This window comes from Ruditapes philippinarum, unplaced genomic scaffold (genome assembly GCF_026571515.1).
Source record: "Ruditapes philippinarum isolate M1 unplaced genomic scaffold, ASM2657151v2 ctg7537_1_1_1_1, whole genome shotgun sequence".
NCBI lineage: Eukaryota > Metazoa > Mollusca > Bivalvia > Venerida > Veneridae > Ruditapes > Ruditapes philippinarum.
The window spans coordinates 66,549-138,637 of NW_026863183.1; the positions used below are offsets into that span (position 1 = coordinate 66,549).

At 32.7% G+C, this 72,089-nt stretch overlaps 3 protein-coding genes across 7 annotated transcripts in view; 2 read left to right on the plus strand and 1 right to left on the minus strand.

Annotated features, from left to right (window-relative positions):
• Positions 1-1,656: 1,656 nt before the first annotated feature.
• LOC132721406 (uncharacterized) lies at positions 1,657-34,475 on the minus strand. Of its 5 annotated transcripts, none has more exons than XM_060705707.1 (16): positions 34,350-34,475; positions 29,783-30,293; positions 29,283-29,383; positions 27,679-27,791; positions 26,975-27,103; positions 24,652-24,799; positions 23,448-23,534; positions 22,262-22,429; positions 20,475-20,633; positions 15,150-15,291; positions 14,677-14,743; positions 13,996-14,041; positions 8,436-8,612; positions 6,115-6,330; positions 4,921-5,018; positions 1,657-2,946 (listed from the first exon to the last, which is right to left on the minus strand). In XM_060705707.1, the coding sequence occupies exons 2-16, from the start codon at positions 30,268-30,270 to the stop codon at positions 2,821-2,823; spliced, it is 2,265 nt and encodes a 754-aa protein (XP_060561690.1). In that variant the 5' UTR covers positions 30,271-30,293; positions 34,350-34,475; the 3' UTR covers positions 1,657-2,820. The 5 variants fall into 5 exon arrangements, with proteins under 5 accessions (XP_060561690.1, XP_060561689.1, XP_060561693.1 ...); XM_060705706.1 differs by having other exon boundaries at positions 34,325-34,440; XM_060705710.1 differs by lacking the exon at positions 34,350-34,475 and adding an exon at positions 34,294-34,318.
• An 8,482-nt stretch (positions 34,476-42,957) lies between these two features.
• Positions 42,958-46,872, plus strand: LOC132721402 (uncharacterized). Its single transcript, XM_060705702.1, has 3 exons — positions 42,958-43,121; positions 44,682-44,723; positions 45,896-46,872. Exons 1-3 carry the CDS (start codon positions 43,097-43,099, stop codon positions 46,306-46,308), a joined length of 480 nt encoding a protein of 159 aa, XP_060561685.1. The 5' UTR covers positions 42,958-43,096; the 3' UTR covers positions 46,309-46,872.
• Positions 46,873-71,059: 24,187 nt separating this feature from the next.
• Positions 71,060-72,089, plus strand: part of LOC132721407 (serine-aspartate repeat-containing protein C-like) — a gene marked incomplete at its 3' end in the record, with an annotated part of 17,643 nt that continues 16,613 nt past the window's right edge. The window contains 1 exon segment of the mRNA XM_060705712.1: positions 71,060-71,232.

The window sequence follows — 72,089 nt, forward strand, 5'->3', positions numbered from 1 at the left end:
ATAGATAAGATTTTCATAATGATATTCCTCTTATGTAAGGTTGTTCATAGTACATGGATGCCAACACATTCCACTATTTTGTCAGTCTACTGAAGTACAGAAGGACAGTATGACATGCGGACACTAAAGGATATTCTACATGACTCCCTTTACCGATAAATGGTTGGGGCATAAAATAGTATGTGACTAGGTGAAAGAGTTATGCAAGAAAGAAATTGAAAATTGCAAATCTTTTACTAAGTCAAGGGCAATAACTCTAAAATACTGAATAAATCTACAAGCAAACCCCCAGGTGCATACCTACGCATGCTGACCAACATGCCTAGTCCAGATCAAATATTTTTGAACTACATGTGACATTTTAATTGAAAATTCATACTTAATCAAGGGCAATCTGTAAGAACTTAATTAATCCACGTGCAAAACCCCAGATGCACAACTTCACATGCTGATTATCATCATTTCTGTAAAGCTTGTAAATTCTTGATCAAGAATTTTAGAGGTACACATGACACAACATTTGGAATGTTTTTTTCTAAGTCAAGGGCAATTACTCTACAAATTCTGATAAATATACAAGCAAAACTTAAGGTGTACAACAAAATTTGCCGACCAACATTTCTAAAAAGTGTCATTAATACTCTAGGTCAAAAACTTTTTGAGCTAAGTGCAACACAGGTTGAAATTTTGCAAATTTTTACCAAGACAATGACAGTAACTCTAACAAAACTGAATAAATCCACATGCAAAACTCTAGGTGCACACCTAAAAATGCTGATCAACATTCCTGTAAAATGTGTGGACTCTAGCTTAAGCACTTATAGAGCTACATGTGACTCAACATAGGAACGCTCAAACACACGCACGAACAAGGGCAAGTCTAAATTCCCCCACCTTCCCTAGAGTTGGTTCCCTAGTTCATATAAACTAGTATATACATCAACAAGAATGATAACACCTATACAACAGGCAATGACTTATTAAATATAAGACTTTTCAATTACAATAAGATACAAAGAAAAGATTTATAGTTGTTTGTTCTTAGCTTTATTTCAAAGTTAATTTTACAAACATTTAACATATTTTTACAGATATAAGGTGGTATTACAACTGACAATCTCTTTACTTAGCTTTCCTTACATGAAAAAAATTCGGAATTCCTGATGGAATTCTTACTCGCAGCAGTGACTGAATGACGAGTCCGAGGTTTTAAAGAAATTCACCAAGCTCAAACTCAGATCTCAGGTATTTGATTGGTTAGAGACTTCCACAGAATGTACACTAACTGATGAAAATCCTGAGACGCGAGACAAGACTCAGAAATATAGTTTTATAACCTCACTGCATGAAGTCCTCAATCTTTAATAAATGACACTAGTGGATTGAGTCTTATACAGTTAAAAGTTAAACTAACAGAATACAAATACTGGCTTAATTTATACCTGATATTATTTAAGAGATCAACTGGTAAACATCAAAAACCAACACTTTGTAAAAAAACATTTTAGAACATGAAAGAACAAAAATTGAACACAATATTGCTTTCATTTAACAGCAGTAGCATGCTTTTGGCAGTAATTATGAAAATTGATATAAATATATGATGCAATAAAGTAAAAAGCACAACCCAAAACTAAACATAACCCCCCCCTCCCGTTAAAACAAAGAAACTAAAAACACGGCATTATACATGTCATTTCCTAATGACTTCAATGCAAGTATAAATTGGAAAAATATAATGACCAATAAAAGAAAATTTCAACAATTAAATGATATTTCTTATATCAATTAATGTAAATTAGAAAATATAATTATCAATATAATTATTAATACAAAGAATTCTAGGTATTTCTCATACCACTATACATAATAACTGATAGGAAAATTCAAACAACTATATCTTGCTATATCTTATATTCTTATATCACTACCTCAAATTGTCAATTGTGTTCTTTAACAACAGAACTAAAATGTTAACTGACAAATGAATGCTGTAAAAAATAGATTACTTTATTAAAAGAACTTGTATCATACAATGTAACTTGAACAATCTGAGTCTTGGAATATAACTTAGTCCGTACCATTGATACTTCTGTACATATGGTTACAAATGAATTCAATCTTTCAAAAAAGCACACACAAAAAACGACGACAATGATTTAACACTTTCACTATGTATAGGCTATGACAAAGTTTATGATCACAACCTAGCTACAATACACTACCAGCACAATCTGTTTGCCTACAAGATAAGTATAGCTGTCTTTGGTGTATAAACAATGCATCAGACTGATTCAAACTTTTTTTATAGAACTGTTATTCATATTTCTATTAGTAGGTAATCAAAATATTATATTTTAAATACTGACAATTGTTAGTTTACTTTAAAATAAAATATAGTTTTGTACAGTGAAAATATATTAAATGCACATTTCTTGTAAAATATAAACTTTCACTGGTACAGTATTTATAAATTAATTCTCTGACAATAAAATATATAAACTACTGTCTACACATGGTCTAGATTAGGTTGCTAGTCACAGGTACATGCATGTGTATCAATCATTTGTTGTTGTTTTTTGTGTGTTATTTTTTTTAATTAGATAAAAAAAAAATGATTTACATCAAAACCCTGCATATCTTGGATACTTTATGCCTTTTGGAGCTGAGACAACTATGGGAAATATGTCATACATTGTATATGCCTAGTCAAAATAAAACTGAAAGACACAGAGTAAAGAAAAATAATTGCACACAAAAAAACCCACTTTCAACTGAGGTAGACCCCTATAAGGTTTTTGGACTAGCAAGGGAAACAACCTATGGTGTGAGTGGAGTATCAGTGAGTCGTAGTTCTTGAATAAGCTGTTGTTTCTCTCTCAATAATTTCATGATATCTGTACAATAACTGGTCTCATCCTCTAATACAATCAGCTGTCGTAACTCCTACAATATATAAAATAACATGATAAAGAAATTAATAAACATACTTTTAGAATCATTGACATCAGCATGATGAGGACAACATTTAACTTTGTTCTCGGACATCTTTTAACACATTTGAAATTTTGGTATATACAAGTACATGTATTAATATAACAAGAGGGCCATGATGGCCCTGAGGTCGCTCACCTGTATATAGCCCCCCCCCCCCACCAATAAGAGGATGTTTCATGCTAAACATCTAAGCTCTAGCTCATTGGGCTTTTTAAAAGAAATTTTTTTTAAAGTTTTTACTATAAACATACAGTTAAAAACAATGACACCCCTGGGGCCGGGCCAGTTTTGACCCCAGGGCTTTTATTTGAACAAACTTTGTAGACACTTACTAGAAGATGTTTCATGCTTAATATCTAAACTCTAGCTATTTTGGTTTTTTCAAAGAAGATTTCTTTAAGTTTTGCTATACACATATAAGGAAAATCAATGACCCCGGGGCGGGGCCAATTTTGACCCCAGGACTTTTATTTGAACAAACTTGCTAGACACCTATTAGAACATGTTTGATGCTTAATATCTTAGCTCTAGCTCTTTGAGTTCTTTGAAAGAAGATTTTTTAAGTTGTTACTATATGCATATAGGGAAAATCAATGACCCCCTGGGGCGGGGCCAATTTTGACCCCAGGGCTTTTATTTGAACAAACTTTGTAGACACCCTTAAGAAGATGTTTCATGCTAAACATCTAAGCTCTAGCTCATTGGGCTTTTTAAAAGAAGATTCTTTTAAGTTTTTACTATACACATATAGTTAAAAACAATGACACCCCTGGGGCGGGGCCAGTTTTGACCCCAGGGCTTTTATTTGAACAAACTTTGTAGACACTTACTAGAAGATGTTTCATGCTTAATATCTAAACTCTAGCTATTTGGGTTTTTTCAAAGTAGATTTTAAGTTTTTGGTATACACATATAAGGAAAATCAATGACCCCCAGGGCGGGGCCAATTTTGACCCCAGGTCTTTTATTTGAACAAACTTTGTAGACACTCACTATTTCATGCTTAATATCTAAACTCTAGCTATTTGGGTTTTTTCAAAGAAGATTTTTTAAGTTTTTGCTATACACATATAAGGAAAATCAATGACCCCCGGGGCGGGCCAATTTTGACCCCAGGGCTTTTATTTGAACAAACTTGGTAGACACCTATTAGAACATGTTTGATGCTAAATATCTTAGCTCTAGCTCTTTGAGTTCTTTAAAAGAAGATTTTTTAAGATTTTACTATAGGCATATAGGAAAATTAATGACCCCCTGGGGCGGGGCCAATTTTGACCCCAGGGCTTTTATTTGAACAAACTTGCTAGACACTCATTAGAACATGTTTCATGCTAAATATTTTAGCTCTAGCTCTTTGGGATCTTTAAAAGAAGATTTTTTAAGTTGTTACTATATGCATATAGGGAAAATCAATGACCCCCAGGGGCGGGGCCAATTTTGACCCCAGGGCTTTTATTTGAACAAACTTGGTAGACACTCACTAGAAGATGTTTCATGCCAAATATCTAAGCTCTAGCTCTTAGGGTTTTTTAAAAGAAGGTTTTTAAAGTTTTTTCTTTCGGTTGCCATGGCAACCAGAGTTCTGCATGGAATTAAATTCTTTGAACAATTTTTAAAGGTGACCACCAAAGGACCATTCCTGTGAAGTTTGGATGAAATAGGCCTTGTGGTTTATGAGGAGATGTCATTTAAAGTAAAAGTTTACGGACGACGGACGGACGCCGGACGAAAAGCGATCACAAAAGCTCACCCTGTCACTTTGTGACAGGTGAGCTAATAAAAAAAAGCATTACCTTCACCAGTTATATATATAAAACAGTAAAATCTTATTGTTCAAATAGCTTTTTGTTTAAAAAATGTTTTCGGTTTCAGACCTTGTTTCGCAACTGAGGTTGAATAGATATGTTTAAACCAAATGTTTACCTGTCGAGATATTTTACAAGTATCCGATCCAAATCTATAATAGCATGCTCCATCTATCATAGTGTATATAGATCCTTTACTACCCCGCACATTTATCTCTGAAAATGACAGAAAATATTATCAAATTCCTGAAAGTTATGCTTAACAAAATTATTAAGTTTATCTTATATAAACGGATTGCGAGTATACTCCTTGCAGAGTGATGCAATTACTTGAGATGATGATGATGAAACCCTTTCCTCTCACAAGAACTCGCTTCTTATATCTGTAATATAAACATAACAATGTTTTAAGATTATTTAACATTTTACTGTACAATACCAGAATATATTTGGACAGGGTATTTAGCTGGAGAAACCATATTGGATGACTTGCCAGGCAAGTTTAATTAGATTTTTAAAGCTGTGTACAATTCCAGATATATTCCAGTATTTATTGTTTAATGTTTGATAACCTGTTTATTCTCTATCCAAATTATATTGAGCAAATACGACTAAATATTTTTAAAGTCTGACACTGCAAGACACTTTTTGCTAGCAATACTTCTAGTATAATTCACTCTGAAACTTTTGTCAATAACAGCTTTTATCATTGACGATGTAACAGGAAAAGACAAAACGCACATAACTGTCCAATATAGGACGATGCAACATTCAATATAGAGATATATTCGATGGTCACATGAAAACATTTAAAAGCAATGACTAGATGTTAATAATTTATATAGAACAATTCTTTGTATTACACACATGTAAGATAACATCCCTGTGACATCATTGTCATCTCTACATTTAAGAAGAAAAGCATAAAAAGGGAGCATAAAATGTCTTAACAGGTTTATTTTCATTAATTGCAAAGTTCAGACATGTAATAAATAGAATTTTACATTCATAGTTGTCTAACATTTTGTTAAACTTGTCCAAGAAAATATTACAAAACCTGCCAAAGGTTTGTGCTATAATAGTTTCATTAACTGGTTTAATAAAAACATTGTAATATTATGGCAACTCATGTGAGTTCCTATATAAATACATGTAAATTTATTCATTTACACCGACTAATGTAATGCAACCAAACTACCATCAGCCTCTGGGAATAGCCAGAATTTTGACATAAAATACAGGTAAATCTGGACAGAAGAAGGTTAATCAAAAAATATTGAGAAATGACTGTATATAATTTTAGTGTACATACCTATCACATAATGGTTTGGAACGGACTGTCCGGTGTTGCTATCAATGACCGGAACATCTTTAATACTGAACTGTGAGTGTAGTAGAGCCGGAGAGATCTTACTAAACATGTGCTGGTCTACACCGAGTCTGAACCGGTCCTTCTCGTCCCTCGTTAACTCAAGACCAAACACCTCGCTATTTTCATCTACGCCAAAGTAAATAGTACCACCATGACCTAAAGGTCAAATTAGAAGATTTAGCTAATTAAAATCATGGTAAAATTATTCATATTCATATTTTATTTCATTTGTTATTAAAATTAAAACAGACTTCAAAATTAAGGAGTGCATATCTTTTGTGGTTCATGGAACTAGACCAATAATCTTTAAAAGGTATAAAGCAATACCTTATGAAAGGTTGTTAAAGAATCTATAAAATGTGAAAAACTTTTGCTTTCGTATTTTAATAGTGGATTCTCGAAAGAGTTGTAACACAACATCTGTGTTATCTTACACACATGAATATTGTCAGTGATTTTTTTCCCCCCAATCTTAAAAATAACCTGTGGCTACCTGAAGGGGAAAATATATAGCGTGATGAATCAGAAAAGGGGAAATCTGAAAACAAATTCCAACAAATGAGAATGGAATTTACCCACACATTTGATAAAATTTTCAATTTCAATTCAATTAAACATGCATGGTACATAGCAAAGGCTATATATAGGGACAGCTGTCTGATGTAAGTCAGACGCTTACAAGTCATGGTACTGGTGAAAAAGTGCACAGGGCACAGGGCATTTAAAGGGAAAATATTAGCATTTTGTGGGGAAAATAGACTTATTTTGGGCTATGGGAAACAGCCTTTATTCGGCTGTAAAATGTAGGGGGAAAAAATCAGATTGTATATAAATGGAATAAAAAGTTCCAAATCAAAATATGCTGCTATTTCAAGAAGTATACAAACTTACATCTTTGCAGTTTGTTTTTTTCAAATTCAAACACTAATTGTGTACACAACAGGCAACAGATACATTTATCACACACCCGTGCCGATTTTGCGACTCCGTAAATATGGTATTGCACAGCCGTGCATATATTTTGATGTGAAATCATTTGCCTTATACAAACACAGTTAAAAGATGCGCTAAATGTTAGCGTTTTACTATAGACGCGTCAATGAAAAATTACTCTTATTTCACTTTAAACGGTCTTTATTTTAGGTATGTGATAAATAGAATATTAAATTTGTGTAAGTTCATTACTGAATTTATTGCACTCGTTGAATAAAATAATATTATGCTCACCAGAGGCTCGCATAATATAATTTTATTTAACTTGTGCAATAAATTCAGTATTGAACTTACACTCATTCAATATCCTCTATATATTAAATGGCATTTTACACTTTAATATCGGATGAAATATAGAAAAATAATTCATTATATCAGTACTAGAGATAACAATGTGTGAAAGAGAATAAACATTTAATAGATTTACATCCCTTGAAAAAAGAAAGCCTTAGTCAAAATTTAAGAAACCCTTACCATATAGTTCATAAGATGTTCAAAATAAAATAAAATACATAACCAAAGGGAACATGTCAAACTCATTCATACATGTAGGGAAAACATGTATTGTAAATAGTTTTAGCTGTTGACTTATGCATGTACTTTTTTGTAAATTACAGATTCACACTTTCGAGTGTCAAAGAAATATGTGGCCTGGTCTTTTCTTGAAAAAAGTCTAACTTGGTGTTGGTATCCAAGATATAATTTCATTGAAATCTTAGTATGATATTGAGCAATTTTAATTCAGACTAACCTACAACAAGAGCTGTCGGTAGGACAGCAACGCTCGACTATTCTGAGTGCTTGATAGTAAAAAAAAAAATGCTTGATACAGTTACCTCCTCCTGTTAACAGGTTGGGGTCATGATGGTGAACAAGTGTGCAAAGATTCAAAGCCATATGTCTATGGACTTTGAAAATATTTGAGGTATAACAGAAACTTTAACATAAATTCTAAGTCAAAAAAGGGGCATAATTCTGTCAAAATGCTTGATAGAGTTACCTCCTCATGTCTACAGGTTGGGGTCATGATGGTGAACAAGTGTGCAAAGTTTCAAAGCCATAAGTCAATGGACTTTGAAAATATTTGAACTATTACAAAAACTTTAACATAAGTGGTTACGCCGACGCAGACGCCGACGCTCGGGTGGCTGCAATAGCTCTACTTATTCTTATCAAATAGTCGAGCTAAAAATAACTGTCAAGGAGGTAAATACATACACTCAATAAAAGAATAAATAAATTTTTTATTTTGGCTGTTTTGTACTTACCTGTATTTAACATGCCACACACATGTTTAGCAAATGATAACACATGTATACCCTTGACATATTTCTGTGGACACAACTCATGTTGTTCATCATCATATATGTTCAACCTTTCACCAAGATAGTAACCCTGTGACCTCTCTATGTTATCTGGTACAGGTGTACTGGAACATCCCTTACCTGAAATAATTGTTTCTAAAGTGTATTATATTTCAATGAAGAAATCCTATCACTAGCTTCTTTACAATATGACATAACCTGTCTATAAGGCAGGCACTTAATGTAAATTATTTGATATGCTGAACATTGTCTCAGATAACTTTTCCACAGTTGCCTTGGAAACCATTTTGTGCCAATTGAGATACAATACCTATAACATTTCAAACTAGAACTATCACTAAATGTGATTAATACCCCCACAAGACTGCTTCGGAAATGAGGATGTTACTAGTTACAGAATACCTTGTAAAAGAATTGAAATATAGAGTTATGGTTGTGGGCAATTAAAGATAGTTGTGGTTCTTATATGTTGCATTTCCTTTCAATGTGGTTGGCCATTGATGAAGTTTAATTGAATTACTCTGTAATAAGTCCAGAAAGACAAAGAAAAGGAACAAAGGACAATAACTCTATAAATACTGAAGATAGAGTTATAGTTCTTGTGCAATGCACTTCCTCTTATTGTGCTTGACCATTGTATGAAGTTGTTTTCAATTCCAACCAGTATGTTTTAAGTTATGCTCCTGACAAGGAAAAGTATCAAAGGGCAGTAACTCTGTATTTTGTCAAAATGGAGTTATGGCTCTTGTGCACTGCACTTCCTTTTAATGTCCTTGACAACTGTGTGAAGTTGTATTGAATTCCAAACAGTAGTTTTCAAGTTATGCTCTGGACAAGGAAAAGTAACAAAGGGCAATAACTCTGTAATTAGTCAAGATGGAGTTATGGTTCTTGTGCACTGCACTTTCTCTCAATGTGCTTGACCATTGTATGAAGTTATATTGAATTCCAACCATTAGTCTTCAAGTTATGGTCCGGACAAAAAAGGCAATGGAAAAGTAACAAAGGGCAATAACTCTGTAATTACTTTAGATAGAGTTATGATTCTTGTGCACTGCACATCCCCTTATTGTGTTTGATAATTGTATGAAGTTGTTTTGAATTCCAACCAGTAGTTTTCAAGTTATGCCCCGCACAAGGAAAAGTAACAAAGGGCAATAACTCTGTAATTAGTCAAGATAGAGTTATGGTTCTTGTGCACTGCACTTCCTCTCAATGTGCTTGACCATTGTATGTAGTTATATTGAATTCCAACCATTAGTCTTCAAGTTATGGTCCGGACAAAAATATCAATGGAAAAGTAACAAAGAGCAATTACTCTGTAATTACTTTAGATAGAGTTATGGTTCTTGTGCACTGCACTTCCACTTATTGTGTTTGACAATTGTATGAAGTTGTTTTGAATTCCAACCAGTTGTTTTCAAGTTATGCCCCGGACAAGGAAAAGTAACAAAGGGCAATAACTCTGTAATTAGTCAAGATAGAGTTATGGTTCTTATGCACTGCACTTCCTCTCAATGTGCTTGACCATTGTATGTAGTTATATTGAATTCAAACTATTAGTCTTCAAGTTATAGTCCGGACAAAAAAAAAGCAATGGAAAAGCAACAAAGGGCAATAACTCTGTAATTACTTAAAATAGAGTTATGGTTCTTGTGCACTGCACTTCCACTAATTGTGTTAGACAATTGTATGAAGTTGTTTTGAATTCCAACCAGTAGTTTTCAAGTTATGCCCCGGACAAGGAAAAGTAACAAAGGGCAATAACTCTGTAATTAGTCAAGATAGAGTTATGGTTCTTGTGCACTGCACTTCCTCTCAATGTGCTTGACCATTGTATCTGGTTATATTGAATTCAAACTATTAGTCTTCAAGTTATGGTCTGGACAAAAAAAAGCAATGGAAAAGTAACAAAGGGCAATAACTCTGTAATTACTTTAGATAGAGTTATGGTTCTTGTGCACTGCACTTCCCCTTATTGTGTTTGACAATTGTATGAAGTTGTTTTGAATTCCAACCAGTAGTTTTCAAGTTATGCCCCGGACAAGGAAAAGTAACAAAGGGCAATAACTCTGTAATTAGTCAAGATAGAGTTATGGTTCTTGTGCACTGCACTTCCTCTCAATGTGCTTGACCATTGTATGTAGTTATATTGAATTCCAACCATTAGGATTCAAGTTATGCTCTGGACAAGGAAAATGCAACGGACGTCTGGACCGACCGACCGACAGACCGACCGACCGACCGCCCGACCGACCAACCGACCACCGGGTGACTCCTATATACCCCCCCAAACTTCGTTTTTGGGGGTATAACTACAAACAAACAAACTCTTTCTCTTCCAGTAAAATGGATCTCAAAACATAATTATAACTTCTTACATAATAATGACCTTGACCCTTGAGCTGGAGACCTAGTTCTTGCCTTTTAAAATACTTTATGCATTCCCCCCATCCCTAAATGAACGACAGGATTGTTCACTATAAGTCTTATTAGAAAGTATTGATAATTGCTACACAGTCTCTTTGTAAATATAAAATAATCATGTTTTGACTTCACACAAAGTAGATATGTTGTATTTAAAACTCAACACACTATAAGTGGTCACAATATGAATATAATTCATAATGTCATTAAAAGAAAAGACAAACTTCACTTGACCTGTAAAATGGAATGAGCTTCCCACACATAGTTTATTCATTCTTTTATTCAAATTAGACATATGAATTTCATAGATTTCATTAAATTTCTGTGATTGAAGTATTTTACTCAAGGATGAGCAAAGTATAATTCAATCATTTTTAATGAAAAATGTCCTTAAAAGTAACGTGTGACTTTTCACTTTTGATGTACCAAACTTGTTTGAATATGCGTCACATAAAGTCCACGTGCCAAACATTTGTGCATAATCATTTAAAATCTTTCAATAAAAGACAGTCACATGTACAGACAAGAAAAGACCATTTATTCCCAATCATTTTAAGACAATAGGCATACAAGTGTGACCTTGACCTTTAAACTAAAGACCTGATTATTGTGTGTGACACATTGTCATCACGTCAAACACATTTATGCCAAGTTATGTCAAAATTCATCCAAGAATGACAAAACTACTGACCGGACACAACCATGTTTGTTTGTTTGATTGGGTTTTACGTTACACCGACACAGTATAGGTCTATGGCGACGCTCCAGCTTTAATGGTGGAGGAAGACCTCAGGTGCCCTTCCATGCATTATTTCAGGCACAACCGTGTATGCACTTTTATAGAAGAAAATACATTATCATGATATTGTACATACAACCACAGAGTTCCAGATAATTTTTTTACACTGGGGGTAATTACCCCCACTTTCAGAATGTGGGGGTATATTTAGATATATCGTAAATCTAAAGGGTACAATTAAATGACTTACTTTTTTGTACAAAAATAATATGATCCTTTGAAAATAGAATATTTTTTAATGAAAATACATTAAAGATATTTATTTTGTATTAATTTAGCAGATATTCAGCGTGAATTCACTTCAATTGAAAGGCCTTTACCATAGTCTTATTTTATTTTATATTGTTTACAACAAAAATTGGTGACAATACATAAACAGTAACGTTACAAATAATCATCAATCAATTGCCGATTTCTGCATGTTTATTGCACCATCATTAGCCCATACATTGCCAGCTTTAAATTTATGACAAGTCAGATATTTCATTCCTACTTCAGTACCAGTTTATGAAATTTGAAGCCAGGGATAACATTTTTGCCGATTTTCAAGTGTTGTGTTGCGATTCACAATTACTGCGAATTCACTTATATTCGTGGGCATGAAATTTTGTGGTTTTATCAAAACCGGCATTTTCGTGGGTTCTTAAATTCGTGGATTTTCGTTTTCTTGTCAAAAAAAATTCAGTTACCTAATGCAAAGTAATCTTAAACTTAATCGCCGAACATTTTTACTTACAACATGTACATCACAGCGGTTGTCAATAAATTTAATCCTTGCCACTGGGCATAACTAATATAGCACAGTTACTGCCGATTATTGACTGCAATTAACACATTTGTGTGACATGATATGCACCTCCATTGAACACACTGCCCCTGTAATTCGCCGATGTAAACATCGCATAATTCATACGACACCTGGCACGTTTTAACCAGCGAGTTTAAAAGTTAACACCCTGAATTGGTCTGACCATATTTTAGGACAGTAACTACACGCAACGTCATAGCGACTGTGTAAATTTACATGCATATAAATTATTCTCGGTAAATAACACGAGCATATGCGGATCTTGTAAAAGTCGGTGGCGTCTTTGTTGTTTACGGAATAGCATTCGCACAAATACAGATTAAAATTCATATAAACTGGATCATTTAAAAACGACAAAAGAAAGTAAAATATATCTGTTTTAGCGATCGTATTTTTATAGTTTTGTGTACTTACGACATTAATATCAAAGACTTTTTTTTAAAAATTAATAAGAGCAAACTGACAATTTTTATTAGCGCTAATTATTGCACTGCCTGGGTTCCCATATTTACTCGATTATGTCAAGTATTCTTGTTAACACAATCAAGTCCTAGTAGACTACAACGATCAAGTATGTATATGCGACATTTGTGACATATAATCGAGTTTTCTTTCAAGTTTCTTAAATATTGCAAACGGATTTAATATGTCACTAACCTGGTTATCTGTCTGTAATTACATCCGTTTCACGAAATATCGGCCGGAAAAGAGCCGACGCGTGTTTGTAATAATATATAGAACAGAGACTGGGTAAGAAGTATTTGTTGGGATAAAAGTTCGTTGGATCTTAAATTCGTGGATTGATCTACCCACGAAAACCACGAAAATTCGTGCCCCACGAATAATAATTATTTTACAGTATGTGCGCCCTTTTCGTTTTAAATACACGATCTAAAATGTCTTCAACAATAGGATTCACAATTGTTTTAGTGTGTAACTGAGTTGCGTTAAAAAATTGTCAATTTTCCTCTGCTTTGGTTTGGAAGCAGCCATGATTTAAATCTTTATTAACAAACGCTTGCAATTATAAATGGAAATCAAGCCACACATTTTACCAAGCGTCTACGCGATAAAGACATTATTTGACTGGTTTACAGAATGAAAAGTAGTTGGAAGTATTTTGGCGGGTATTAAACGGAAAAAGATACACAGTCAACTGTCAAACGGAAATGGAATCAGCTGTTTCAAAAATGAAAGTACACACTTAATACGCTTCGATTTTTCATTCTTTGCGTATTTAATTTATAGCGTTACGCAACAAATTTGAAATATGGTGCGTATTTAGCTGCTTTTGAAGCGTAAAATATGCCGATACGCACGTTATCTGGAACTCTGAACCATGACCTTTACCAACATGCAGTATTATATAATAGATAACATATAATGTACATCCCATGAAAATTGTGTTACAAAATCATAGCTTTAAAAAAGTAACTATATTATATTATCAAATGTATTTCATGTCTTACCATGTATATTTTGACTTTCTGGATCAGAGTCACTGTCAAATTCATCCTAAAAATAGAGAAAGAAACAAAAAATTTACGGATGTGCTAAACAATACTATCAGTAACCAATGTTTTTCATGTTGATAAATCTGACTTACAACTGTAAAATTTATGCCCTAGTTGAGTTAACTCAACAGGTAAAAAGTATTGAACCTTGGATATATGTATGTGTACAGCATATGACCCTATACACAAACATTTCCTTGCTTTTCTTTAAAAAAAAGAGACTATTTTAATCAGTGCCAATGTGTTATGTCATGTAGAGTGATATTTGTAGTGTCCTGGCTGCAGGTCTATTTAACATGTTATAAGTCTGTCTGTATATTTGTGATCTGTTTATCATGCTAGGGTCTAGTAGGTCTATTTTACAAGCTCCGGTCTATAGTCAACAGTCTATTTAATATGCTTGGAGTCTATTTCACAATAGAATGTTTACTTTACAAAGAGGGTCTTTGCACATTGTTGAGCTGTATTTTCATGTTGCTGTCTTTTTTTAATAAGCTTGGGTTGTATTCAATATGCTAGGTCCTATCGTACATCTCGGATTGTACCTAACATTTTGGGGTCTATAGAAAAATATCTGGAGGTTATACATGGACGAATACATTTCCGTATCGTTCAAATTTATACAGGTAAACTTACATTGAACAACTGATCTGGTGAATTCTTATTTTTAGGACAAGTTCTTCTTTGAGCAATTTTGTCATTTCTGAAATGTTAATTGAAAATATGCATCAACAATTCTTTTATCATTTAAAATAAACTTACATCTTAATAGCAGTAGTTTTACTATAATTTATTCTTATTTTACAGTATGGTTGTTTTTACAGACTTTGGACTCATTACACAGTCTTGGGCATTGTGTTTATTAACTTGTAAGCCTGTGGTGGTTAGTTTAAATCATGATCAGAATAGAAATTTTCCTCCTCTGACAGACATGGGCATTATTAATTAAGGGATAGAGAACATACCATGTTTGATAGTGTTCCATTTATTATTTCACAATATGTTGAAAGGGTTTCTTTTGTTCAGCTCTCTTAATTAAAGCCACCATAATATTGAACACAATGGTATGATATAACTGTATGTAATAAACAAATGATACTGGTACTGACTTAGAGTTCTGCAGTTCTGTAGGTTCTGGTACAGATTTTATCTGGTAATTTCCCAGGTATACTCTCAGCAACTTGACACAGAAATAATATAAAGGATCATTTCTCTCCACCTTAATCATCAGTTCATTAATCTTATCAACACCTGCAATAAACATATGATGAGTGTTTGATAATTATTCTTTCCTGGAATAAGTAAAGAATACAATGCCTCTTACAACTGAGATCTTATTAAAGCTGCATCCCTCCAGATGAGCGAAAATAGTTCAATAAAATCAAACTTAAGAAAAATGTACTAAGATTTGAGGAAAAGTAAAATATTCAAGATTTCAGTAATAATTTACATGTTATGTGCGATTAATGACTGATTTTTTTCAGAATTTATAACTTTATTTCTACTGTGTTATCAACACCTGCAATAAACATATGATGTTTTGTTATTGTTTTTTTTAAATCTTTTCTTACCTGAAATACAATGCATTATCTTATACAAACAGAATTAGAAGTAAGAAGTACGAGTGTCATGTTTATCCATTTAAACAGCTGTGGTTGGTTTTTAGTTGAAAACCGGTTAGAAAATACAATAACCGATAACCGAGGTTAGTTTTCGACAAAAGAGTCAACAAAACATTTAGTTGATTTATTACCTTAGTTTCTTATAACAAGATATGACAATTTGTTTGTATTTTAGTTGCAATCAACAGTGTATTTTTTCCTATCTGATCAAGTACAGTAGAACTTCTATGAGTCGAACTTCGATTAGTCGATTTTCTCGATGTGTCGAAGAAAAATGAAAGTCCCGATTCTTCCCCCTATATATTCCTTATAAAAACCTATTCATGAGTCGAGATTTTATGTGTCGAATTTTTCGATGTGTCGAAGTTTTTTCGTGGTCCATATTAAGTAAATCTAGAGTAATTTACCACAAATAAGTCGAAGTTGTTCGATTATTTTGACACCTTCGATCTCGAGACATTTTTCACACCTTATCTGGCTGCGAAGACGATTTCCAATTAACTTGTGTGACAGGTGTTAATTACACAGCCGTGTGTTCAAACAGCCTTTGTTTGCGATAAAATGTGTGATAAAATGCTTTAATCGTTACTATTTTAATTGTCATAGTGGTATTTGAAAGTAAACGGTAAGAACTACTTTCATTTGAAAGCATCCGTGACCCGGTGTCGCGTGAGAATAACACGCGTAATATTTACGGTATGCCTAAAATACGAAAGTGAGATTTTTGACGAAAGTGAGCGAAAGTGAGCGAAAGTGACTTTTAAAATAGTAATTATAACATTTTAATAGACTTTTAAAACAAACTTGCAGTTTGTAGACGTATATTATTAGAAAATAATTATATTTATTAACAGAAATAATCATAATGATGATTTAATCGCTACTAATTTGCATAATTTCTATACACAAGTTCTTATATCTCCCTTTCGCTCACATTGAAAAATACGAAAGTGACTTATAAAATATTAAATATTCTGTTTTAATTGAAATTTTTACTAAAATTATAATTTGTAGATGTATATTATCAGAATTTGATGATACCTATTTTTTAAAATAATCATTATGATAATTTAATCGCTATTTATTTGCATTATTTTTAGACACAAGTTCAGATATCTTCCTTCGCTCAGATTGAAAAAATACGAAAGTGACTTCAAAATATCGAATATAGCGATTAATTTGAATCTATATAATTATAAAAGATTGTAGACGTATAGTTTTGGAATTTGATTGATAATATCTATTTTTAAAAATTATCATTATGATGATTTAATGGCCATGCATTTATTTGCATAATTTCTATACACATACACAAGTTCAGAAATCTTCCTTTCGCTGACATTGAAAAATACTAAAGTGACATATAAAATATTAAATATACTGGTTAAGTTGATTTTTTACTAAAATTTCTCTAAGTAGACGTATACTATCAGAAATTGATAATATTCATTTTCAAAAATAATCATTATATATGATGATTTAATCGCTATTTATTTGCATAATTTCTATACACAACTACATAGATCTTCCTTTCGCTCACATTGAAAAATACGAAAGTGACTTATAAAACATTCAATATACCTTTTATTTTGAATTTATATTAATACAACAGTTTGTAGACACATAGTTTCAGAAATGAATAAAAAAATACTTAAAAATCATTATGAGGTTTTAATATTCATGCATTTTCATTATTTCTATATAGCAATTTCAGAGATCTTACTTTCGCTCACTTTCGTATTTTCAATGTTAAGGAGAGGAAGCGAAGTGATTTTAAAAATATCAAATATAGCGTTTTAATTGCACTTAACCCTTTCACTGTTAATTTCGGCGTATTTGCCATATGGACGGCTTTAGCCGTTTCTATAATAATAACAGTAATAATAATAAATTAATAATAATAATTATAATAATAAAAATAATAATAAATATAAAGAAAATTATACCATCGACAATAATTATTATTATTATACTAATAAAACAATAACCCTCTGGCAGCGAAAGGGTTAAGATTAATAATGCAGTTTGTAGACGTATATTATCAAAACTAGTATCTTTAATCAATATGATTTGATCTTCATTTATTAGCATAATATTTATACACAAGCTCAGAGAATTTGATCTTCCTTTCGCTTACTGTGAGCCTGACGAAAGTGACTTACAGAATATCAAATATAGCGTTGAAATAGAATTTCATGATAATATTGCAGTTTGTAGACGTATGTTATAAGCTATAGTAACTATCATTTTTATAAAACTTAATATGTTAAGATGAAAAATGAAATTTATTATATAAACTATAATTGGCAAAAACATGAATTATACAATTTATGCGTTAGGGCTCCGATTTACAGTTCTCAATTTCTTACATCGTCTTTTTCGGGCAGTTTTTTAATTTTTGATTAACGATGGTGTTACCTAACATTTAATATTCTGTTTATATATTATATTGTAATTATACTGTTTGATTCTAAACTAACAGTAATAGGTCTTGAATGTGTTTCTCATTATTATAATGTCTCTTGAAATTCTTAAATGGAATGGTCTTATGTAGGTTTTATGTGAATAGTTGTATATATGTTTGAAAATGCATGTATACGAATGAGACAAAATAAAGTATGAATATGTTTACATGCAAACACGTGTTGTCATATCATTTTCGCACCCACTTTAATTGATAGTACACACGACGGTGACCGCATGACGCTTTAATCCCACTAAAGTATTATTATAATCCAATCATAGGTATGTAACTGATGACACTTGCCCGGTTGTTTATTGAGTGGACAATTGAATTAACCTTTCTTCTGCACCACCATAGATATCTTGCATGGATTAAAGTGGCAGTTATTATGCTCATCCAGGTGTAGATGAGCAATGTACATGTTAATTTGAAAAATAATTTGGAATTTCCCATCATTATGTTAAATAATATTTCACTATGAAAAAAGGAAATAAGTAATCCACGGAATTTTCTATAGATATCGTACTATATATATATCGGTAAAGTTCAATCTTTTTATAAGTTTGGATTTTTTTTTATATTTTGTGCTAGTCATTTTCATCATCAATTATAGGTCAATCACCATGAAAACATGAATAATAATGAAAATGACTCATTTATTTTTTTATTATAAAAAACATTAATATCGTGAATATTGACATTGACTTTCGTCCGATTAAGTCACTTTCGTATTGTTCAAAGTGGGCAAAAGTAAGATATCAGAACAGGTATACAGCAATTATGAAAATACATGGATATTAAATCATCATAATGATTATTTTTTTTTAATATATCTTATTCATTTCTAAAAACATGCGTGGGAAAGGAAGATCTGTTATCTTGTGTAATGCAAATAAAGGGCGGTTAAATCATCATAATGATTATTTTTAAAAATAAATATAATTGACTTCTGATATTGTACGTCTACAAATTAATTGCAATTTTAGTAATACATTCAATTTAAACAGTATATTTGATATTATGTAAGCCACTTTCGTATTTTTCAATGCGAACAAAAGGAAGATCTCTGTATATATAACTTGTATATATAGATTATGCAAAATAAATGGCGATTTAATCATCATAATGATTATCTTTGAAAGTAAATATTATCATTTTCTGATAATATACTTCCACTTTGTGCAATAATAGTAAAAATAATTTCAATTTAAATGGTATATTTTATATTTTATAAGTCACTTTCGTATTTTTCAATGTAAGCGAAAGGAAGATATAACAATTTGTGTATATAAATTATGCAAATAAAAACCGAATAAATCATCATTATGATTATTTTTCATAATAAATATAAGTAATTTCTAATAATATACGTCTACAAACTGCAATTTTATTGTAAAAGTCTATTAAAACGTTACAATTAATATTTTAAAAGTCACTTTCGCTCACTTTCGCTCACTTTCGTCAAAAATCTCACTTTCGTATTTTAGGCAAACCCTAATATTTACTATAAGCTGGTTTAGTTATCGCCCTTTTGTATTGTTACGCCTTTTGTAACTCTATTGTATACGTAAAATTAGTCGTGAAAAAAGTTATTTAACATTCTATATTTATCATTGTAAAATGTAAAATATCAGAATAATGATGGAAAATATAAAATGGGTTTTGTTATAGATCTTATAATTAGGACTAGTCACGGGTCGAAATTTTGTCATGGAATTGAGAGCAATTCACGAGTCGAAGTCCCGATGTGTCGAAGTTTTTACGCAAGTCCCTTCAACTTCGACTTACCGAAGTTCTACTGTATAGTACAACCCTTTCAGAAAATAGTTACTATATATCGAATATCTATCATAATCATTTTGAGTACAACATAACACGAACAAAATGGCATATTTTGTCATAAAGAAAAAAAGTAAATGTTAAAACTCTATGGATTTTATTAGTATAGTCAATTAAACGGCAACCTAATAGCCGTGTTAAACAGATAGCATTTTTTTCTACCAATGACACTCCTAATTAGAAGAAAGTAGTTAAATAATTACTTTTGCATAAAAACAAAAGGCTACATCTATACGTATGGACTTATTTTCAGTGAAATTTTTTTTATAACTTTACATAAAACATATCAAAGAAAATAGGACAAATCTACAAGACAGGTAAATGTAAAAGAAATTTAACTGTTACCATACATTATGACATATACAACAACATTAGAGCAAAGTTCTTCACAAATCTTGAATAGATAATTAAAATTAATTATTGAAAGTTTGACACATTTTCACACAGAACATCCTTCTTTGTCACATATACATACAGTAAAATTATAAATGATTAAACCAGCAACATACCTTGCTGTTTATAAAACTGTGATCTTGTTTCCAAATTTCTACTAATGAGGTTTGATAGGCACATGACACACCTTGCCAGTAACAACTTCTCATCATTAGTGGCATGTAGAGAATCTACCTCATCTTCTGATCCTCTCTCACAGTAACTTGATATCATGTCTAAAACAAACAATATTTCACTGTAACTTACTATCATGTCTACAACAAATAATATCTCACTGTAACTTGATATCATGTCTACAACAAATAATATCTCACAGTAACTTGATATCATGTCTACAACAAATAATATCTCACTGTCACTTGATATCATGTCTAAAACAAATAATATCTCACTGTAACTTGATATCATGTCTAAAACAAATAATATCTCACTGTAACTTGATATCATGTCTAAAACAAATAATATCTCACTGTAACTTGATATCATGTCTACAACAAATAATATCTCACTGTAACTTGATATCATGTCTACAACAAATAATATCTCACAGTAACTTGATATCATGTCTAAAACAAATAATATCTCACTGTAACCTGATACCATGTCTGAAACAAATAATATCTCACAGTAACTTGATATCATGTCTACAACAAATAATATCTCACAGTAAATTGATACCATGTCTAAAACATATAATATCTCACTGTAACCTGATACCATGTGTAAAACAAATAATATCTCACAGTAATTTGATATCATGTCTACAACAAATAATATCTCACTTTAACTTGATACCATGTCTAAAACAAATAATACCTCACTGTAACTTGATACCATGTCTAAAACAAATAATATCTCACTGTAACCTGATATCATGTCTACAACAAATAATATCTCACTTTAACCTGATACCATGTCTAAAACAAATAATAGCTCACTATAACTTGATAACATGTCTACAAGAAATAATATCTCACTGTAACTTGATATCATATCTACAACAAATAATATCTCACTGTAACTTGATACCATGTCTACAATAAATACATGAAAATATCTCATAATTTACCTCCTATAATCTAACAATAATCTCTTATTATTATTTCTTATAATCATGTAGCCAGTACCTTTAACCTTGTCTTGCAAAATTTGTTAAATTGACTTGTCCAGCTTCTAATCAAGTTCTATTTTTTGGAACAGTTCATTATAAATTATGGGAATATCAAAATGAAAAGGTTAGTCAGCCAACCGTATAGAGTCTGCAATAACTTAAATTCAAATGTTTGGAATTGCAATTATTCTAACACATAGCTACAAATAACTTTCATAAAGTGATATCAGTCACAGTGTGAGTGATATGCTGTGAGTGATATAGATTTTATTTTACAGATGACATGGATGAAGCCCAGTATTCACTGGTCAACATAATAGACGTATTCTACCCTCTAGAGTATTAAAGAATCTGTCAGCAGCTGAGTAAAAATGAACCAATTTAGTGCTATGTAACTATCTATATTTAGACAAGAAATTAACTAATCCTAATAATAAATGCATTTAAAAAAGAAACACTTTTGTTTGAGTTCTTATACTGATTTTTCTGCAGGTAGTGATATGAAAAAGTTTCTACATACTCCAATAAACATTTGTGCCAACAGTGGTTACTGTTGTATAATCTGTGAGCTACTTTCTTCTGCAGACCAGCCTAATGTTTTCAAACTTGACATTTATTTAAGCGACCATCTTGCACTGAATAAAAAAATTTGAAAACAAAAACTAAGACCCAGGCTACACAAATTATCACAACATGTAAACAAAGGTATGGAACGTTCATCGGTATCTATACCTATAAGTATTTCAAGAAATCCAGCTTTGACAATAGTTGTTACCATCCCATAGCATGCTGACAGGTTGAGAAGTATCGTCAACACCTGAGCTGTCACTTTAGGTTTCGGACATTCCAGTAAGACATTCTTGATTATCTGAATCCCATCAAGTTTCTCGAGAAGCTCTCCTGTAAAGAAGGTAAAATAATAAGTCATTTATGCTAAATTAATTTTTTAAAGATGAAGGAATGAAACTGAAGAATGGATGTTTCTGCTGTTGATCTTACTTAACAGAGATAATAAAAAAAACAACTGATTTAACATATTACATGTAAAACATTATTATAATTTAAATTATGATAATGAAAAATATCAATATCTTTATTCTATTATGACCAGTTTACCATACAAAGAGATTTCATTGCATATGGACATAATTACAGTTTAAATAGTAAAACTTAACTCTCGTTATTTTGCATCAGCCTTGTCTTGCTCAGTATTTAATGTTACACAATGTTAACAATAGTACATGCAAGCACACTAAAAAATTGGCTCAAAGAAAGAGTAAGTCAGTGCCAACCTAAAGGAGAGTAATTAGTTTATGTTCCTCTATCAAAATCACACATATATGAGCCGCATCATGACAAAACCAACATAATGGGTTTGCGACCAGCATGGATCCAGACCAGCCTGCGCATCCACGCAGTCCGATCAGGATCCATGCTGTTCGCAATCAGTTTCTCTACTTGTAATAGAGTTGGTAAACGAACAGCATGGATCCTGATCAGACTGCGCAGATGCGCAGGCTGGTCTGGATCCATGCTGGTCGCAAACCCATTATGTTGGTTATGTCATGACGCGGCTCATATGTACAGACAGAATGTATAATATATATAGTTAAACCTCTGCAAAGCACCATACTTTAGGAGACAAAGATTTTGGCTGTTGTAGAGAGAAGTGCTGCTCTTATTGAGGTTAAATATTTTCCGATGTCTTAACCGGGAAAAGTTAAAATTGTCATTGTTAAGAAGTCATTGGTTTACAGAAGGCCATTCTGTGGAGGTTACACTGTATAGTAAGTATTGCTGAAGCCCTTTTTGAGACTTGGAACTCCTTTGTGGTCATAAAAAGTCCAATGATTATTCTCATATAAAAGATAAGCAGATAATGATTCATATTTATTTGGGACTTGTGTGATATATATACCTGCAGATACACTCTGTTTACACAGATTCACTAAGATGGCAGCAGCATTGTGTGACAGACTCTCATCATATGGTGGTGGTGATACACCTGTAATAAATACACCAATCTGTAACTATAGTAACACTTTTTAACAGGTTTCAACTAGTCCATTAGACATGTTAGAAAGGTGAATTTACAGGCTTAGCTACAATACTGCTCTTATAGTATTTCATGGCACTTAAAGTATGATATGTACAGTGATGTCCTTCCTTCACAATGTAGTCTCCTTACATCACATAATACAATTTGAGCCCCGTCACGACAAAACCAACATAATAGGTTTGCGACCAGCATGGATCCAGACCAGCCTGCGCATCCGCGCAGTCTGATCAGGATCCATGCTGTTCGCTTACCAACTCTATTACAAGTAGAGAAACTGATAGCGAACAGCATGGATCCTGATCAGACTGCGCCGATGAGCAGACTGGTCTGGATCCATGCTGGTCGCAAACCCATTATGTTGGTTTTGTCATGACACGGCTCATTTGTGGATTTTTGCCTTGTCTCAACACATTTTCATTTTCTCTCTTATCAAACTAGTACCATTACCAAGGTTCAGGCTGACATATATAAACAACAACAAAAAATTTGCACTAACAAAACACTAACCTACATGTATATTAATGTTTAGGCAGAAAAGTGACTTGCAGAGAACCTGCTGCATAGTATTTTTAAATGCAAATTAGTCAAAATATGATTTGTGGCTATTTGTTTGTTTGGTTACGGTGGACCAACACAGTTTAGGTCATATAGCGCCAAAACAGGAAAGATGATTTTTGCACAACTCAGGTATAACAATCTTCAAAGCCAGACCATTCCTCCAGTTATTCCTCCTCTTGCAATCAAGCAAGGATAAACAGTAGCTGCAATTCTGATGCCTCAACCCTTAAAGGCAACCTCTCAGCCACAAAGGTGTTCCTTTTATGTAACAAACTCTGTCAATGTTTAAGCTTTAACTTGCTGGAAACAGAAACTGATTACCCTAAGATTGCTACCAATATACATTAAGGCTAGCCTTTACATAACTGCAGTCTGAACTAGATCTATACTGTTGGTAAATAAATTTTGATATTGAAATACCCTTCAACATAGAATGGACTGTTCCAAATGTACAACTGGGCAAATCCATTACACAAATGCATCAGGTTCAGGTTAATTCACTTACCATCTACAGAGCAGAGAGATATTTTCCTCTTGACAAACTTTGTATTTAGTTTTTCTGGCAACATAAACACATGTCTATCTAAAACTTTCAACGTGTAACCATAATCAATGGCGAAAACTTCTACACGTCCTCCATCGCAGGATAATACCTGAAACAACAATTAACAAGTTCTACATTATCATTAAACAAGCACTTTTACAAAGAAATCACAATTTGAGACTTTTGTTGATACACCCCTTAAGGGAATTTTTATGATTTATCATATAACATGTACATGTATTTCATTTCATCCACGAAATATATATGTGGTGGTACATGTCAGTCAAATATTTTTCAAATTTATTTAAAAACAAATATGAAATATAAATATGAAAGTAAGCAGTCAAAACTCATTTCTAATTTCGGGACTACTTTCTCAGCTGTTTTTGTTTGTATGCAACAGTCAGTAGCTTTAGTTATTCATTTCAGTTTAATAAATTATGATAATAATTCATGCTTGTGAAAATATATGGAATATCAGGTTTCATGAAAAAAATTTCCACATCAGGCCTCGTTGAATTTTTTTAAAACCTCTAGCCATGCATGACAAATGACCCTCCAAATATACTTGCCCTTCATAAAATATACTTGCCCTTCATAAAATGCACTTGCCCTGAATTTTGACGGACAAAATTTGTAAAAATCAAACACAAATTTACAATTTACCAACTGTATCGGTATAAATGGCTACATTCAATTACATGTTGTTCAATAATGTTTACAATACTTTAATTCTTTTATTAAATAATCTTCAACATAGCCTGAATACTTATTCCATTAAAATTTTAACACACACTGCTCAAATATGGACTTCATGGCTAAATATAAAACATTACCAAATGCATATGTATAAACCATTGTCGAAAACTGCTGTCGTTACGGAATAGATTCATCATACACATTTAGAAAAGTTTTACACTGAGTCATATGGTCTGTTTCAGGTTTTCGGTTGACAGTATTACAATTGAAATTACATCTGCTGTTTGATTTTTTACCAAATAACTTCATTTACATTAAATATTTAGAGAAACATCATTGATCTGAAGAATCTTACTCGCCCAGCCCTGTCAGGCAAGTTTCATCAATTTTTTACTCGCCCAACCCGAACTTTTATTCGGAAATGCGAAAGTGGGCGAGTGGATTTGTCAAGGCCTGCATATTTTACTTTAACTCTTAATTTACTTATTTTGTTAATATATTGGCTCACATTACCTCTTAATGACTTAATGAAATAAGTAACATAATGAGTGTGTAAAATGTGCATTCTAACACTACTGGGGATTTTCGTTTATTAACCTACTGGGGATTTTCTTTATTAACCTACTGGGGATTTTCGTTTATTAACCTACTAGGGATTTTCGTTTATTAACCTACTGGGGATTTTCGTTTATTAACCTACTGGGGATTTTCGTTTATTAACCTACTGGGGATTTTCGTTTATTAACCTACTGGGGATTTTCGTTTATTAACCTACTAGGGATTTTCGTTTATTAACCTACTGGGGATTTTCGTTTATTAACCTACTGGGGATTTTCGTTTATTAACCTACTGGGGATTTTCGTTTATTAACCTACTGGGGATTTTCGTTTATTAACAAAGACATATCCCAGAAGCTTATGTTATTTTACAGCAAAGCAGTGCATGGATTAATATTATCTGTAATATATGTTGCGGCTCAGATTGGAATATCCGTCCCTCAGGACAGATATTCAGATCTGAACCGCAAACATATGTCAGTTACTTTTTTTTGCATATTCCACCATATTCCATCATATTTTTAATTCTTTACCTTAATAAAATGTATAACTATTTTCATGGAAATTACTGTCATTACACCCATGATTATTTTCTTACAACAACCTTTGAAATTATAAATTCATTCAAAAAAGCAAATTTACGTTATCCTAAGCAAGCAGTTTCATTCCAATATATGCCTAAATGACGTCATTATTTTATCATGGTAAATTGATAGAATGCATTATTATGATGCCAATGTATAACACTGACATATACTGTACATCTTAAAATAGAAACTATTGTTATTGTACATGTTAGTGCCATGAAGGGGCAAGCATTTTTTGTACTATCTGAAGGCTAATTTGCTGTTAAAAAATGTTAATAAATATTTAAAATAGATCTTGATGTGTGTTGTAGTATAATATATTGTACAAGTATGATATGTTGTTCAGATGTTTGTTACAAATCACTCTGACCTTTGTCTATGAAGTAAGTACAAGTCCCTTTATACACTACCTATCTTCTATAATTTTACTGATTATTTTACCTGAGCTCTGAGGAAGCAATGACTTCCCATAATCTCCCCATAAACTACAACAGTATCCCCCACTAGAACATTTGATTGTTGAACATGATCTTCTATATCATTTAGCTGTCGCTGTATATCAAACACACTCTGTAAATACATGACTGTATATTTATACATTTATTTCTATAATTAGATGGTGAAGTCTATAAACATAACCTTAAATTACATCTAGAAGCTAAACTTTATATTTATTATTCAAGCTCTAGTAAAGCAATTATATAATTATAAACTGTAGACCTTCTGGTATAATAAGTTGGTCACAAGTCTTTAAGTGAGTGGCGGCATGGACAAGTGGTTAACACATCTGGCTAGTAATCTAATGATCGCTAGCCGCATGGGTTCAATCCCAGTCAGGGACAAGTCATTGTTTCCATAAGCAAGAAACTTTACACTCATTGCTCAGTACTGGTTGGTTCCAAGAACAGATTTCGAAAGTGTCTCTATTAGCTTATAGCTTATTATATACATTCAAACTAAAATAAATTCTATATTAACCAAGCCTTCAAGTAAGTAAGTGGTTCTTGGGTACTTGATTCCCTGCAATAAATGTTACTGTATAATGTGTACATATTTTATGTAGGTTGAACTGGATCCATTCTGGTATCTTAGACCTTTTTGTTTTCAAAGCTAGCAAAAATAGAAATTAAACCAAATTTACTCACTTTTATTGCATTTTCTCCTACTTGCCCCCAGAACATGCATCCATCAAGCACCTGAGTGACAATGATGTTCTCCCAGTCATCTGTATCATTAACAACTTCCCCTGGAAAACTACCTGTAAAATAGTCCCATTTTCTTTATAACTAAGTCTTAATATAAGTAAGTCTTAATTATAGTCTATATACCAGCATTTAAGTTAACATATTCCTATTTCAGCAAACATATTTGATACAAATTTATCTAGCTATCCATCCACTGATCTTTTTCAATTAAGGAGATGTTTAAAGGTTCTTTTACTATTTTCAGCTTTATTTTGACCATAACACATGGGCTAATTGGCACAATACAAGCAAATTGCTCTTATCTGGTCAAGAAAATGCTACATTATTGTACTGTTATGGATAAGACCAGGATAATTTAGAGTAAATCTGACAAAATACTTTCTGAGTATCCTAATATAAATTAATAAACTAACTGCTCATCATCTAGGGTACCTTATATCAGGGTTTTCACATTTTATTTGAAAGACCCTGCTTACATTTTCAAAACTTTTTGGTTAATCTATTTAAATATTTAAATGAAATGAAAAATACAAATTTGGAAAAAGTTACTGTGGCTGTTTTCTAAGTTACATAATGGTCTGTACAAAACAAATGATTAATGCTAGTAGTACATTTTAAATAAGTTGTTTAAACAAGAACTGTCCGCTACACAGCGTGCTCGACTATTCTTAGTGTTTGACAGTAAGAAAAGATGTCATATGCTTCATGCACAACTTTGTATAAAGTAACACTAACTGAACTGTGTACGTTATTTTAAATAATCACAGAGAACAAGTGTCCGAACTTTAAACCCATTCCCTACAGCAGTTTTGTAGATGTCAACAGTCAACTTGCACCAATATGTGATGCAAGCAGAAGTGATAATACAAAAGCTCTCCCTATTTTCAAATAGTAAAGCTAAATAAGAGGGCCATGATGGCCCTGAAATCGCTTACCTGTATATAGGCCCACGGGACAGGGCCAATTTTTACCCAGGGGCTTTTATTTTAACAAACTTGGTAGACACACATTTGAAGATGTTTCATTATAAATATCTAAGTTCTAGCTCTAAGAAGATTTTTTTAATTTTTAATACACATATAGAGAAATTTTACAATCTAGAAATAAGGAAAATCAATTACCCCCCGGGATGGGGCCAATTTTGACCCCAAGGCATTTATTTAAACAAACTTGGTAAACACTGACCAGATGATGTTTCATGCCAAATGTTTAAGCTCTAGCTCTTACGGTTTTCTAAAAGAAGATATTTTAAGTTTTTCTTTCTGTTGCCAGAGCAACCAGAGTTCTGCTTAGAAATAAATTCTTTAAATAATTTTTTTAGTTGACTACCAAAGGAACATTCCTGTGAAGTTTGGGTGAAATTGGCTTAGTGGTTTATGAGGAGATGTCATTTAAAGTAAAAGTTTACGAACGGACGACGGACAGACGCCAGACGAAAAGTAACCATAAAGCTCACCATGTCACTTTATGACAGGTGAGCTAAAAAATACCCTTAAAAGTTAATATTTTTATATCTTACAATGTATATATAAATAACACAATACCTGGCCAGGCTAGTTGTTTATTTATTAGATGTTGACAGATGTCTAGATCTTCTTCACGTTGTGTATCCATTAATCTACACACCTTAATCTTGTCTGGTACTCTGTCAACAACAACAATATATTCATACTGAATTACTATTTATGTCCTTTACCACTATTATTAAGTCACTGTTATAACCAATAAAAATTTACTCTTATAACTGGAATATCATAGACACTTATTTAAAATAGAAAACCTAGTACTTTAATAGCAGGACAATATTTTGTTATAAGTTGGTGTTTATACAATGTAAAACAATTGAAGATGAATCTTAAAAACAGGTATTCCATTTGTTCCTGATGAAACAAGATACAGCTTTAAAATGTAATTTAAGTCATGAAGAGAAGATAACTCTTCTCAACAAAACTTTTCCAAACATGTATAATTATGACTTTCATTCCCAGACATTTCTCATCAACCATGTATAAACACCGATAAACCATTTTTTATAAGTACCCACCTTTTCAGCTTGTGTTGTGTGTGTCTGTGTATATAGTCCAAAGGTTCTGTTGCCATAGAAATTGTCTTGACTTTTCCCAAAAGTTGTTTCCCCTCACATATTTCTGTCAGTTCTCTTTTAGCATTGCTAGGAAACTGATAAAAATTGCTACCACTGTTTAAGTAATCTAGCAACTTAAGAAATACACTTTCTGTAATCAAGCACTGAATAGAACAAACTGGAAGTTTAGAAAACTGACTTAAAATCTCCATGGCAACCGAAATACAAACTGTATCTAAGGGATCATTAACTTTATTTAATCCGGAATCTATCATTGTCAATAAAGCTGGGGTGAGTTCTGTGTTTAAACATTTTACTAGGAGGTTGGTTCTGGTCTCTTTGAGAAAGAGTTTGTTCAAGATGTATAATGATGCTAGTTTTCCGGAGGTACAGATGTATTTTGTATCTACAATGTCTATCAGATAGTTTATTATGCTACAACTCTCCATTATCTTTACTTGACGTTCTTAATCTGAAATGTAAAACAAAGATTGTTAAAATTCCTCTCTCACAGCAACATATTCCTTCATAGATTCTGTTAATAATTAAATCCAGTAAAACTGAAGAAATAACATTGGTCTTAGCGGTGTTTATCGGCTATTTAACACCGGTTTGGAGTTTTGATGCGTAGGAATTGATCACGAAGGCCATATGCCTGAGTGGTTAATTTTTTCGCATCAAAACGACAAAACCAGTGTTAAATAGTCGATATTAAACACCGCTAAGACCGATGTTATTTTGATTCTAACAAGGTAAAATAAGTAGGATCACTAATGCTATTTCTTCAAGTGGAAATGACTTCCAGTGCCGATTTTGTATAACGATGTCCGATTTTGCACCCTTGACTGTTACTAAGATAAAGAAATTATTTAACAAAAGCAATTATAAGAAAAAACGATATTTTATTTCAACAATAAAAACTTACGTCTTACTATCAGTATGGATTGTAATGTGTTTACATCAGTGCCCCAAATATCAGTCTTGTATGTTTGAACTGACGTCTGTGTTTATAAATGAGTTGTTTACTTAGGATGATGTCATTACACTGCTTACAGATTGGCACCGTTTTGTCAAAATATTTGATCAAATATGTGGTGTTAGTGTATACATGAGATATAATTTCTGTATTGTATGAAAAGAAAACTTTATAAGAAATGAAATATAAATAAAAATGCTTTTTTATTGTTGCTTTAAAAGGGTTTGTAAACAATATAATCGAGGGAGAAAACATATCAACCGCATATACAAGTAGTCTCTAACCAGTGTTTATTGGCAGTTTAACACAGTTTTTTTCTTCTTTGTTTATAGTGCAAAATCATGAGGAGTGTTAGAATTAAAGATATATATATATATACGAGGATTGATCAAAAAGTTCTCTGCCCGGTGTACTTCTGGTAGAGGACCCAACTACATGCAATGGTTTTACTTTCAATATAATCGCCCTCTACATAAATGCACTTTGCCAACCTGTGCTCCAACTTGTTTAACCCTTCAAAATAGAGCTCACAATTTTTGTCCTCAAAGAACTGACACCTTCATTGCTTCAAAAACGTCTACCACAGACCTTGGTTTTCAGTTTCCGAAACAGGTAAAACTCAGAGGGGGCCCAAGTCCAGAGAATTATAATGGGGGATGGGGAAGAATTTCAAAGCCACCGTCAGTTGCAGCAGCCATTGCAACTTGGGATGTTAGTCCTTTATTGAAAGACATCGCATTTTCTTTTTTTTACAGTTTGACGTTTATCGGAAAATTTGACCCATGTAAATAATAGCTTCAAATCCGCGGTTAAGTGTAAATATTTGGATTTAAGTACTTAGGATGTGTGAGATGGCACATAATTTTTGTCGTGCAGGAACTGAACGCCTTGAGCCAGTTTGCCCCTCCTTTCACTGGCGATTTCTTGATGCAGATGACTAAATTCATCAGCATAGTATGTATAGTTTATGGTACAGCCTTGCTCAAGATAGTCAATGATGGTTTTCCCCAAACAAGAGGGCCAAGATGGCCCTAAATTGCTTACCTGACCCATCAAACTCCTCCGAGCAATGACCTTGTCACGCATCCTGACCAAGTTTGATGAGAATTGAGTCAAAAATGTGACCACTAGAGTGTTAACAAGGTTTTTCCATATTAGGGTGGTGTGACCTAGTTTTTGACCCCAGGTAACCCATATTCCAACTTGACCTTGAAATCATCAAAACAACCTTTCAGACCAATTGCACACATGACACGTTTGAAAGACATTTGATATGATGTAAGAGTGTCCTTTCTTATTAATGCTTTCCCTACGTTAAGGGCCAAAGTTGTATCAATGGTTTGTGGGATCATTCCGCAAATATGATAATAAAGTTTGTCATTATTATCATCATTTCGTAGCAAAGTTTTGTTTGTTTGTTTCATTTTACGCCTTTTCCCAACAGTATTTCAGTCATATAGGCAGGTAGTTTCCTAACCATCGTTCCTGGAGAGTTACACCAGTGCTAGACTACCTTCCCCTGTGCAAACTACCAAAGCATCTCCTGGGAATCAAACCCACGCCAGAGAGGTAACTGGATTAGAAGTCATTGACTCTAACCCCTCGACCACGGAGGTGTAAAGTAAAATTGGCTAACCAACTATGTTTAAACACACAAATGCATTTGCGGTCATTTTCAATGTCTCTCTGCACTTTTGATTTAAGCTTTTAAGATTCTATTCAGACCTAACCAAAAATTTGTCCATATTGTATCAAAACAATTTACAAATTCACAACTTGCAACAACAAAATATGTGACGCTATGCACTATCAACCTAGGCACCAAGCAGTTGCCCAGATACAACCACTCTCTAAGCTTATTTTCAAAAACAAGCAACAGGCCTCATACTGGGTGAAATAGCATTCTATAATATCAATTTATTTGTGCTGTTGGAGATAAATACAAATAAATTGTACAATTAAATTTATGTACATTGTAAACACGGATTTAACAACATTGGGGAAAAATTTAACATTCACGGTCAAGTACAGTTAGAATTTCAGAGCACTTTAACAATCTGTTCGCAGCAAAAACCATGTTTTGAAATCCTAAACCAAAACCCTCTAAACGTAACCCTTACCCAAAACACAAGCCTTATCCCCTAACCCTAGAGCTTTTTGCCGGCGGACAAGTAGATTTTCACGTAGCAGTTGTCACAGCCAAGTGTATTTCATAGTCAGAAAAAATAGCGAAATGCTATGCTTAAGAATCAGTTCCCACAGCTATTTTATGGAAGTGGCTAGCCGTACGGGCCCGTACGGCTAGCCAAAAGTTCTAGCCGTACGTGAGTCACGTACGACTAGCCAGGACACACTGTATTGTCTAGCTGTACGGCACTTTTCAAATTTATATAGAAGTCAAAATTATACATATATGTTTTTTCATGACTTTAAGCGAGGATTTTAACCATGAAATAGTAATTGTCTTCGTATATTTACTTTAAATAGAGATTAATCGCCTTGTTGGCTACAGTAAAAGAAGTACGAATATCGATCTTTATCATTTCAAGACATCGAGAAAAAATAGCGTTAGGTCGCAGTTAAATAACATCAATTGAAATAGTTTACAAAATTTTGATAATAATCCTTTTTTGTTTCATAAAGTTTAATTTTCGACACCTTTAAAATGAAAAAAAAAATCAATGTTAGGCTCTGATATTTGCGTCAATTACCGACGGTATAGAAGTTTGTCCATCATTAAGGAAAGTTTGCATGTTCCGTGAAACGCATTTTAAAATTCTATTGTCAGTCCCTGGGTAGGCTTTATTTAAGGCTTATTAATTGTTTGTGCTTTTATGTTCGATATTTATCTACTGTATTTGAAAATTATACAATTATTTTTGTTTTTCACCGTTTTTTTTTCAATGTTCTATGTATTTATTTATTTATTTCACTCCGATCATTATTTATTCGATCCATGTGCTTAATTAACAAAAAAACATCTTTCAGTCAAATAAAACAACAAATCATAATCATGAGGCACAAAATAACATATGCATGGTCGACTTCTATATAATTTTGAAAAGTGCCGTACGGCTAGACAATACAGCGAGTCCTGGCTAGTCGTACGTGACTCACGTACGGCTAGAACTTTTGGCTAGCCGTACGGGCCCGGACGACTAGCCACTTCTCTATTTTTAACACTATGATTTTACCCAATTGGCCGGCAAAAAGCCCCGCGTCAGGCATTATAGTAGTTCCGCGGAGCGTCAATTCCTAGCATAACTTTCAATAATATGAATTCTTTACATTTCTTACTCACAATATTATTAAGTACATTTCAAGTGGGACAAGTAATCATTTATCTTGAGCGAAACGTCGCAGCATTGGGTCGAATCGTTTTGGGACGAATCGTCAGTGGAGCGAATCGGGGTCGCGAATCGTTATCAATTCAAATGCCTTATGGTCACTGAAAAATTTAAAACAATATTCGGAAATAAAAGAAAATATTTCTCACGTTATAATCGTGATAAAAATCAAATTAAAACCTGCGTTAATCTTGTTACATGATACCTTCAAGGCTTCCTATTTTTATCCTGCTATCCGAATACCCGGATACTTTCGGGAACGGAAAGTGGTTAATCGGAACGCTTCGACAATTATCCTACGGTATGACTAAAATACGAAATGGTGTTGTTTTTTTTTTTGTTGTTTGTTTTGTTTGTTTGTTTTTTGTTTGTTTTTTTTTCGCGCAAAGGGAACAACGGATTTCAAACTATTAATTTTCTAATATTCTTAGAATCTTTTCAGGAAATTTTGAGTTTGTTTGAGTAAATGTTTAATGTTCACACTGTTATATGATAATATAAGAAATCATCAAAAAGTATAATATACTAATTGACTATAATTAAGCCTTGTTTTGCTGTAATTTTGGTCATATATCCATTGCGCCGACGAACTTGGACACATTTTTTTACATTTTACATTTTAAGTACATGTATTGACAAAAAATCAAATGTATGAAGAAAAAAAATATGACTAAATTTTTTTAGAGTCATAAATTATGTTTCATATAATTGATTTTTGTCAATACTTATGATGTTCGGGTACAATGTTTTTAAGAGTTTGGGGTTTTGGACATTTACAAATGAATGACTAGCAGGTAAGGAGTGGCCATCGGTTTGGAATAGTCTGTAGATCGAGGGAAATTTTGTGTTACAAGGTGCCATTTTTAACGTACATGTAGTGTTTCGTGTAAAAATAGTTTATTGACTTTTTCTGTTCAAATCTATTTAATTACTGCATCGGACAATATGGTAAGCATTGTTCGAAAGGCCCATTCAATCAATCCTTATAGCCCAGCCTTCAGTACTTAATAATGTTACAGATCTTTTAAAAAAGTTTGAATCGGTAAAATATTTTAGATGTACACGAAGATTCTTATTTTGGGTTTAATATAGATCTGTTTGACCAGAGACATAGATAACAGAGATAAGCAACTTCCTTGCCAGTTTAAATATCGTGTGTGCTTGCTAAACTTCAAACTTGTAGCAAGTAAAACTTATTAACCAGATATAAAAATCAGTGAAATAATACATTTTGAGAAAGTTTATGCATTTGTCTATGCTTTCAGGAAAAAAATTACAGTTCCAATTGAAATGAATGATACATCAATTTTAAAGAGAACTACTTATAAAATTTTGCTACAAAACTATTCATATGATGAAAAAAATGGCTCAGTGGGTATGTTCTGCTATGTTTTTCTAAGTGAAAGGCATTGAAAGTGACCAATATTTTAACATGCAGCCATAGATAAAAGATTTAACTTTCAAAAGGTGTATAATATAAAAGGATCAAATGTACATCCATTAAGTTTTACTTGCTACAAAATGCCTAATTTTTCACTTTTTTATAGGCATGAGTGATATTTCAATGAAGTATATAGAAGCTGCTTATCTCTGTTATCTACATCTCTGGTTTGACTGCTTTGCTATTGGGAGTTTTTTGAAAATTTTCTTCTGATATGTCTACTCAATCGTAAGTGCTTTAAGATGTATTGAATAATTGCCCAACTCAGGTATAGAATGGAGTGATTTCAGTGTCTACTGTGTATATTCTATATACTCTTTGTCTACTCCGTAATGTCTGACGTTTTAGACACATATTGAGCGCTGATTGATGCACCTTGTTGTTTGTTTTCAAAGTTATTAAATGATTTTTAGAGAAGACTGACATATTTCAAATTTACTAGTCCAATTTCTTGATAAATTTATTTTTCTTTCTTCTCTTTTATTGTGAGTAATAATTGGCAGGAGTTTTATAAACTTCTCAATGCTTAACCTGCACAAGTTTCATTTATATTTACCAATTTCTCCTATTGATAATAATAAATTAACATAGAAACTGGACAATATTGTATACATTTTTAACAGCATAAAGTGCCTAACCATTGATTAAGTAATACAAACGTTACACCAAATTAGGATGCATGTTTTACCAAAAGTTGGAAAATGTATAGATTGAGCCGGCATTCTGCAAGTTATTCCCCAGGTCGTTTGTGTATTAAACTCAAATAAAAAAACCCAACTCTCAACAATTTAAAGGCAATGTTGTTAAACTAAAACAAAAGTAACATAAAAAACGGCGTAATAAAGGCACCAACTACCATCCCCGACACTAAAAAAGTTAATTATGACCATTAGAAGAGGTGGAAAACAAGGTTTGGTGGAAAAGTGATAGTGGGGGATGGGGAATGGTTATTGTTTAATGATGACCTACAGTCAGCGCCAATAAGTCAGCGAAATATGAAGACGAATCACGAACGAGTGATGAAATGGCACCAAATTATTCTGTTCTGCACACTTAAATGACTTTTGCAATGCTCTAGAAAAAATGAAGAGCAGGCTTACTGGGAACGATACAAATGGCCGTAGGTGTGGAAAACAACTTTTTGATAATGAACAGTGGAGAAAGTTAAGGCCCAAAATACAAAACATCCATCGACAACGGCATTGTGTGCACAAGTTCGCTATCGAATGGCTAAGTACGATAAATATGTTGTTAGAGATGAAGAATATGAAGTTACAAGAACCTGACAGGAAACAAATAAAGGAATAGCTTATTAATACCCTTTACTCCAGAGGCAGGTTGTCGGACTCTAGATAGGACAATCTGCTGCAGAGCTGTATATTGCTGGTAGATGGCAACATGACAAGACCAGACATGAAAGGTCATATAGCCCCTTCTCCCGCAGCATACACTACTTCATGTTGGCTACATAAGTCTTTCCTGGAATGTATAAACTCCTGAAAGATGAGATGAATGTGTGGCTCCTAAATGACCGGCACATGATTTCAGATGTTCGCCACAAGTCCAAAATCTAGGACAGGTCGCATGGAACATTTGCTTAATTTTCCATTTTTCATTCCCTTGTTAAATATGATTGGACAGGAAATATTTTCCTTGATAAGTTTTCTACATTGTTAATCTTAGCTTTATAGATCATAACTCTTGCCAAGGTTTTTGTAATTTGCCGCACTGTTTCTTTACATTAAGATTTCCTCATCAAATTTGATTGTCTCACTTAGTAACAGTAACAACGATATTGTATATTATATAACATATCCGATCCAGAATGCCTTCTTCATGACCGTAATATGTTTAAAGCAGTATACCCCCAGTTTCATGATATTTTCTTGATTTTTTTGAAAGTATATTTAAAAGCATACTTTTGTAAAGTAACCAAAAAGGAAGCAATTAACACATTATCAATGGCACTTGAAACGCACGTAAATTACCAAAAAGATGTTACAATATGCAAAAATTATCTTTACTGCGTTGGTAAGGCATTAGAAATTTTGTTAGAAATACTGAAAAATTAGTCATTAATCAGACAAAACATGTAAATCACTACTATAATCTTGAATCTTTTTACCTTTTCTAAAATATGAGTGCATTTTTCTCGAGTTTGATTTTATTGACATACTTTGGCTGATCTGGAGGCGTGCTGCTTTAAAGATTTAATAATATAAAACTTAATATGGTCCAATGATAAATGTTTGAATTGTATATGATGAAGCTGTGAACTAAATGTGCGCAAATATACTGACATTTTACAACATGCAATAGCAACTTGAGCAAGTAGTATCATATATTGACATTGATGTATGTTAACATTGTAGAATTATTAATTCTAGTTACTGTTAATAACACTTGTCTTTATCATACATCACATTTTATTATATTTCGCTAAATATACTGAGACAATTTAATTACATGTAGTTACATATTATACAAAATGTATGAACATTTTGTTTTATAAACTAACTAAAGCATTTTGGACCTCAGTGTTTTGATATTTTACAAATTAAAGTATTACAGTTTTAGCTGGGGAGTAGGATTATAAAGATTTCAATGTCTGCTTGTGCAAAATCAAGAGTAGACTTATGCCAATGGTGACTTATATCTGAAATTCTGTTCAAGAAAATGTTTAAGTACAGAATTCCGCCCAGAGTGAAGACCATTCCGTCCAAATAAATGTTTTAAGTTGGAATTCTGTCCAAGATGAAATAGTTAAGTACAAAATTCTACAAGAACAAAAGTTCCAGCCGGAATTGTTCTTGTTTCCTGCCCAGAAAAGTAAACGAAATATTTTCCTTGTGAGACGGAATGAAACTGATTCCGTGCCAATTCTGTCCCAATTCCGCCCGAATCCGTGCAAAAAGTTCGTACAGGAATGTTAATAAACATTTGAAAATAGATAGAGTTATTAATATTCAGATTTTAGTTTTTCTGATATCGATGTGTGAGTTACATCATTGAAAAATCAAATTTGAAAAAATTACACAAATTGCCTTTTTCGTAATTTTAGTATGTAATTTAAATTGTGATTCCAATCAAGTGAATCATTTTTAAATGCCTTAGACAAAATCTATGTTTTTTTTGTATTTGTTCATTTATCGTACATAATTTTTAAACATGTCACTTTAAATATTCTGCTTATTAAGATGACATCATTATAATGAACAAACTTTAGTTAAGCAGCTCAAAGGTTGTGGTATGGATCTGGACTTTCAGTTGCAAATGAAACATAGATTTATTATTGTGAACAATCATTTGTAAATACTTTGAGTGATGAAAAAGTTATGACTCGGACCCAAATTAAACCATATAACTTACCTTGTTAAGTTTTGACCTTGTTTGTAACTTAAATCTAATTTCAAGATAATATGTAGTTTATCCATGCGGGTGTTGCATTTTAAAAACTATTACTGATTCAACTCAATTTGACTGCTAAAAAATGAGCATAATGTCAGTTTTATATTTCTAGATCATGGGACAGCGGGGACTGATTGTTATTTTCTGGTTTTATTTCCAATACAATATTATATAATTCTCAAAATGTCTGATGTAGTAAGACCTGTTTTTTTTTCAAGTATGCCACATATGTTATGTAAAGTTCACGATAGTGAACTTCTGGTTTGTGTTCGACACCTAGCTAAGTTATTTTATGAAAGTGTCTTATTTTGTAAAATTTATAAGAGGGAGAGAACTCTAATTTGATAATTATTCAAAAGGGAGATTACTCTACTGGTCATAACTGATCTAATCATATGTTTTCATTGATGAAATAGAATGTCTGGACAGTATCAACTGATGAATTCAAGGATGGTTGATTTTAAGCTATTTTACATCATGTTATTTATTTGTAGAAAAGTCATAAGGAACTCGTTTTGCTGAAAGAATTTTGTTGTCGATCTTTTGGGGTCAAGTTTCTTTAATTGTTTATATTCTGCCGGTTTTATCCACTTTTTTAAACATGTAAGGAATTGCATTATATAGTGTTATATTTGGTCCACTCCTTTGATTGTTAAATTTTGATATAGTGCCAGTTTCAGAATGACATTAATCTATCAAGTCCCATTTTTCTCTTTTATTCACTTTTACTCATTAAAAGTGAATAACTAGCTGTGTTAAAGTCAGCATTTAACGTGATACAGACAAGGTGAAACTGTATTTGAATGATGTACTACATTCATCCCTTTAATTGTTCATTATAATGCGATATATTGTATATAATGAAAATGTGTTAAATTCAAAACATTTTCTTACAAATATAAGGAATGTATCTAGTCATAAGTTTGTACGCTCTAATTTTCCTTTATTCCTCGAAATTTGATGTGCTGAAAATATCCTTGTATTCATAGTACTAAATAATTTCGAAGAATAAAATCTTTCGCTAAAAGGGTGTAAAGATTTGTTGGTGTTTTTAATATGGGATGGGGAAAATGTTGCCTTGTCGTCTGTTTTTGATATTTAGAAAGTATTTATTAATAGAAGTTCAAACAGTAGTATTACTAGTATAACATTTAATATAAAAAGCAAAACGCTCTGGCTCACGTATTCAACCGTGATAATCATTGCATATATAGATTTATCGCTGTATCATAACTGCCTCGGTCGATCGAATTTAAGATTGTGATTGTTCATACCACTGTGCATGACTTTAAAACACTATAATTTCCAATAAACTATAAAATGCACATTTCAGTGAATTTGTTTATTTATCAGATTTAATGTGATTCAACGTAAAATTTGATTTCACGTTTCTTTCGGAAGTTTTTTGTTCTTGGTTCATTTCATATGCAGCTTGTAAGCAACAGAGGCAAACGCGAATTATTATTATTGAGTTATTATTTTTATTGATGTTATCCTTAAAATTGGATATATTACAATGGTCTTGCGACAATTCTAGATGTGTTCCTTCCAACAGCAACGAAAGCAAACATAAACAAAACATTTGAGCCGCGTCATGACAAAACCAACATAATGGGTTTGCGACCAGCATGGATCCAGACCAGCCTGCGCATCCGCGCAGTCTGATCAGGATCCATGCTGTTCGCTCACAAACCCTATGACAAGTAGAGAAACTGATAGCTAACAGCATGGATCCTGATCAGACTGCGCAGATGAGCAGGCTGGTCTGGATCCATGCTGGTCGCAAACCCATTATGTTGGTTTTGTCATGACACGGCTCATTTTATATGTCAAAGCAGTAAAATAACTAATAATTTTCATAAACCGTACAATTGAACAAACTTGGTAGAGCTTCATACAAAGACCATATCTTCCTCTTTGTCAAATTTGATCTAAATGTTTTAGCTGATTTGAGATGCTAGTCAAATTAATTGTAGATGAAGTATAGACTGTAGCTTAAGCTGTCATTGCATGACAGTTGAACTAAACAGTCAATGATTTCTTAAGTGCACAAATAGTCACAAATTATACACAAATTAAATTTCTATTTCTTCAATAATACAACGATAGAAGCATTCTTTAATAAACATATTACATTATAATTTGCTCCAATATTATAATTATAATGGGTACATCTAAATTGTAAAAAACATCTAATAGTTACCTAATTAATTGTTGCAAAGTCTAACTATCATTCAAGTTTAACTGCACGTGTTGGAGTTAAAACAACACTTTTCGCTAAATTCGGGCTAAAATAGCACTACATTAAAATTTCCAATTAGTTTCAGAGTATATTTTTCAATTATCTTTCGCGTATTTTTCTATAAAAGTGCCCAAACAGAACTGAGTAGGAAATCGAAATGGTACGTTTTTAGGCTTTTAGACCTAGGTGAGTTCATTTATATATTATGCTTTAAAACATTAACATGCCTGTCCTTTTTACATGTATTCACTATTTCCCTTGGCAAAAATATTAACATGCTAATAATTGTTACCCCAATAGTAAATTAAACCTATACATCCAAAAAAAAAGATCCCCATAACACTTTGTAGTTTCAAAAAATCGCTATAATTAGTTGAACATCTTTTTCAAGAAATAATTTGTAAAAATAATGATGATAATAATCAATATGATTTTCTGATATTGTTTTTATCAATATTGAAAAACATGCACATTGTAGACCAATCAACTTTTAATTACAGTAAAGTTACAGCATTTTTCTAGGCTAGGTTGTGGTCCATTAGTAGATCTGTATATGATTCATATACGAAATGCGAGAAACTTATAATTTAAATGTGCTCAACTGTCGTCTGCTTGCCCTTTAATGTCTTAGGGTGCCATTTAATACTCATCAGGCAAGTTCGTAGTCTAGTCCATATTAGAACTGAAAATGCTAGTCCACCCGAAACTATTATATGCATTGAGATGTGTCTTTAGTTGGTAACAACTCCTGATTAATATAAACATGACGAATACATAAAGGCAATTGTCGTAAGCTTACAGTACGTAAGTATCGTCTGCATAATTGTGGAAAGTCACGGAATCGCACGAAACTACAAACGAGCAGATATTCTATAGAACTCGATATCTAAAACCAATATTGTTATTAATAAACTATATTCAATGCTTAATATAAAGAAGTTTGTCACCCTAATAGGGATGCGACTCTTAACGCACCGACTATGCAGTATTCACATCAAATCAAACTAAAATTATGCATGTAAGAGAAAGCCTGTACCGTTAATGAGAAAACAATGAAAGAAACTAAGCAAACTGGAATTTGAAAGGGGATCTGAGGTTATGATGCATGCATATCACATACAAGACGTCAAAAGACAAATTTAAAAAGTAGGCAACATATCCTTAAGGCGATCATAGAATATCAAAGTAGGGATACTGTGACCACCCAAGTTGAAAAGATACTAAAATACCACAAACATGCACACACAACAAATATATTGTTCTGAACGATCTCCAAGGATCGAAAGTAAGTTATATAAAAAATGATCCACGGTAGATTATTTTAATGAAAATACTGGTGATATTGTTCATGCATGTAAGATATTTGCGTGTTAAATTATTGTTCACGTTTAATTTAAGGAAGAGCGACACATCATACCTTACTGAGAAAAGACGTGCTTCTCGAAATAAATTTGATCTTGTGAAGTTATAAACTATAAACATAAAAATAGTATTTCCATGACACAGACTGGCGATCATAGTTGTTTATATTTTTCTACTAAAGGGATAGACCAAAAGATAAAAAGTATTATGTGAACTGTCTTTATTGGATGTAACATATTTACTATATTTTTTGTTTCTTACCAATACCATTTAATCAATCATCTTTTATTATTAATACTTTCCTTATTATGTGTATTTCGTTTTCATGGATATATTGTACCTTTTTTGTATTTTTTTAGTTCTAGGACCAGATGTAAATTCGAGGAATGAATATAGTCCATCCCTAAACGTAGAAGGTATATAAATGTTATGATCGGCTCATCAAACCTAAGTCGCTCACGGATTCAGGTTGTCTGATTACGAAAGTGCAACAGAAAAGATGGTTTATGAAAAGTCGTTTCTGTGTGAGTAATCTTATTAATAATTACAATGTATATTTCGATGGACAATGTCAAAAATTTGCTATTGTACAATTTTGAATTCACATCTAATTATGTACTGTGTGTATGTCGCGCATTTTATATATTTTTTGTCAAAACGTTTGGGAGTAGAATAATACGTAAAATAATAAATTGACTGGCATGAGTAAAAAATTAAATCAACTGAAATAAGTATTAATATACATTGACTGAAATGAATAAAATAATACATTGACTGAAATGAGTAAAATAATACATTGACTGAAATGAGTAAAATAATACATTGACTGAAATGTGTAGATAATACATTGACTGAAATGAGTATATAATACATTGACTGAAATGAGTAAATAATACATTGACTGAAATGAGTAAATAATACATTGACGAAAATGAGTATATACTACATTGACTGAAATGAGTATTAATATACATTGACTGAAATAAGTAAAATAATACATTGACTGAAATGCGTATATAATACATTGACTGAAATGAGTTTATAATACATTGACTGAAATGTGTAGTTAATACATTGACTGAAATGAGTATATAATACCTTGACTGAAATGAGTAGATAATACATTGACTGAAATGAGTAGATAATACATTGACTGAAATGATTAAAAAATACATTGACTGAAATGAGTAAATAATACATTGACTGAAATGATTAAAAAATACATTGACTGAAATGAGTAGATAATACATTGACTGAAATGAGTAGATAATACATTGACTGAAATATGTAGATAATACATTGACTGAAATGAGTAGATAATACATTGACTGAAATGAGTATATAATACATTGACTGAAATGAGTAGATAATACATTGACTGAAATGAGTAGATAATACATTGACTGAAATGAGTATATAATACATTGACTGTAATGAATAGATAATACATTGACTGAAATGAGTATATAATACATAGACTGAAATGAGTAGATAATACATTGACTGAAATGATTAAAAAATACATTGACTGAAATGAGTAGATAATACATTGACTGAAATGAGTAGATAATACATTGACTGAAATGAGTATATAATACATTGACTGAAATGAATAAAGTTATACATTGTCTATAATACATTTTATTGTATACTTGTGATTGAAATATTGAGATATATAAATGAAATAAAAAAAGTATTTTCATTTACCATATTTTCACTGTAATTTTTTTAACTGTAGTGAAACATACTTTTGGACTCTCGGGCTTTAGAAAATACACTCAATTTAAGGAGAGGTCTTTTAAATTGTAATGTAAAAAAATGTATAAAGCAAACAGAAAAATCAAGTTTTTTTCTATAAAAACAGTATTTATTTTTATTGAGTGCTATGAAAATAATCACATATCAAACAAGGATGTCGCTACTCTTGAATGATTTCTTTCATACCACGCGATTAAAATAATCCTGTGTTTATTGCAAGAAATCACACTGGAATATCATCTATATCTTAAATAAGTAAAATGCTTACATAATTGAAATCAGTTTATATTATAAGTAAAATAAAAGCATGTTTTAAATATTTTCAGACCTATGGGTGATTGTGTTCCTTGCACTGCTGGGGAAATCAAGTAAGTCGTTGTTGTCTGGTTTTTTTTGTTTGTTTTTTTGTTGTTATTTTCTTATCTTATGTTAAGAATCAAACATAGCTTGTTATGCAAACAAACTGTACCCATTTTACTTACGTGTACGCAAATAATCTCATAAAATATTTATGCCATTTAAATAAGGGATGGGTACAACACTTGCACCCAAAATTATATTAAATTTTCATTTGTTACCTATAATGTATACAAAAGCTCCAGAAAGACATATTGTAGAATAATATTTAATAAAATTCGCATAATAAGCTTTGATAGGAAATTATTATCATAATTAGTATTTATAATTTAGTATTATTTTCAAAAGAAATGATTTATCACTGAGCCTTAAAAACAACAATTTATTATGTTATAGGACAATCACATGAGACAAATATTTAAAATATTTTACTAATATATCATTAGGGGCAACAGCAATTCTCCTATATCATATAAGGATAATATACTTTGAGAAAAGGTGTAAATTCTATGATAAGATTACGTTACAACGTTTATGTTGAGAAATAATGCATAATTGCTCGTATTTATTTACAACGTAACATAAAGTCTGCAATTATTTGCATATGTACTGTATGTTGAAGTGTGTTTATACCAAGTTTTCCATTCATTTAGTACGATGTATGCGTTCAAATATAGTTCGATTATGGTGATCTAATTTTGCTCCAAAATTATCAAAATATTTATTAAAGTTTTATTTAGAGGAAATTATAAAAATATCACATCTCCTTAACACATATATTTAGCATATTTTACAGTTTCCATATCTTGCTTACTTTATATACATTTGCAGTTTGAAATGTGTTAATTCAAATGGATATTTGAGACTTAATTAAATATGTTCCCATCAATAAGTACTGGCAAATCCATCGAATGAAACTTTACGTATCGTTGTAATGGTATACTAAACACATGACTGTATACTAAACGCATGATTTTAAACATGTTCTATATCATGGTGTTCTTGAATGACTACAAAACAAAAATTCATCCATGTCAAAAAGTTACTATGGAGTTATTGTGGAATGGCAATGTAAGAATGTCAATTGTTATATGCGTAGATCCATAATAAGTGACTCAAAACTATTGTATGTCGTTGGATTATGATTAAATTGAAATAACATTGTATTGTCAATATTTTGCAGCTCAGTATTGCCCGACTACCATTGCGTTTCATGCCAATCATTTATCAAACACCCAATTACTGCCAGGTAACACGCTTGTATTCAGTGTGATTAAGATGAACCTAGGCGGAGCATACAACAGCACTTCCGGTATCTTTGTTGCTCCACAAGCTGGAACATACTCTTTCAACGCTCACCTGTGTTTGGCTGTTGGTAACGCTCTTGCATTTGATGTCATGGTTGGGTCTTCCGTCTACACCTCGACATATGCTAGGGGTTACAATGGTTGTGGGTGTACATCTATACCAGCTATTGCAGTTCTTAACCAGAATGACCAGGTCTATCTACGATGGAAGACCTACTCGTACACAAGTAGTTCCGTCATATGTCAAGGTATTCCAGAAAGTACCTTCACTGGAATGTTGATTAATTGATTTTCTTATATATGATGTACGCTGTTTTCTGTGTCTATTCATTTAGACATTTGAAATATTTTAATTAATAATTTTATCTTATATCCAAGTAAGAAAATTTCTTCCATTACTTATACAATCGTTCTTCTGTAAACAGTGAATGGTTATCGTCTTTACATTATTGACAACTACTCACAGTATGTAAATAATATTAGCAAAAAATGAATTATTTTATACATAGTTGCGTTAAAAATAAAATATTTAGAGGATATTCTTGCCATTTATAAACTGATAATACGTATTTGATAAATATGTATCCTGTATAAATCAAAACGATCTAAAATAATAAAAACACAAACTCATTAAATTCCATTAACAAAAATATGTCAATAAATGTTAAGTCACCAAGCTTGTAGTATTTTTTTCAACCTAAGAATGAAACACAATTTTTACGTGTCTTTTCTGGTATAGTTTCAGTCGGTTTGTTATAATATCCTTTTCAAAATATGTTTTACACACGCTTAAAGAAGAATAAGATTTAGTGTTTTAGGATTAGAAGAATTCTTTAATTGCCAATGTTATCAACTTAGATTATTATTTAAGAAAAAATTTCTTATATACATTTGCAAATATAATTCTATCAATAAAGAACTTTATCATGCAAGAAGTATGTATTGTTTTGTATTTCCTTATTCTTTTATTCTTCATTATTGATATGTAATAATTTACGGGCAGTATGTTATAGGTGAGTTCAGGGTTCTCAGAGTATTTCTACTATGTTTTATTTTAACATCGGGTGCTTAACACTTAATCTTCTGAAACGAATGAAACGTTCAGGCCCTACTACCCGCCAAAAACCATTTAGAGTCTCACCAGTTTGCGCGTCCGTGCAGTGGAACCAGGTTGGATACTATCGATATGAGCGTCCCTCGTTTTATTCTTATTTTGATCAGTACAGTTCAGTTTATAATATTATGCCTTTGGCCAGTTCAATAATTGTGAAGTGAAGAATATGGCAAAATAAACAATATAATCAGCAATGATAATGAAACTCCTTAAACTTTAACCGGACTTTCCAAATTCTAATCTGGTATATCCATTATACAAATTTAGAAGGTTAGGTTTAACGATTGGAAGATTTCTCTCTGTCAATGGTAATATGATAAAAACTGAACTTTTAGAGTTTATAAAAGTAAGAAAGACGAAGTCTTATGATTAAAAGAATGTTAGCCGTAAAAATAATCCCAAACATTTTACCCTAAACTAATATAAATATATAATCCCAGACATTTACCATAAACTAATGTAAATAATAATCCCAGACATTGACCATAAACTAATGTAAATAATAATCCCAGACATTGACCATAAACTAATGTAAATAATAATCACAGACATTTACCATAAACTAATGTAAATAATAATCCCAGAAATTTAGATAATAATCACAGACATTTTACATAAACTAAGGTAAAGCATACCTGAACAAGCTACTGGTGCCAAATAATGTAAGTACAATTAGGGATTGTAATAAGCTTTTACAGTAACTGTAGCTAAATGAATCTTTTAAATACTAATGTCTTATAGCTCGCCGGGGTTAGTCAAGAAGAATATTTCATATTTGCTTACTTCAACAAGGTAATTTTAAAATACTTTTTGCCATAGTTTGCTAAAAAGCATTTTCTTTGACGCGATATACGCTCAATGTCCGTCCGTCTGTCCGTCCGTCCCGCATTTTTGTCCGTAGCATATCTCAAAAAGTATTTGAGGTATCAACTTGAAACTTCATAGGTGGATAGGTCGTATTAAGGAGGAGTGCAGTGCACAAGAATGACAACTCTATCCTGCATAATTCTTTAGTTATTGCCCTTTGTTATATTTGTTTGTTTGTTTTGGGTTTTTACGTCACATCGACACAGTATAGGTCATATCGCGACGTTTCAGCTTTACTGGTGGAGAAAGACCTCAGGTGACCTTCCGTGCATTATTTCAGACACGAACGGGCACCTGAGTAGAACCACCGACGTTCCGTAAGCAAGCTGGATAGCTTCTTGACATGAAAGAATCCAAAGTCCCTGTCGGGATTCGACCTCACAGCGGTGAGGGGCAAGTGGTTTGAAGTCAACAACCTTAACCACTCGGCCACGGACGTCCCCTTGTTATTTTTGTCCAGAGCAAAACTTAAAAGCCTTTGACATATCAACATGAAACTTCATCACTATGGAGGTGTGCAATGCACAAGAGTGATCAGTCTAATCTTCATGATTTTTGAGTTATTGTCCTTTGTTATTTTTCATACTTAATTTTTTATCTGAGTTGATCATAACTCAAAGGTCTTTGAGATGTCAACATGAAACTTCATAGGTGGGTAGATCTTACTGACTCAGAGGAGGAAAGCTGTGCGCAAGAATGATAACCCTACCTTTTATAATTTTTGAGTTATTGCCCTTTGTAATTTTTCATACTTTTTGTCCGGAGCATATCTCAAAAGGTATTTGAGGTATCAACTTGAAACTTCATAGGTGGATAGATCATTTTGAGGAGGAGTGAAGTGAATAAGAATGATAGCTCTACCATGCATAATTTTTCAGTTATTTCTCTTTATTATTTTTCAATCATAATTTTTGTCCAGAGCATAACTCCAAAAGCCTTTGAGATATCAACATGAAACTTCATACTAGGTGGATATAGCACACTCAGGGGGTGTGCAATGCACAAGAGTGATTACTCTACCTCACATAATTCTTTAGTTATTGTCTTTTGTTATTTTTCATACTTATTTTTTCACCTGAGTGGAGCATAACTCAAAAGTGTTTGAGATATCAACATGAAACTTCATCGGTGGATTTATCTTATTAAGGGCCTTTTATAATTTTTGAGTTATTGCCTTTTGTTATTTTTCATACTTTTTGTCTGGAGCTTATCTCAAAGAGTTTTAGAGGTATCAATTGAAACTTCAAAGGTGGATAGATCTCATTGAGGAGGAGTGCAGCACACAAGAATGATAATCTACCCTACATTATTTTTCAGTTATTATCCCTCGCCGAAAGGCGCGAGGGAAATAAAAGTAGTCTTCGTCCGTCCGTCCGTCCGTCCCTCCTTCCGTCCATCCGTCCGTCCTTCCGTCCGATATTTTTGTCAGGAGCATATCTCAAAAAGTATTTGAGGTATCCACATGAAACTTCATAGGTGGATAGATCATATTGAGGAGGAATGCAGTGCATAAGAATGATAACTCTACCCTGTATAATTTTTCAGAAATTGCCCTTTGTTATTTTTTGTCCAGAGCTTAACTAAAAAAGCTTTATGAGATATCCACATGAAACTTCATAGGTGGATAGATCTCACCCAGGAAGTGTGCAGTGCACAAAAATGATAACTCTACCCTTCATTATTTTTTAATTATTGCCCTTTGTTATTTTTCATACTTAATTTTTCACGTGAGGTGGATTTATCTTATTGAGGAGGAATGCTGTGCACAAGAACGATCACTCTTCCCATTATAATATTTGAGTTATAGCCCTTTGTTATTTTTCATACTTTTTGTCCGGAGCTTATCTCAAAAAGTGTTAGAGATATCAACTTGAAACTTCATAGGTGAATAGATCTCATTGAGTAGGAGTGCAGCACACAATAATGATAACTGTATCCTGCATAATTTTTCAGTTATTGCCCTTTGTTATTTTTCAATCCTAATTTTTGTCCAGAGCATCACTCGTAAAGGTTTTGAGATATCAATATGAAACTTCACCTCACTTCAGAGGTGTGCACTTCACAAGAATGATAACTCTAAACCCTTCATAATATTTAAGTTATTGCCCTTTGTGTTATTTTCATAGTTAATTTTTCACGTGAGTGGAGCATAACTCAAAAAATCAGTTTTAATTATCAAAAAACTTCTTACAATTGAATTATTCTGCTCGAGTACATACACATTCTTCCGACGCGCAAACACACTCGGCGGGGGATGGCCATGTTAACATGGCTTTTGTTATACAATGTACAACCATAAGACTGTACTGTGTTTTAAATTATATGAATGTAATGTATTTCAACAACTAAATCTTTTAAAATGTACACCTTATATGATATATTATCACTTATTATAATATTTTTGCTTCGGTCACTGTTTTTAATGTTGCCTTTAACTTGCACTTTGAAGTACCGTCCATGAAATCAAACCGAGCCTGCGACATTTTCAATTTTGTAATGTTGGACTTTCTTTAGGGATTCTGTTTGTCTCTATTTTTCGACCAGATTCAAAACATATACAGGGAATATTACATGAATTTATTCTCATGTGTAGTATGAACTTCTATCGGTAGTGTTGATTTATTTCCATGACCCACATAGATTTATACTGACCTGTGTGACAATGGTAAAGAAACATGTTCCTGAACAAAAGCAAAACAATGGAAGTTTTCTTAATGTATTTTATTATATACTATAGGGTTAACGCACGTTTTTCCGTGTTATAACGTCTGCAGAGTCCCGAGGAACGGTTGGTGCCCGAGCCCGGTAGGGCGAGGGCTCCAACAGTTCCAAGGGACTCTGCAGACTTTATAACACGAAATAAACGTGCGTTGACGCTATTATAGCATCAAATTTTCAAACAGATTCGTGATGTATAGTTTATACAAAACACAATTACATTACATTCTTGTGCTTGGACGGTATAAAAATTTATCTGTAGTAGGGCAGGTTGTTTCCCTTTGTAAATAATGTTCTGATTTTTGACACTTATTGAATTAAGTTCTAAATTGTTATTTCCCTTTTCTTTTTGGTACATGAAATTGTAATTTGTTATATTTTATGAAATAGTTTGTACACAACAAATCGAGTAAATTGTTAGCTATTAAAATTGTCAAGATAAAGAAGGTCTCAGGTATAAAACTTTAATAATTTTGTTTTAAGTAGTTATTCTTAATTTATATTTATGAAGCTAATGTTAGAAATAATATGTTGGTTGATTAGAAATAATAATTACTTTGGTATATAAGGTCAGATTTTATTGGCATCATTGGTAGCCCCTATCTTAATTTATTAGGTATTATAAAAGTAAATTGTTTAGTATTTCGTTATTAAAGTAAAAGTACAGTATATCTATTTTCTATTACTCTGCATTGAAAGTTCTTTATATTAAATTTGGTAGTTGTTATAGAATTTAATTTCTATACTTTGATAAATTGAAGTTTATATGTTTAAATGAAGAACATTGTCGTATAAGTATTTAATTTTGTATTAAAAATCAGAACTGGAAACTTGGTGTTTTTGTCATTTCTTGCAGCAAATATTCGGGGTAAAGGGACGAAGTGAGTCCAAGCTTCTAAGGCTCTATAAATCAGTAGCAAGTAAAAAGGAGAGGAACTTGCGAAGCCAGGTTGTGATAATTTGCAACCTGTCGCCTCGGAAGTAGCCCTCTCCTGCTACATATCCAATTCTATGTTTTACGTATGCGTTTCATTTTTCCGGGGCCAACAACTTGGAAAATTCTCGGAACCGAACGAAATTTTGAATTTTAATTGATTTAACAAAGCTTGGCCTTTGGAGATTTATTATCTCAAGAAAAAAAAAACGTTACATTACTCTACCCTCCACCCAAGACAAAACATGACCCTCAGAAATTCTTAGAGTGATTTCAGATTGACGGTAGAAAAAGATCAGTGTCGGAATCAGAATCGGTTTTTTTTCTCAAGCAAACAAGTTTACAAAAAAATCAGGCACTAAGCATTATTCTCTCAAAGAAATATAAAGAGCATTTATCAACATAAACATAAATAAAAAAACATTTTCTCATATTAATTTTGTGTTATCTAGTTTTGTAAGTTAATCGGAGTGTTAAACTGAATAACAGGTAGATTCTACTGTGTTTGTTTACATTGACAACTGTCCGTTTCTTAGAAAGGGCGACAACCAAGAATAGCACCGATGTCTATACGCCGGCATAGTTACTTGGATATGCGACTGAGGCCCTCGAATCAATAAATTTCAATATAACAAGAGCGCATGACTGTTTGGCAAACAGGCCAAATCGTCATTTTTTGTTTGTTTGCTTACTGGGCCCTGTATGTATTGCGCATAGGTGAAACCGGGCTATAACAAGAGCGCGTGACTATGTTAACACATGGTTTTGGTCCGGTTATAACATGGGCAAAAGAGGGGAAAATAGCCGATTTTATGCTATAATTAACGAAAATACCGACTGGTCTGGCTCTATATTGATGGCAAACTTTTATCCCTCCAAACTCATGTTTAGCAAACTTGCACTTGATAAAGTGATGCATTTAAATCGTAAAATTCATTTCTATTAAAACAGATATTACCTGACTTGAATAAGAATTGTCTCAAGTTTAATACAGTTTGGATTCTTTTTAGAAAATTTATGTCTTGGCTTTAAAAAATGTCACTACAACCTGTTTTTCAGCTGAGAAAATCATATTGTTTTATTAATTGAAAATATTGTTTTGAGTTTATGCATGAAGAAATAATTCAAATCAATATGGCATGCATTAGAAAAAAAGGTATTTTTTACTACAATATCCGGTGGTAAGTATTATTGTGAATGCACGTGTCGTCTTTGTCTCTTTGTGTTTGTTTTTGCGCTTTTTTGGTGGGCGTTCTCTAATCCTCTCGGTACGTGTACGTCGTAGAGAAGACACAGGGCATCGACAGAAAATCTGAAGACTAGGGGCGGCGAAAAAAGATCGGAACTTGTGCTGCGGACCAGCTGCCGTTGTCCTTACTTAAGCCGAGAGGAGTGGTTCTAGAATGTAGGTTTTGGGCCTACAAGGATGGTGTGCTAGGCTGCGTGAGCTCCTAGAAGGGTTAGACAGATTTAACTGCAGGCCTTTTGCTGGTACCAACAACCCTTTTAAGGGCTACCCTTTCATATTGTCTCAGGTAACTCTACATTTAGGTTCTCATTTAAACTTCGTATATTTGGCTACTTCTCCGTGGAAATAGCATGGAAGAATATCAACAACACTTTGTGCTTCAAAATTAACTCTTAAAGGGCATGACTAGTGAACACTGACTTTTGGACCCTAATAAAGCATAGACTACAGACAGGTTACAAACAACACTGAACACAAGGAACCAAAGGGAAGCATGGACACTGCTTTTCATAGGTCTCTGCAAGAAATATGATGTTCAAATTTATAGTTTTTTTATGTCCGATACTTTATACACTCCATACAAATATATATGCGTTCGCTTTGTACGTATCCGTATGTCGAGGCATGACAACCACTTTAATCAATAGTGATATATCTGCAAGGAATTACCGATTTATGCATTTAAGTAATGCCGTTTAGGATTATATTGCCTGCAAATAATTGATTGAGTTATGGTTTAAGCCTTTTTATGTACAAAGAAGACCCTCTAAAAATGTACAAAATCGAATTTGCTTTTGAATTGGTCAAATGGTTTTTGAATGGTAGGCTCGTGAAAATGATGATTTTTCCCGAAAATTATATAGAGAAAGAACAAATAGCCTGTAAGCCATGCGGAAACCTCCTGGTCATGTTAATTGGGTTAGGGCTTTAAAACTTAAAACATGTAAAGTATATCCTCCATAGTTATACAAAATCAAATTTGCAACGGAATTGATCAAATGGTTTTTGAACGGTACGCTCGTGAAAATGAGTTTTTCCCGACATTTGCTTGCTTAGAGAAAGAACAAATCGGGTGAAAAAATGACCAAGACATGCGGAAATCTCCTGGACATGTTCCTTTGATAAGAGCTATCTAACACATGTAGATAAGACCCTCAATGGTTGAAGAAAATAAAAATCTGCAACGGAATAGATCAAATGGCTTTTGAACGGTAGGCTCGTGAAAATGATGTTGTTTTTTTTTAGAAAGAACAAATCGCGGTGCCACAAAATGACCAAGCCACGCGGAAATCTCCTGAAGATATTGCTTGGGTTATGGCTTTAGGCCTTTTTATGTACAAAGAAACCCTCAAGAAATGTACGAAATCGAATTTGCATTGGAATTGGTCAAATGGTTTTTGAACGGCAGACTCGTCAAAATGATGATTTTTCCGAAATTTATATAGAGAAAATAACCAAGACACTTGGAAACCTCCTGGACATATTACTTGGGTTTGGGCTTTAGGCCTTATGATGTTCAAAGAAGACATTCCAAAGTTGTACAAAATCGAATTCGCAATGATATTGGTCGATTTGTTTTTCAACAGTTGACACGAGAAAATGATGCGTTTTTCACGAAATTTCTTAAACTTTTATAAAAATAAAGAACAAATCGCAGGTTCAAATAGCGACTATTGAACGTGGAGTAGTTGCTCTTATTTTCTTTATGTTAAATCTCTGTGCCTTTAAGCCTTATAAAGCAGTGAAGAAGATCCTTCAAACTAATAAAATCTGAGAGAAAGAACAAATCGCCGGTGCAAAAAATGACCAAGCCATGCAAAAATCTTATGCGAATTAATCAAATGGTTTTTGAACGGACCGTCATGTTGCTGTGCCCTTGTATGCCGGGTTCTTGAATGAACTCCCCTATCAGATACAACGTGATACCAAATGTGTTAAAGACGTTTTTTTTTTTTTTTAAATTATTGTCATCATCATCATGACCATCAAGGTCGCAACAATCACCTCGATTGTCATAAACATAACGATTATTTAATTCATCATCACCCCATCATCATCATCATCAGCAGCAGCAGTAGCAGCAGCATGAACATCAAAATTATTTTCAGTTTTATCATCATCTCATTATCATCAAAGTCAATACCGGTATTTCATATTGCGGCGCATAAATCTTAATCCGTACCGGCTAAAACCTTTGAATATATTTTCATACTATCCGAGTGTGTGGTACGAAAGCCTAATAATGTCAAATAAAATAAAAGAATAAAAATACAAAGGCGTATAAACGCGAATGAAGGCGTTATTACGCGAATCAAAAGGCGTAATAACGCGAATAAAGGCGTTATAACGCAAATCAAAAGGCGTAATAACGCGAAAAAAGGCGTTATTACGCGAATCAAAAGGCGTAGTAACGCCTTTATTTGCTTTATAACGCGAACCAAAAGACGTAGTAACGCGAATAAAGGCGTTATAACGCGAATCAAAAGGCGTAGTAACGCATTTATTCGCGTTATAACGCAGATCAAAAGGCGTAATAACGCGAATAAAGGCGTTTTAATGCGAATCAAAAGGCGTAATAACGCGAATAAAGGCGTAATAACGCGAATAAAGGCGTAATTACGCAAATCAAAAGGCGTTATAACGCAAATCAAAAGGCGAAGTAACGCGAATAAAGGCGTAGTAACGCGAATAAAGACGTTATTACGCGAATAAAGGCGTTATAACGCAAATAAAAAGGCGTAATAACGCGTAAAAAGGCGTTATTACGCGAATCAAAAAGCGTAGTAACGCTCTATTCGCGTTATAACGCGAATCGAAAGGCGTAGTTACGCGAATAAAGGCGTTATAACGCGAATCAAAAGGCGTAATAACGCGAATAAAGGCGTTATAACGCAAATCAAAAGGCGAAGTAACGCGAATAAAGGCGTAGTAACGCGAATAAAGACGTTATTACGCGAATAAAGGCGTTATAACGCGAATCAAAAGGCGTAATAACGCGAAAAAAGGCGTTATTACGCGAATCGCAAGGCGTAGTTACGCGAATAAAGGCGTTATAACGCGAATAAAAGGCGTAGTAACGTCTTTATTCGCGTTATAACGCGAATCAAAAGGCGTAATAACGCGAATAAAGGCGTTATAATGCGAATCAAAAGGCGTAATAACGCGAATAAAGGCATAATAACGCGAATCAAAAGGCTCAATTACGCGACAAAAGGCGTTATAACGCTAATCAAAAGGCGTAGTAACGCGAATAAAGGCGTAGTAACGCGAACCAAAGGGTGTAATAACGCAAATTAAAACGCATTATAATGCCAATTTAATACCGTATTTATACTAATCAAGTTGCCTAGTAACGCGAGAAAGGAATACCAATATTGATCTGATATTATCGCTCAACATATAAACTCGTATAGAATAATACAATATACATTTACAATAACTATCATTCCATTTGCACAGTAATAATGCAAACTATTTGTCATAAACTAATGAAGACTCTTTTATATTTGCCAATATAAGATGACTTGGTGTCTTATAGGTCCATTGGACTGGACTTAAATAAAATTACTCTGAATTCACATGTATCACATCATTGATTTTAAACACGTCACTATAGTAAATGAATTTCTTTTCTCATCTTTTCTTTTCTTTTCATTTCTTATATCTTATCTTATCTTATATGTGCGTCATATGTTCAATTATCTACGGATATGTCCTGTATAATTACTTAATAACCAGTAGTATCTTCTAATTATGTGAATGTCGTTCCCAATTACGCCATAGGTAATAGGCTATAGGTAACAAGATTTTGAAAAAACGTAAGGTATAAGTAAATCACATTAGGGTGAAAGTATATCTTAATTATTGATAGGTACGGTATGCTTAGAAGGGTGAAAGTGTTTCTGTTAAGTTACAATTATAGGATTATACAATTATACAATTATATTGTCTTCTTTGTCCTTGTAGAAAAGTACATGTATCTAAAGTTGGGTGATGGTAACCTCTAATCCGACGAAAGCATTTCCTAATAAAAGATTTAAAAAAATCAAACTGTGGTCTAAGTACGTATCCGTACAGAATTGAAAATAAAACGTACATCTTGATCAATTCATTTAAATCAACATTGTTCTTCCTTTCTTACATGACCAGGCCATTGATTCGAATTTAGATGGTATAAAATTAGCGTTATAACGCCTTTTGTTTTGAGTTATAACGCCTTTTGGTTCGCGTTATTACGCCTTTTGATTCGCGTTATAACGCCTTTTGTTTCGCGTTATAACGCAAAAAAGGCGGTAAAACACGAATTGAAAGGCGTTATAACGCCTTTGATCGCGTTATAACGCGAATCAAAATGCGTAATAACGCGAATAAAAGGCGTTATAACGCGAAAAAAGGCGTTATAACGCGAATTGAAAGGCGTAATAACGCGAATAAAGACGTTATAACGCGAATTGAAAGGCGTAATTACGCCTTTATTCGCGTAATAGCGCAAAACAATAGGCGTAATTACGCGAATCAAAGGCGTTGTAACGCGAATAAAGGCGTTATAACGCAAATTGAAAGGCGTAATAACGCGAATAAAGGCGTTATTACGCGAATTGAAAGGCGTAATAACGCCTTTATTCGGGTAATAACACAAAACAAAAGGCGTAATTACGCGAATCAAATGGCGTTATAACGCGAATAAAGGCGTTATAACGCGAATCAACAGGCGTAATAACGCGAACCAAAAGGCGTTATAACGCAAAAGAAAAGGCGTTATAACGCTAATTTGATACCATATAAATTTCAAACAGTGACCTAGTAATGTATGGAAGGAAGAACAATGTTGATTTAAATGAATTGATCTAGATGTGCGTTTTATTATATGCTCGAAAGAATTTCGGGCATATTGTGTTATACCCCCTCGCATCCGTCCGTCCGTTAGCAATTTTGTTTCCGGAGCATAACTTTAGTTCCATTTGGCCCACAATATTCAAACTTCATAGAGGGGTGGTAATACTTTATGACCTATAAGTCACCAAGTCATCTTATATTTGCAAACATTAAAGAGTCTTCATTAGTTTATGACAAATAGTTTGCATTATTACTGTTCAAATGGAATGATAGTTATTGTAAATGTATATTGTATTATTCTATAGGAATTTAAATTTGATTGGTATAAATATGGTATTAAATTGGCATTATAATGCGTTTTAATTCGCGTTATTACGCCTTTTGGTTCGCGTTACTACGCCTTCATTCGCGTAAATATGCCTTTTGATATGCGTTATTACGCCTTTATTATTCGCGTTATTACGCCTTTTGATTCGCGTTATCACGCCTTTATTCGCGTTATTACGCCTTTTGATTCGCGTTATAACGCCTTTATTCGCGTTATTACGTCTTTTGATTTGCGTTATAACGCCTTTATTCGCGTTGCTACACCTTTATTCGCGTTATTACGCATTTTGATACGCGTTATAACGCCTTTATTTGCGTTATTACGCTTTTGATTCGCGTTATAACGCCTTTATTCGCGTTATTACGCCTTTTGATTCGCGTTATAACGCCTTTATTCGCATTATTACGCATTTTGATTCTCGTAATAATGCCTTTATTCGCGTTATAACGCCTTTGCATTTTTTTTATTTTTTTTTATTTGACACTATTAGACTATCGTAGTGTGGTCTTTAAAAAGTATAATCTTAATTAAAAAAGATCTGCTAGTTTAAAAATCTGTCAAATTTACGGTATATAGAAAAAGGGAAAGGAGTGAAATCCGCCATTTACCGCAAAGTCCGAAGTAAGTTACACCTCTTGATATGCTTGATTTTTGTTTTAATTTTTCTAGTACCATCTTTAAGTAACCCATTACCTGGAAAACTTTGACATTTCTTAGTAATGAATTTCAGATCAGTAGTCCTCGCGCCTAAAAAAAATCCATGGATCACGTTTTCATATTCCTTTTTTTCATTTAGGCAAGATCAGTTGGACCATATTACTAAAGTGTCTGTTTTCCCTATGTTAACAAATCAAAACACGAATACGCCCGTTATAATGTCGCCTATACATGTCAACACGTGTAAACAATAAACCGTGAAAGTTATATCCGGACGGTACGTAATAATTCGGGAACAAATTCTAAAAAAGTAGTAATCAAGCGTAGCCAAAGGGGGAAAACTCATGCCGAACGTTGCGGCAAATGGCGGATGTCACTCCAATTTTAAAAGTAACAGATTGTGGTCAATTGATAATATATTCTTTGAGGCCATACACTCGGATAATACTTAAAGATGTTTAAAAAAAGGTTACACGACTGAAAAACTGCGCTGCAATCTACGATCCGGTTCCCGAGTTCCTTTGGCTTTCATTACAAAGAGGGGAACGAACAGAAAGAAACAAGAAAGAAAAGAAAACGAAATTGAAATTTAGATGAACAAAATATATTCAAATGATCAATCAAAAGACAGAGAAAGTAAAAGGGGGGAACAACATCATTATTATAACATGGCTGAGCGTAGGGTTTGAACCTATGTGTGCTAATCATTAGAAGTTGCAGTGACGTTGGACTTTAGTATCGTTTATACAAAAATATCATCCCAGGACAAGTATGGGGGATTGTCCTCTATTGACACATTTTCTATATGTATTTCAAATAATGATAAAAACTATAAAAATATATCATTTTGGATATTTTTATAAAATATTTCTTCAATGATTTAATATAAACAGTTGTATGATGAAAACAAACATTATTTTGTTCTAGAATTATTTATTGTATGCTATATACAGATATTTAAATCGGATCGTGTTTTATACTTACCAACACCATACATCTATAATTCTTTCATGTTGTTTTGTCATGTATAATTCTTAATACTATTAGTATAATTATTTAAGGTATTATAGACCTCTATTACGGACAATTTCACTTTAAACATATTAACTTCAAAACATCAAAATGTTTTGTATGTGATCGATTTTCTATAGTTCATTTTAAGTTGTATACGGTAACAAAAAATAGTTCATGGTCGTTTAAAACTAAACAAATAATTTCGTGGAACAACTCAAAAGATTAGTTTTAATGCGTTGCCGGGTCTTTTCCTTTAAATGTATATGTTATTGTTATATCCCTCTTCTTATTATTAATTTAAACGACATTGCGGTCACATTCCTTTCTTAAATTTAAAGGAAAAACATCTAAAGTACATTTGCACACATGTTAAGTACATTGTGTATCACCTTTCAGGTAATTTACTTCACCGTCTGAAAACTGGATATATGATATTATATGGATATATAAACCTTGAAACATGGTGATACCTTATACCTGAATACGGAGCAAAATGTTCGTATTTTCTTAAATTGAATTTAGTAAAGATGACGAACATAATTATAAAGTAAACCATTTCTTTATACACTATATTATGGCTATATAATATGGATATTTATAATTCGTAAAACATGACGAAAATCTTAATTTTAAAATCGTACGAATTTATTTAATTCGATTGTGTTGGAAGCTACAACCTGATTGAAACAGTCTGAAATCCGTTCCAGTACTTAGCAATGAGTGTAAAGTTTTTTTTTGTCCGAGGAAGCAACGGCTTGCCCCTGGCGAGGTTTGAACCCATTCGCCCAATAATCCTTATCTTTCAGATGCTTTGTTAATTAATCACTATTGGCCTCCGTGATAATATTCCTACGCTTTTGAACTTAGACCGTGCATTATTTTACAATAATGCAGTAAAAAATGATTTACCTTCATGTTGCATTACCGTTAAGTTGTATTATCATCATTTTGCCTAACTACCATATTGCATTACCATTATGATTCATTACCTTCTTATGCAATAGCATCGTGTTCAAATGAACGTAGTTACTTGCAAGTATATAAAACCTACAATTAATGATATGCAAGAAAGTAGGTTGCATGCCTATCTTCCTTCTGTTGACAGCTGAATCGTTTACATCACGCAATATACAATACGATATTATGTGCAGTTTTCGTGGTTTTGAAAAAAAAAAGACAAAACAGCAATACTAGTATACATATATAAAAAATGGGCTGTGATACATCAGTTAGTCCTCTTTTCGGTGTAAAACTCGATAAATTATTACCATATAAGGCCATAACTGCACAAACAACTTATGGTAATTTAGGTCAAAAACTGTTTTCATGGAAAGAACCTGATATAAGGATATAACTTCAATGACCGAAATAGACAAAATGATAAAAGCATGGATCCAAAATTTAAAATCTTCTTTAATAGGCATAAATGATATTTAATGTTGAATTTTAATACACATATAAAGAAATAAGCACTTTAAATTGAAAACAGGTACACCTTTGACAGTTTTATTAGTGATTATGATTTAAAAGAAAAAACAATTCCTAATAATTGTTAAAACGTATTTATAATACAAATATTGTATGTTCAGCTGCTTGTCAACCTTGAAGTAACATTTCAAACTTACCATATATTGACTACCAGTTCCCGCTTGTGTGGATATTTTTAAATTGCGCGCTTAGCATACCTACCTTAGTATGGATACTTTAACAAGGCGCGCTTAGTATTTTCATTGTATACCTTAACATTCCCTACATAGTATGTATACATTAACATTGTGAACTTAGTATGCATTCCTTTACATTCCCCATTTAGTATGAATAAGTTAACATTGCACACTTAATATGCATACCTAAACATTTCTCGCTAAGTGTGAATACCTTAACATGCTCGCTTAACATTGCCAATTTGTATGTATACCTATACAATCCCCACTTAGTATGCATACCTATAAGTATAGATACCTTCACATTGCTCTCTTAGTATGCATACCTTCTGATTACTTGCTTAGTATGCATATCTTTACATTGCACGCTTAGTATGCATATCTTTACATTGCACGTTTAGAATGGATACCATAACATTGCACGCTTTTTATGCATAACTTAGCATTGCTCACTTAGTATGCATATCTTTAAATTGAACGCTTACTATGAATATCTTAATATTGCTCTCTTAGTATGCATACCTTCTTATCATTGCATGCTTAGTATGCATAACTTTACATTTCTCGCTTAAAATGCATACTTTAATATTGCTCGCTTAGTATGTATACCTTAACACTGAACGCTAAGTATGCATTCCTTAATATTACATGTATAGTGTGCATACCTTAACATTACACGCTTAGTACGCATAACTAAACATTGCACTAAGTATGTATACCATAAAATTTTCCGCTTAGTATGCATACTTAAACATTGCTCAATTTGTATGAATAACTTAACATTGCACGATAAGTATGCAAACCTTAATATTGCACCCTAATTATGGATACAGTGAAATTGCGCGCTTAGTTTACATACAATAATATTTCTCGGTTAGTATGCATACAATGACAATGACAATGACAATGACTCCGGCCCATATCAACAAAACATATACATTACAAGCATGACATGATGTAGTGCCAGTGTACTATATAGATCAATTACAATTTATAACTACTAATATAAATGTATATAAAGTGACAGAAATAACTTTTTTAACATATATGTATAGTATTTACCAACCAGAATGTGTAGATACATAAATAATTACATATTTAAACAATATCATTTAGCAACATTTTACGTTCTTGAAAAGCACAATATGCAAACACAGCCAATCTCATTATAATATCTACATTTTTCGATGACATCAAAATATTGAACTTATTAATATTAGGGGACAGATAGAATTTAGATGGGATATATTTCTCTCTAAAAGAGGTTAATCTGGGACATTTTAAAACAAAATGAAATTCAGTTTCAATTTCAGTATTACAAAGTTTGCATATTCTTTGATTTCTTTCAGTGTTAGAATACCTCCCTCTTTCTATTTCTAAGTCATGTGAAGAGGTCCTTAATTTACCCAATGCATTTCTAAATTTTTTAATTGTTACACAATCCAGATATATTTCATGTTCAAAAGTTAACTTATAATTTGCATACAATGACAGTTTAGAACTATTTCCCACATCAGAATGCCAAGTTTGAAGATACTGATCCTTAAGTCTAAGAGTAAATTGATGAAGGAATAACTTTTCATTAGGTACACTCTGATCAAACCAAATATGCCCAAATCCATTTCTCATAAGTAAATTTTTAACATATGTAACCCAATTATTTTGTCCATAGTTATCAAAACATTTCATCATATTGTATGCTTTTTTTACATATCTTTGTTCATCCATTTTTAAGATTCTACACCAATATTTAATAACTCTTTTAGCAGTTGTAATAAACATTGGATATCTGCCACAATCCCCCAAAATAGCTATATTAATTGTTTTTTGACTAAGGCACATATATCTTTTACATGCATAATTTTGAATGGAATCAGTGAATTTTTGCTCACTAGCACCCCAAATCTCGCTCCCATATAACAAAATTGGACTGATTTTTGTATCAAATATTTCGAAAAATACATGTTTAGGAAGTTGACCATACTCATACAATTTATTTAGAATAGATATAAGAACTCGTTTAGCTTTGATACTTTGGTCCTGTGCCATAATAGGAAAAGACAGTTTGCTTGTGAAAGTGTTGCCTACATACGAAAACTTTGATACAGTCTCTAATCTGTTATCATCAAAAAACCACTTTTCATGCATACTTAGTTTCCCCCCTTTTTTAAAAACCATAACCTTAGTTTTGCTAGGATTAACCTTGACAAAGTGTTGATCACAAAATTGTTTTAACAAATCAAGCAATTTCTGGAGTCCATTAACAGTGTCTGAAGTCAGAGCTAAATCATCTGCAAATAATAATGTCAATATTTCTGTAACATCTGGAAACAACTGAATACCTTTTAGCTGACAATTTTCTATTTCCTTTACAAATTCATTAATAAAAATGACAAAAAGTATTGGGGAAGCTAAGCAACCCTGTTTTAAGCCTATATGACAGTCAAAATACTCTGTTAAACCATTATTTGTTCTAACACAAGCTTGTACAGAACTATATAAACTAACCATTGCTGAATACAACTTCCCTTTAAAACCGTTCTGTCGACATATTTCCCAAAGCTTATTTCTGCATACAGTATCAACGATGGTTTAATATGCATACTTTGACAATGCCCGCTTAACATAGCACACTTAGAAAGCATACCTTAACATTGCACACTAAGCTTGAATACCATAACATTGCATGCTTAGTATGCATAATTTCATGTTTCCCGCTCGCTAAGTATTCATACCTTTATAGTGCACGCTTAGTATGCACATCTAAACATTGCTCGCTAAGTAAGCATAACTTAACTTTGCACGCTTAGTATAAAAACCTAAACATTTCTCGCTTTGTATGGATACCTTAATCCTGTTCACTTAGTAATCATACATCAACATTGTTGGCTTAGTATGCCGACCTTAGTATTGCAGGCTTAGTATGCATACTAGTATACACATCTTAACATTTCCGTTTAGTGTGCATACCATAACATTGCGTTAACAAGATATTTACATTGAGTGCTTAGTATGCATATATTGCACGCTAAGTATTCATACCTTGATATTTCCCGATTAGTATGCATACATTAACATTGCACGTTAAGCATGTATAACTTAATATTGCACGCTTATTATCAATGCTTTAACAATGTCTGCTAAGTTTACTTTTACATTGCAAACTTAGCTAGTATGCAAATCGTAACATTGCTGGCTTAGTATACCCTAACATTGTACGGTAAATAGTCATTCCATTACATTGCTCGTTTTCCTTATTATTTCTCGCTAAGTATCCATACATTAGCATTCCTCGCTTAGTATGCATACCTTATCATTGAACGCTTAGTATTGCATTGCATACATTACCATTTCAGGCTTAGTATGTATACCTTTAAATTGCAGAGTTAGTGTGCATGCCTACATATTGTTCGTTTAGTAAGCAAACCTTAACAGTGCCAACTTAGTATGGATACCATAACATCGCACCCTTAGTATGCATACCTTATAATTGTATGCTCAGTAAGCATACCTAAACAATGCACGCTTAGAATGCAAATCTTATCATTGCATCTTTAACAATGCATGCTTAGTATGAATACCTAAACATTGCACACCAGGCATTTTACACTTAATATATGTAATTATGTGAAAGTTAAATTATACAGCTCCAAATATTTGTTTAAATAGCATTTCTACCTTTTTCACCTGCTTCTTTAAATCGAATGGATTTTTGCCACTACAATTGCTCTGTTTAACTATTTAAAAATGTACCATTCTGTCTTTACTTCTGATCATGCTTGGCCTTGACATAGCTTATCCGACATTTTTCCTTGTTTTGAAACATCATTCAAATGTTATTGCGACATTCTTTCACGTATATATCGAATAACATGGAATTTACGTGTATCTTTTACACGGTATGGGACCGTACACCGGATATAATCGTGTTTTGAGTCAAAGCAAAATCGGAGAAAACTGCAAAAGGTAACAAAAAATTCGACTTTCCAGTTCATATAACACTTATTGGAATTTGTTTTATTTTATATTTCCCTGAACGCATGCCAGATATGAAAAAGGGAGATCTGACGTACTTTTTTTTAAAAGTCACCTTTGCTAAAACTCAGTTTCTTTTTAAGTCTCGTCCAAAAGTGATAATTATGAATTAAATACGGAATACCGTTAATGCCATCGTGATCATACGTTAAAATACAGAGGACGAGAATGCGATAGTGCGACAGTGTGATGACGGCAAAACAATAGTGTGATGACGATAATGCGACAGTGCGATGGCGACAATGCGATAACGCGATAGTATGACGTAAGAGCGATAGTGTTATCGCACTGTCGTATTGTAGTAATCGCACTGTCGCATTGTCGTACTGTCGTCATTGCATTATCGCACTATCGCCATCGCATTGTCGTCATCGCACTATCGTATTGTAGTAATCGCACTGTCGCATTGTCGTACTGTCGTCATTGCATTATCGCACTGTCGCCATAGCATTGTCGTTATCGCGTTATCGCATGGTCGACTATCGCCGTCCTGAGGGCGGTTCGAAACTGCTGACGAATAAGCTGACGGTAAGGGAAATGGGAAAATAATTTTAATTTTGTCAAAAAAAATGATCTTCTTGTTTTTTTTTATCTTTTCCTTTATGTTACTTAAGTCTTTTTTGTTTGCTAGTTTTCTGTACTGTATACTAAAAATGTTTAAATGAAATTATATACATGTACTATTAATAAGTAACATTTTATATATAACAAGACAATAAGTTGAATTTATATCCTCTGCCGAGTACTGGTTATTACTAAATAAATACAACAACTGAAGACATAAGGCTTTATTTATATATTTATCATGGCGTAAACAGTATATAATATTCTTTGTATATGATAAGTATTTAGGGCAATAATAGAGCCATAACTCCGTGTTAAATAGCAATATCTTGACATAACAATGAGATGTAAATTGCCTTTTTGTATCGATGGTAAAGTTTTGTTGAAATCAATACAGCAGTTGCAAAGAAATAGGAATATTGTTCTATACACACAGCGTAACTAATCAAGGGTCATAACTCTGTAATGAAGGGTCTTGTCTGAACAAGGCAACAAATTATGCATATCTCCTCTTGGGTTTAATGGTTCCCATAAAGTTTAATTGAATTCCAGCCAGTATCATGGCGTAAACAGTAATATTCGTTGTACATGATAAATATTCCGGGCATTAATATAAAGAGCCATAACTCCGTGTTAAATAGTAATCATGAGTTGTAAATTGCCTTTTTGTATCGATGGTCCCCGTTATGCAGCTATATATGAAGATTTGGGAAGATATCCATTGTATATAAACCGCTATGTTAGGGTACTAAAATACCTTTTGAAATTAGCTCGAGTGATAGATAGATACTTTTATTTCCTCCACACGGGAGAGCATAGAATTACAAGATCTGTTTATAAAATGAGCGCTAACGACTGTAATAATGGTTATACAAATTGTGTTTCTCATGTTAAGAGGATGTTAGATAATTACGGATTCTCACATGTATTTGAGAACCCTAGTTCTGTAAATGTTAACGCATTTACATGTATTTGTGAATTTAAATGTAGATTGATTGATACTTTTAAGCAAGAATGGTATGGAAATATTAACACAAACTCTACAAAAATAAAATAAATTATGTATGAAAATAATATAGATTTGAACTGTCTGTATAAAATACAAAATAAAAAGATTCCTTATATTTAATTGGTCAGTAATACATAAGTTTTCTCAACAAATTCGATTACTAGATCTAACTGGTCAGCACTGGTCACTATAAAAATTCTGCTAAAATCACTTGAGTAATTGTTACTATAAGTTTTAATTAACATAAGTTTAACTGGTCAGCGTATTCAACTATAGTCCACTGATTCCGCTGGTGGACACAGAGAGACAATGTGTTTCAATGTTGAAAAACACATCTATACCTACTGTTTGTTTTTGTTTTTAAGGGAAAACGTGTAAAGTTTGAATTACCAACTACCTGCTGGTAGGTAGTGGGGGGTTAAAAATTACCAACTACCAGCTAGTAGGTAGTTGGTTATTCGTATATATCAAAATACCAACTACCTACCAAATTTTGACACTCCTTTAGGTTTTTATCAGTATTTTACATGGGGCCATTTTTGGTGATTGGTGAACATAGCGCTTTTCTATTTCTTAAAGATAGTAAATAAATATGATTAAATACATATAAAAAAATTTAAGATATATATAGATTCATTAGGTACGCATGTATAGTAGAATCTACTGACCAATTAACCCATTACAGCATAAGCATTTTTTTCATTGAAAAGCCTCTTGTTACACAAGTTCAAATTGCTATATATGAAACTATAAAAAATGCTAAAATACTGATCAAACTTGGCACAAATGTTTACTGGACAATAGCATTTGTATCTTAATTTCCTGTTATCATGGCAACGAAGGGACCTTGTTGTGTTAATTTATTTCATCAAAGCTGTAAGTTCTCAATGGAGTGGGATAGAGTGAAAGACTTTTCAGCGTTAGTTCCACGTTTCCTTAAGATTGAGCCTCTCACAAGTACAATTTTTTCTTAGGGTTTGGTCGGGCGGTAGTCCCCTTTCAAACCACAATGCAGAAGAGGGCAGCCACCCTCTGGCACCCCGATGTGTCTTTTAGACAAGATGGCGGCGCCGAAAAAAGTGAACTTGTCCGCATAGCTCAATCGGTTAGAGCGCCAGATTTGTAATTTCGACATTGTTGGTTCGATTCCCGGGCTGGCCAACTAAAATTTCTAATCAGTCTTTCGGATTAGACTTTAAATCGAGGTCCCGTGTATGAGTTCTTAAAAACTTGGCACGCTAAAGAACTAGGCGAAGCTTCTGGAATTGGGGCATCTTTCGTATTTTTTCTTCTTGTGCGTTGCCGGACTACCTGCTTCTTGATTCAGTCGGTATATAAAATTTAAAGGCAAGTCTTTCAAAGTGTAATGTCAAAAAGAGGAAAAAGTATACAATAATACCGCAACTCATGAAATATTTGTTTTCATACCACTCGATAAAAATAAATCCTGTATTTTTTATCCTCTATATACTTCAAACCAATTAAATATTTTTTGCATCTTTTAAATTTCAACATGACATCAATTTCATCTGAAATATTTCGGTTTTTTTTTTAAAGTTTCTCACAGTTTTTTACGTTTTTCGTGTACTTTATAAAGTATTTACCCCTATCTTTTGATATAAAATCTTACTTTTTATTAATTTAAAACTTTATTTAGACGTTTTTCATTATACAAAAAAGAAAAAGAAACAAAGAAAAAAAAGAAAGAAAAAAGAAAAGAAAAAGCAAGAAAACAAAAATATATTGACAAAAGTAAAATTATTTTCCCATATACCGTCAGCTTATTCGTCAGCAGTCTATAATTGTCCACCGGAAGGCGATAGTCAACAATGCGATAACGCGATGGCAACGATACGATAGTGCGATGACGACAGTGCGATAACGCGATTACGACAATGCGGCAGTGCGATAATGCTATGACGACAATACGATAGTGCGATGACGACAGTGCGATAACGCGATTACGACAATGCGACAGTGCGATAATGCGATGACGACAATGCGATAGTGCGATAGCGACAATACTATAGTGCGATGGCGAAAACGCGATAGTGTTATCGCACTATCATATTGTCGCCATCGCCTTATCGCACTGTCGTCATTGCACTGTTGCCATCGCATTATCGCATTGTAACAATCGCACTATCGCATTGTCGCATTATCGTACTGTAGTCTTTGCATTATCGTACTGTCGCCATCGCACTATCGTATTGTCGTCATCGCACTGTCGTCTTGTCGTCATCGCACTGTCTCATTGAAGTCCTCTGGACTAGAAAGTATAATCATGATGGCCCTAATGGTATTCCGTAGTTAAAACACTCCTCGGATACTTACATATAGATATATAAAGAATTGACTTCTACAGTGGTAAAAATGAAATCGCCTAGTGTACTGCGTATATAAATTGCTCAAGGTGGTCAAAACTGTGCGGGATACAATAAGCAACTGTATTGAGAATAACGTATGAAAATGCAGTTAAACCGATTTTACCATCTTCACGATCATCATAATTTTTATAATCATTTATTTTCAGATAAACAGGGAAAGTGAAGAATCAGACGGAGTAAGTATTTTGCTGGCTGGTTTATTGGCACATAGTTTATAGAAGTGTTACCTTCTCAAATAAATAACTGCAGTACACTTGAGGTTTTTTTCTCTGTAAAAATGAGAAATAAGTATTATTATACTTCTCTTGATGTAGTTAAACTTATACCCTGTACACCCACCAGGCATGTGCATTTTTATCGCAGTGTAAAATTTTATCTGAGTTCATAAAGAAACTGGATTTTTTTAACGGGATTAATAAAGAAACTGGATTTTTTTGAACAACGACAAAAAAAACCGTCAAATCTTGATTTCTGTTGATATTTTACGTATTGCATATCTTGCATGCATTAGAAAAATATATAATCATACCCAGTCGAATCAAACACCTCGTCACATTACGATTTCTGCTCAATTTGACGTTATATTGTTTACAAGAGCTGCCAGATATCACCGTTTTTTGTCTATTTACAAATAAATGGTCACATTTTCATTTCTTTTCTTTACAACGAGTTATGGATCGCTAATTTTAATACATTCATGTACTGTGTTTATGATTTTTTAATGAAATCGAATGAAAATTGAAAATTGAAAGAGTAAAGAAAAAAAGTTTAAATGCTACAATTCTTTAACATTTACAATGCATGTATATGCTTTGAAGTGTAGTACCAGATATATGCGTTTATTTTTGTTCATATACTTTTTCTCTAGTAAATTTGCAAAAATATTTCAAGAGAATCATACTTGAGAAAAAATGTACAAGAATTTAACAAAATTTGGGACATAAGTTTTCATGTTGTGCGCGATTAAAGCGACTTTCAGCTTTTTCACAAGTTAAATATGTTATTTTTAGATATATCGTTTCATGAAATTGTCAAATGAAAAGAATTAGGGTGGGCAATGAAATTCACAGACGACAAAATGCTTGTTAAACAAAAATGAAACCCCGCAGCACCTCTAATCTACCGATGCACACTCTATAATTAAATTAGTAAGTCAGACGATTCGATCGTTTCCCGTTAACGAAAGTCACTTACACGCCAAAAAAACCTCGGGACGCTGTTTTGAAAAAAGCTTAACAGTAATATGATGAACTTTTTAATATAATTACTGAAAAAAACATAGAATAGTTTTTCCAACAGAAAATAAAAGGCTGATTTAATGGCTGATTTTCATTATTTAGCACCATATGTTTCTACTGCGTGACTACCGTGACTAAGGGCGAATTTTGCATATTTTGACCACTTTTCTTTGGTAATTTAAATAGTTTGAATTACTTTCCTTGTTCACATCACAATATTTTACCAAACAAGAATGGGAGAGGACACAAGACCAATATAAACGGGGGCGTAACAAACTGTTTATAATAAAAAAAAACTTAAGTAGGTAAAACCATCATTGTGAAACATAAGCCAATAAAAGTAAAGTCTAGCTTCATATATCGCTTGTTTTTATGCTTCCTTGAAAAGCCATCATTCCCTTCCATTTAAAATAAATGAAATGTGAGACTGAAAATGGTATGTGTACTTTTATTGGTTCCGAGGTGTCTAAGTTTTATTGGCTAACAGCACAACGACGTTTCATATAAGACTGTGAAAACGATATTTGAAGTCATATTCGCCAATTGAAATTGTAACAATTTCATGGTAATGCTGATATTGTGACTATAAACTGCGCCTGGTATGTAAACATTTAGTTCATTTCATTTTTGAAGTTTAAAATTCAAGGGGTTAAACAGTTAACATAATTAGTGCTAGTTAACACGATATGGGACCGTACACCGGATATAATCGTGTTTTTGGGAGAAAAAATGAATTCGGAGAAAATTACCAGAGGTAAGAAAATTCGGATTTTCAGCTCATATTACACTAATTCGAACCTGGTTTGATTTTATATTTCCCTAAACACATGTCAGAAATGAAAAACGTAACATTATCAGAAATAAAGGAGTTGATACATGTTTTGTAAAGACCTCTTTTTGTTCATGGGAGAAATTATTTCGAGGGCCCAACCAATCTAGCTTTTTTTAGTTTTGTCCAAAAACGACAGTTTTCTTCAAAACTCTCCTTATGTACTCACATTTAAATTTTTAGTGAGACAGACTTACATCGCCAAATAATTCTTAAGTCTAGTCAAGGGGGAGGGACTGTTGGATGAGGGATGGATTTCTTATGATAACTTGTCAGGAGTTATTGTGATAACTGTCACGAAGTTCGATGGAAAACTTTTGTATATACTACAAAAATGATAATTTTCATCTTTGAAAAGTGAGGTTTAGATGCTAAATTAAACTTTAAGGTAGAACGCGACACTTTGCAAACTTTCGAGTAGCGTCTTTAAAATCGGCATGCAGACCAGATTATTGATTACATTGCGTTGATGTTATTCCGATAGTTTCAGCCAGTTTTTGTACACAAGACGTCAAAGTTGACTATCAAAGACCGTTTTTGAACATGACGTCGTTGCGTATCCTTGGCAACTGTTACGGTTATCACAACGCCATAGGCGGAAAAAATATTTTAAATTCTAAAGCATTC

What these genes read in the sequence shown, in the direction of transcription:
- LOC132721406 (XM_060705707.1), bottom strand. Translation starts at nt 30,270, where the DNA reads ATGGAGAGTTGTAGCATAATAAACTATCTGATAGACATTGTAGATACA. An exon ending in ATCTCTCTGCTCTGTAGATG is followed by an intron (nt 23,535 to 24,651) that starts GTAAGTGAATTA and finishes TATTTATTACAG; the next exon opens with GTGTATCACCACCACCATAT. An exon ending in ATTTCTTGAAATACTTATAG is followed by an intron (nt 20,634 to 22,261) that starts GTATAGATACCG and finishes TGTTTGTTTTAG; the next exon opens with ACATGATATCAAGTTACTGT.
- LOC132721402 (XM_060705702.1), top strand. Translation starts at nt 43,097, where the DNA reads ATGGTTTATGAAAAGTCGTTTCTGT. An exon ending in TTATGAAAAGTCGTTTCTGT is followed by an intron (nt 43,122 to 44,681) that starts GTGAGTAATCTT and finishes AAATATTTTCAG; the next exon opens with ACCTATGGGTGATTGTGTTC. An exon ending in TGCACTGCTGGGGAAATCAA is followed by an intron (nt 44,724 to 45,895) that starts GTAAGTCGTTGT and finishes AATATTTTGCAG; the next exon opens with CTCAGTATTGCCCGACTACC.